This window comes from Trichosurus vulpecula, chromosome 2, assembly GCF_011100635.1.
Source record: "Trichosurus vulpecula isolate mTriVul1 chromosome 2, mTriVul1.pri, whole genome shotgun sequence".
Taxonomy (NCBI): Eukaryota; Metazoa; Chordata; class Mammalia; order Diprotodontia; family Phalangeridae; genus Trichosurus; species Trichosurus vulpecula.
In genome coordinates this window covers 14012861-14084949 of record NC_050574.1, presented here as the reverse complement: position 1 = coordinate 14084949, position 72089 = coordinate 14012861, and the positions used below count along the sequence as shown (strand labels likewise).

At 39.8% G+C, this 72089-nt stretch overlaps 2 protein-coding genes across 9 annotated transcripts in view; both read right to left on the bottom strand.

The window, feature by feature from the left end:
* Nucleotides 1-22052: 22052 nt before the first annotated feature.
* On the bottom strand, nt 22053-37362 carry LOC118839577 (zinc finger protein 454-like). 6 transcript variants are annotated; one of them, XM_036747060.1, is made up of 5 exons: nt 37299-37362; nt 35304-35397; nt 32208-32334; nt 31336-31410; nt 22053-25003 (listed from the first exon to the last, which is right to left on the bottom strand). In XM_036747060.1, the coding sequence occupies exons 2-5, from the start codon at nt 35337-35339 to the stop codon at nt 24195-24197; spliced, it is 1047 nt and encodes a 348-aa protein (XP_036602955.1). In that variant the 5' UTR covers nt 35340-35397; nt 37299-37362; the 3' UTR covers nt 22053-24194. The 6 variants fall into 6 exon arrangements, with proteins under 6 accessions (XP_036602955.1, XP_036602953.1, XP_036602952.1 ...); XM_036747058.1 differs by having other exon boundaries at nt 31336-31431; nt 37299-37336; XM_036747057.1 differs by lacking the exon at nt 37299-37362 and adding an exon at nt 36720-37172 and having other exon boundaries at nt 31336-31431.
* Nucleotides 37363-70862: 33500 nt separating this feature from the next.
* Nucleotides 70863-72089, bottom strand: part of LOC118839574 (zinc finger protein 883-like) — an 18972-nt gene continuing 17745 nt past the window's right edge. For all 3 annotated transcript variants that reach the window (XM_036747049.1, XM_036747050.1, XM_036747051.1), the window contains exon 6: nt 70863-72089. This exon is cut by the window's right edge and continues 1963 nt beyond it. The gene's annotated coding sequence lies outside the window, so the exon portion shown is untranslated.

The window sequence follows — 72089 nt, the reverse complement described above, 5'->3', positions numbered from 1 at the left end:
AACTGAACTTCTGTTTTTTTCAAGTCCATTTGAATATTCACAGATGCCTATCCATACAAATGCCTAAGTACACAGACTTTGGATATGTTTTAATAATTGTTTATGAGATCTCAAATTGGATTGAGGCTTTCCTATACAGAATTGTTTAATTTGTTGTCAAGAAACTTTTAAATCAATAGGTTTTTAGATAAAAGGGTAAAGAGGAAATAAATATTTTCCATCTCCTTCACAAAACAACTTAAACTACTGTACCTGGAGGTATATACATTATATGTACATATAGAGAGAAGAGAAGAGAAATAATTGCAGTCCTCAGCGAACCACATAATGTGTTAGGAAGGGTTCAATGAGATTTTGAAAGCATTAACTTGAGACTGGAAAAACAAAGGCTGGCTAGATAAAATATATGGCCATTCTCTAAAAGCAATATATTTTTATGGTATTACACATCAAAACTAAAGCTCTAGTAGCATAACCATCCAGGGAAATATGTGGACAGTAAATACAGAATTCCATATTTTCTGTTACTCTGTAGAAATAACTGCTTACTGTAAGCAAATGGCCAAAGATCACTTCCCCTCCCCTTAGTATGTGTGGCTATACATCATACAAATTCGTTGGGTATACGCTCATCAAACATAAATCTTTATCATCACATAATTCTAAAGCACTTAGCTTTAGGAAAAGGTTTGTCTCAATTTGTGGAAGCTCATACATTAAATGGACTAGTTCTCCAAAGCATTTTGTTACGTGCAAGATGGTTAAGTGGATGTTAAAACATTTGTATCTTATTTGGGGAATGTTTAAATGGGAGATTTAGTTTTTCATATCAAGAGAAAGACTTACTTTACAAAGTTAGGTTCTCAAGGATCCTTAAGATAGTTCTCTAGCCCATAGATAGCATTGTCTATAGTGATATCTATTTGTACTACATGCAGGTTTCAGGTAAAGATCTAAAGAAAAAATAGTATGTGAATATTAAAAACTAAACTTGCAGATGAGTTACAGGTGACCTAGTCTGATGCTCTTCCTATAGCTATGATATTCATGAGGTTAACTCTGTTAGACTTGTACCGACTTTCACCACATGAACTTATTACTGGAAAGCTAATGTAATTACTTTTGTCAAGCCTTATCAAACTGTATTAAGTTTTATCACCAACAGGTTAAAGACAGAATTACCTAAAGAATCTCCATAAGTAACTTGGAACCTGGAAAGTGGTCAAGGAAATACCTCTGCAAATCCACTCTATAAACAAGGTGAAGAGGCCCATTCCATGTACTTTTGACAACTAACACCTCAGTTAAAGACACCAAGATGTTGATTCAGCGATGCATGTCTCTGAGTTTTCAGTAGATTAATCTGGACAATTTGTGGACAGTGGTCAAGGACAGACCCCCTTTAACACAGAATTTCCGAGGGAAAGTGTTTTCCAGAAGCAGACGACTTCATGAAGGAGACAGCTAACCCAAAATGGTGGAAAGAGAAACCTGTTTTCTAAGTGTATATTATGATACATTCTCTGTTTTGTTTTTCCCTTCTGACAATAGAGCTGTGTTTATTGTCCACTATCTCTTAAGAGTGCCCTGTTTTTTATCTTAATTTTCTTGTTCCTTTTTAGATTTACTGTAGAATGAATGATTAATTTATTGATTGAAGCTTGATGATTAGTTTTTAAGGGAATGTTCTGAATTTTGTATGATTAGTTACCCACATATTTTTGTTTCATAACCGCTATAACCCTCTTTGGACCAAGCTGCCTATTTTGCTATACAAGCTGACTTAATCTCATCCTCATTTTAAGTGTCCCAAAGATTAAAATGGTTTTATCTAGGGACATAGGGGAAATCGCGAAAAGTGAATATTTGAGAGAACATAACTGACTCCATTTTATTCTGTATTTGCAATTTTGCTGTGTTCTATGCCTGTGTGAACTGAAAGACTGGCTGTAACAGCTGGTTCTCTTCAGTGTCTTCTTTCCTCCTATAATTGATACAAAAAGACTTAATTGCTAAAAAAAATTGCTAAAAAAAAAATTAAAAAGAGGACACAATCATCTCTGGAATGTCTCCTCTTATCTAGCCTGATATGTAGTTCCCTTAGACTTAGTGAAATAACTATACTAACAAGGGCACATACCTTCTCTATCTCCTATAGCTCATGGTAGATTTCTTTGTATAACCAGCTGCACTATAATGAGCAGCCATATTTTTTTTCTTTCTTTCATGTAATATAAAAATACTACTAGCTGAATTATGAATGACAAACATTGCCATCAAATGCTGCTGGGCTGTGTCACTCCGTATAATAAAACCTATTTCTCTGATTCGTGCTGGCTTATTGGCAAAAGCTGGTCAAACTGATAAATTCATGCAGCAGGATATATACTATAATTAAGTCTTATGAATATAATTAATGTGGGAAGGCTTTCAGCAAGATCGCACACCGTACTATTGATCTTCCAAAAATCTTTACTTGAGAAAAACATTTTTATGGATGTGAAAGCCTTTAGTCAGGAAATCTCTCACTAAGTATAAGACATACTAGAAAGAAACCCTATCAATGCAGCAAATGTGGGTATATGGAGATAAAGGCCCTTATGTCTATTTCCCCTGGCTATTTACCAGCTAATGTTTTCTGAGTGGGTAGTTTTGTGATGTCTGGCCACACAAGAAAGGGGAAAGCGCCTGTGCTCAAAACCAAAGTTATTAAGGGCAGTGTTGATTAGCTCTTGGTCCTGTGAAAAGAAAGATACAGGAATAGGTTACTAAAATAAGCCACCAGGGAATGTATTCCATCAGGCCTGAAGGAATTTTTGCTTTGAGACCCACAGCTGAACTGACTGATGGAAAAGCAAGCAGCTGGGAATGTAATTAGACTTGGTTCAGGGACAAGTAATTTAAACCAATTAAAAGTCTTTGGCTGGAACCCCACAATAGCTTCCCAGATTTGACAAGACACCCTGATTCATGCAAGCTGCTGGAAACTGCACAAAGCCACTTTGGACATGTCCACATCAGGGATATCTTTGCTTATTAATTATGTATCTTTGCTTGAATAAACCTTAGCATTAAAAAAGTAAAAGTGCCATGTCTGCCTCGTTATTTTGCTATTTCCCACCCAGCTGCCCTCCTCTGGACTTCATCATGCCCTAGAAACCTCTTCAGTTTTCAAGACCACTTCAACCCTGGAACTCCTCAGTACTCCTGAGCCTCTCCTAAGGAGGGCATCTAGGCTGACCTCTTCATTCCCCACCCCACTGAATCCTTCTAACTTCTCCATCATGCCCCTGCATTGGCTACCTCTCCTCTTCTCCCTACCTTCTTTGCACCTTCCTTATGTGTGTTGCCCTCTCCCATTAAAATGTAAGCTCCTTAAGGACAGGGGTTGCTGTCTTCTGCCTCTTTTTTTTGTACCCCCACCATTTAGCATGGTACCTGACATAGCAAGTACTTAATGCTTATTGACTGACCATAGGAAATAACATGATGGTCCACTTGATCCCTACTACAGATCCTAACACATGGAATCATGGAGGATGTGGTACAAAGGCTGGTAAAGGGTAGACCTTGACCATATCCTCTTCTCTAACCCCATGGTCATGGAAAGTCAGCCTCAGTTTGAGTTCACATGACAGCTGCATTATACATTCACAGTGTTGTCCAAGGAAAGTATGGATTTCTTCCAGTTGTCATAATTTATTGTGAAGGGATCTAAATGAAATAACTACTGATATGTGGGGAAGACCTAGGACATGACTTTCATTTGTTCAAAAGGATTAATGTAGTGGATACTATGTATCAGCACATACTACTGGCAGGAATAAAGGAAATCCCCATTCTCAAGGAACTTTCATTTAACACATGCGCTGAAAATTTATTTAATTTTTTAAATTTTGATTTAATTATTAAATTTTTAAATTCCCTATTTAAATTTTATTTGTTTATTTAGTTGGTAAGTTATGTGTTTAATTATTTAATTATTCAAATTTTTCAAAGGATGATGCTAGGAACAAGGGGAGTGAATGGTCATGATAGGCTTCCTATATGAGAGGGGGCCTGATGTGAGTCTTGAGTGGAGCCAGCAGTTCCATGAGATGAGAAAAAACTGCATTCCAGACATGAAGGATATGGGTCATACAAAGTCATGCAGATGGGAAATGGAATATCATGTACGGTGAACAATAAGTACACCAGGTTAGCTAGAACGTAGTGAGAAAGAAGATGATGAATTCGGAAAGGTGGGCCAGAGCCAAACTGTGAAAGTATTTCAAAGCCAAAGTGGAGTTTATATTTGGTTGTAGAGGCAAGATGGAACCACCAGATCTTAAGAAAGGGAGTGATATTATAAGAACTCTGCTTTAGGAGTATCACACTGGCAGCTATTCAGAAGGTTTGAAGAGGAGAGCCTAGAGGCAAAATAGGCTATCACAATACCCCAGGGCAGAGGTGGTAAGGAATTAAACTAGGATGGTGGTTGTGTGGGTGCTGAGAAGAAGATATGTCCTAGGCAAGGCCTGGCTTGGACTTGTTTGACTGTTTGGAATGAAATGAGACATTTGTACTCCATCTAACAGTTATAAAAAGGTGGTTTATGTAGCTGTATCAGGAAAAAGATATCCAGAGCAGGGAAATGCAGCACCCTCTCTGGCACACTCCTTAAACTCCCACAGTAAAGATACAGCATCAATTCAGTTGACTGTAACTTCTTCCCAGTTGCCAATATCGGTATGTTGGTCAGAAGCCCAAGTGAGGAGCTGCTGAATTGTCATATCCTGACTTTTGTGTCCTTAGGCCACTAGGAATGATTTCCACACCCTTTAAGGAAAAACTACCTTAGTTTGCCTTAGATAGGGCCTTGAAATATTGTTCCTACTACAACTATACTGTACACCTTGGTAGTAATATCTCCTAAAGGACCTCCCAGCAGTTAAGTAACTGGGGCTGTTTCTCAACAGTACCAATCTTTGAGATTTAAGATTCCTGACATAGCTTGTGTTGCAGGAGGAAAAATAAAAAAGATAAGAAAAAAAAAACCCCATCAAACAATATAATGGCTCCCTGAAGGCATGGCGATTAAAACCCGGAAATCTAAGGCTTCACTCACTCCATTCAAGAAAACCAAGTCATAGATTGTAACAAGCTCATCCCTGTAATAAGTGATGTGAAATATTTCAGGGCAAAACAGATTGCAGTTGGCAGAACATAGGTTTAGACCAGCATATAACAGTATATAACACAATAGATCCCAAAGGAATAAGCTATATAAATATAAAAAGCTACTTTATAAAAAGTGTAGGGAAGAATAGGAGGCTAGATTTTCCACAAATGTGGACAGGGAATGAAGTTGTAACCAGCCTTGGCATAAAGACTATTCTAGAAGATGAGAGAGAACTTTGTTTATGCAAAAGCAAACCAACGATAACAACAGAAGTTGTGCACATACAAAATCAATGCAGCTAGAATAAGAATGCATTTGGCCTGGGGAAAATGCTTGTACTAAACATTTCTGATAAAAGCCTGACTTTCCCATATCTAAGGAATTGAAGCAAATTCAAAAGCTTGATAAGTCATTCCTCAAAGGATAAGAACAGTTTTCAAAGGAAAAAAAGTGAATTATCTATAGGTTTAAAAAAAAGTTCAAAAACTACTAATAATCAATAAAGCACAAATTAAAACAATTGAGAAAGACTTATCAAATTGGGAAAGATTATGAAAATGGAAAATTCAATATTGGAGGGGAAGATAGGCACACTAAATCTTTTATAATTGGTCATTATACAAGGAAAGTTAATAAATTGCTTATATCTGATGGCTTAGCAATCCAACTACTGGTTTTAAACCCTAAGAAAGTCAATGATAGTAAGACACAATTCACTATGTACAAAATTATTCACAACAGCACTATTTGTGATAGCAAGAAGTGAGAAATAAACTATGTGCCCAGCAATTGAAGAACGGCTGAACAAACTTGATTTATGAATGCAAGGGGTTATTATTGTGCTGTAAAAAAATGACAAATACTAACAACCCAGAGAAATGTAGGAAAATTTGTGTGAAGTGATACAGAGTGAAGAAACCAAACCCATAATATATACATACACAAATATACATACATACATATGTGTAAATATGTGTGTATATACAGATAGATACAGCTATCTAGACTACAACAATATAAATGAAGACTACACTAAAAAGACAACAAAATTCTGGTCAACTAAAATGAAAAATATTGGTATTAAAATATTATTTTAAAACACATCCTTTTCTGTTAAATTTGACATTCAATTGTTTTGGATGTGTCTGATTCTTCACGACTCCATTTGGGACTTTCTTGGCAAAGATACTGGAGTGGTTTGCTATTTCCTTCTCCAGCTCATTTTACAGATGAGGACACTGAGGCAAAAAGGGTTAAGGGACTTGCCCAAGGTCACACAGCTAGTGTCTGAGGCCAGATTTGAACTCATGAAGATGAGTCTTCCTACTCCAGGCCTGGCCGTCCATCCACTTCAATACCTAGCTGATACTGTAGTAAATGTAAAAGTGGCCAGTGACATGAGCTATCAGTCACAAACACTATCAGGTGGTTTTGTTTAACTGTTCTTTGAAGGGGATAACTCTTGTTTGTTTGAGAAGGCCAGCAGATGACACAGAAAAAGTTTAGAAACTCAGAAATGCATCACGTATGTATTTGTATGTATAGCATTGCATAACATCAACCCAAATTTTACAATAAGGTACTGTAAACACCGCATAAAAGAAAAAGAAAAAATTCAGACTTCTTCTGTGGTAGGAAGAGAGGGCCAAAATATTTTACAGGGATTGTCCAGATCACAGGTCACCATGCCCCTAACCTCCTCAATGTGGAACAGATAACCATTGTGGAAAATATTATACTATTTTATATCATTTTTTGTAATTTCAATAAGACTCAGGGCCTGAACTACTTAACCAGAAGAAAAGCCTGATCCTAACAGTCTCTTTGTTCTCTGAGTAAGCTCAGAGATATCTCTATCTTGTATCAACAAATCCAGATGGAGCATTTCTTGCTCTGTCCATGGCCATTAAGGGTGAAAACCTTGACCCCAGACACTATCTTGAATTATGTGACTTTTCCTTATCTTAATATTTTATGGGCATATACTATGTTGTGGAATGTTAATGGCCAATTAAACACAGAGATCCTGGGGTAGCAAATCCAATTGACACTTTGACAGCTATCTAATTTGTTGTATTTACAATCTATTCCATTAAGGAAAATCCTCTTCTTGTATCATGGTTAAACATACATGGGGGTCATAAAAATGAGGTCATACAGGCTTGCTAGCTCTGCTAAAATAACGTATATAAGTTTTCTCATTGCTTTGTTCAGGCAGCCAGAGTTTATACTCTGACTCCTTGTACGTACAAGTAAGCTAGCTCCGCTACGCTTTAAGGGAAAATAATAAACAACATGGATTTTTCTATCACCTAGCTCTGTTGTTTCCTTCAACCAAATTTTCAGGTTTAACACCATACATTGAAAACGATCCTCTCTAATTTTACAAAGCAAAGACCCAAGCAGGGAGCAAAAATACTGTCTCATGAACATCATGGGATTAGGGATCTGTTTTCTTCACGTCAAAAAAACACTGTTAATCTTTAATGCCCACACACACCCTGCCCCCCTCCTGTGGCCTCAAGTGAATTGCTTCTCAGTAACAGGGAGAAACTATCCTCAACCAGAAAGACCAGTTTCCTCCAGCATGACATCTTTGTAAAGCTTCTTCTGAGCAGGATCCAGTTGTCTCCATCCCTCTTGGGTGAAGTCCACAGCCACATCCTCGAAGGTCATGGACTCCTGAAACACAAAAAACATTCCTGCCGATCCAGTCTCCCTCACTTGGAATGTGGGGGAGAGAAGCTGATTTTTTTTTCAAATGTTCATTTTAAAAATTTTGAATTTCAGTTCTCTCCCCCTCCAGCTCCTCCCCTACCCCCTGAGAAGGCAAGCAATATGATACCCATTATACATGTGAAGTCATGCAAAACATGTGAAGGTGAAACTGACACAAAGTTTGGGGAGCAGTCCTGAAGTAAATATGGACTGGGAAATGACTGGAACCTCACTTGGTGGTGGACCCAGAATTGTGTGACAACAGCTGACATTAATTAGGGCTCTTATTTATAATGCATTTCCTCACAACTCTAGGAAGTAGAGAGGGGAACTATTACCCCCACCTTTTTTTCTAAGATGTTAAAAACCTAAGTACATGATTTTAAAACTTCAGACAGACATCATAGTGCTTGCCCAATCTCTCCTACTGATTCTGTATCCCCCATAGCATTCCTCTCTAGTGACCTAATGGCAAACTTCAATGCCTAGAAACAAAGGGTTTCCCTGACTCCAGACAAGATTCAGCTCAAATCCCACCTTCTGCAGGAGGCCTTTTCTGCCAATGCCTTCCCTCTTCGGATTGCTTTCGACTACTTTGTAAAATACTACATATGTGTCTTATTTACATGTTGTCTCCTCCATCCAAATGTGAGCTCCTTGAGGACAGGGGCTGCCTTTCGCCTTTCTTTGTATCCCCAGCAGCTAACACCGTGCCTCACGCTAGTAGATGCTAAATAAGTGCCTGTTGACTTACTGACAAATTAAGCTGTGAAGGTTGGGGGAAAATTCTGAACGATTAGAGAGGATTAATTTTGGAGGACATCACCAACATACTCCTAATAATAACAGCTGACCCTTAGACAACTAAAAGGTTTGCAAAGCGCTTTACAAAGTGCTGAACTGAAAGTTTGGTTAAAGGAGATAAACAGGCTAGGTGGTATATAAATTCATATTGTTCATTCCCTTACAGCTAGCAGATACATGATCATGGAATCAGAAGGAAACTTCTGACTAACAAAAGAATGACAAAGTTTAAGTATACTTTAGAACAATCCCAACTCCAGTCTACGGTCTCCATATCATGAGAAAGGAAGTTTCTTAGTTGAATGAGTCATAAATACAGTAAGACAAGACAATTGACAAAGCAGTGTCAGATATTAAGATGCCAGTATCTGCTGCTCCTGTACATGCAAAGGTCCCTAGAATATCAAGATAAGAGAAATCCCAGTGTTCTGGTTGCAGACATCCTGTCACCAACAGGAAAGATAACCCTTGTCAACTGTATCTGATCTTTGAAGTTGCTGACACAGGAAAGAGCATTTTTTTAGAGTAGAGAAAAGCAGTTTGGTTGATTTCTTCAGGCTTTGGATCTTATTGGGATTCAAACTACCCAAAAGGATTGTCAAAAGTTACCAAGGTTCCAGCACAGGTTACCTTCGGGGAGGAGGAAACTCCAGTCCAGGTCATGAAGCAAAAGGGTAGGAGGGCTGAACTGGGAGTCAGAATATGGGTGCATCACCAAGATACCCCAGTGATAACAGGTGACCTTTATGCAGGGCTGGTGTAAGGTTTGATAAAAAACATCTCAATCACTCAGTAAATATTTATTAAATTATATACAGGATAAATAAGAAATAATTCACACAAGGAAGATAATGGAATTAAGAGGGGTTGGGGAAGATTTCCTGTAGAAGGTGGAATTTAGTTAGGACGCAAAGGAAGCCACAGCAGTCAGTAGTCCCAGCGGAGGAGAGGGATCCTTCTTGGCACTGGGAACAGCCAGAGACAAGGCCTGGAGTCCAGAGATGGAGGGTCTCGGACTTGGAGCCGGCAGGAGGATCTCCAGGCTCCTGGGCTGCAGCACGTGAGTGAGGCTATGTCTACACTAAAGACCATTCCAGCAGGTGGAGAACGGGCGTGTCCACACCCAAGAACATTTCAGAAGAGGGAGAAATAGGCCTGCCTACACTTATGACCATTCCACTGGGTCGGCTAGGAAAGGGGCGTGTCTACACCACCGCAGACCCAAAGAAGGGGCGTGTCTACAGTCAAGACCATTCCAACAAGTGGGGAAGGGGCGTGTCTGTGTCCCAAGTCTCTTCCCCTTCCCCAGGAAGGTCACCTGTGAGACCCACGCCGCCCCCTCCTCCCCCCACCGGAATCATCCCCGGCCCCATTTCTGCCCCCCTCCCGCCCCAACAGGCAGGCAAGGCCCACGAGCGACCCTGCCCGGAAGTGTGACAGCACATCCTGCGCCGGGTCGGACCCGGGCGCAGGCCACTACCAGAGTGGGTCGCTCAGGCCCCAGCCATCCCCCAACAACCCCAACGCTTTCAGAGGTGCGCAGCCATCAGAGCGAGTCTCAGCCTCCAGGGGAGGGGTGGGTGGGGCGGCCAGGATCTTCAGCTGATTTGTTAGAGGACATCATTCGGACAAAGGGAAACCGAAGTAAACTCAAGGGGCGGGGCCGAAAAAACAAAGAAAAGGCTGCGACGGAAGTTCCTTCCGAAGGCCCGCCCCTGGCATAGGATGCAGGAAGGAAACGGCAAGTCATGGATGAATGACCTTATGGGAATCGTAGTCCAGAGGCCCCATGCACGAGGACTTCTGCGCATGTGCCGGGAAGCTGTCCCTGTTGCCGCTAGAGGTGCAGGTCAGCCGGAACTGCCTCTCGCTGCAGATCTGAGTACTGCGTGCCGTAGCTGTCTGGCCGTTTCTTTAACTGCAGCCGTGGAGGCTCCTTGGAGGAAGAGTCCACAGCGCAGCGGCAAGGGGAGCGAGCCTCGATGACAGCGGGGAGGTGGTTTCATTGCGAAGTAACTTCATTTTAAAAATATGTATCGTTTCCATTTTTCAAGCATTTATTTCCTCCCCTTTCTGTGCCCCTCCCCGAAAACAAAAGAAAACCGAGAAGAAACAAAACACTAAACCCTTGTTCCCTAAGTGCAGAGTCAAGCAGCGTCTTCGCTACCTCTGAAACTGTGTGTCTCTGCACCACGAGTTCATGCCTGCCCCGTCAGGAGGGAAACCTGCTTCATTCTTGGTGCTTTGGGATTCTGGCTAATCACTCACACCTTACAGTCTTTAGATTTTTTTTTTTACAGTGTTAGTGTTACTGTGTTAAGTGTGCCCCTGGTTCTACTTGCTGTCCTCTGCGTCAGTTCAAACAAGTCTTCCCAGGTTTCACAGAAACCACTCCCGCCATCATTTCTTAAACCACAGCAGTATTCCATCATGTTCATATATTTGTTCAGTTATCCCACAGTTGATGGGGGACCCCTCAGTTTCCAGTTCTTTGCCGCTACAGGATCTGCTATAAAAACAGAGAACGTGTGTACGAGTGGAGAAAGGGGGACAGAGTGAGAAACATGTTTTGGAGACTGTATCAACAAAGATTTGGCTCATTTTTCAAACCGCAAGTAAAACTTAGACTAGGATCTAGATCTAGTGATTGTTCTGCAAATTGTACCAAATTTCTCCTCCCTAAATTCAACATCCGATTTACTTTCCTAGTCCAAACTCCTCCAAGTCACCTACATAATTTCCTTTTCCTTCTTACTTGGTTAAAGATTGCTCTTCTCACATTCAGCAACTTGGTCCTTTTTTCCAAAGAAGCCAGAAGTAGGAAGTTGGTCACCATTTTCTTGGCCACCATTTTTTTAAATTAATGTGAAAAATAACTCATTTAGGCTGGGATGGGGTGAAGATAAAAGATAGTAAGTTTATTTACGGGACTGCACTGGTGAGTGTCTCGTTGGATAGACACACCTCTATAGAAATAAAAGCAAGCCTAAATACCTGTGCCCCACCGTAAAGACCCTCCCCTGTCTCCCCAGTGGCTGGGTAATATGGGGTGTACAACTTTCTGATAGGCCTACTACAGTTCCCCTTGACATGTTCCCCCTCCCTCTACATGCATTGTATGACCATTAAAATAAATCTTTAGCCTTCTCAGAGGAGGAGAAGTTAATATTTATAAGCTTATTATGCATGAGCATTCCGAGCAAGACTTATCCTTTACTATACTTGGCTGACTTCCAACTTGAAAACAAGATAAAACCAGTTGGATCCTTGCTTTGTCCCTTATCTTCTGTGTGAGACATAGCTCCTTCCTTATGTCTCCCATTCTGCTGATTGTTATTCTGAATTTATGGAAACAAATTTCTCTGTTAGATCTCTCAATTTCCCTCTTCTGCTAGAAGATAATCTAGTACTAATCTATGTTGATAGTGTCTTCTACAATCAATTTATTTCCTGCATTTGCTGCAAGTCAAAAGACTTTCTGGTATGCATGGATCCGCTAGATTTCATGTCATGTATTACATCATTTCTGTGGAAACAAAAGTTTTAATCATTCTTCACAACATGGTCAGAGATTTTTCCACATATTGTTACCTTCCCCTCCTAGATAACTAGAACATTGGTCTCTCAGAACACATGAAATTATGGTTCCTCTAGCACAGATCTCCTTTTTATATATTTGGTCCATTCCAGGGGCTTTTTCTGTCTTTGTTCTCTTCATTGACATTTCTATCAACAAACACATGAAAAATGTTAATAATTAATATAGATTGAAGTGGAAATTAAAATAACAGAGATATCACCTTATATCCAAAGAGTAGATAAGCTGTGGGAATAGAAGCATGCTGATTAACTGCTGGTGAGTTGGAAATTCATTAAACTATTCTGATAAACAAATTTGAATTATTCAAGAAAAAACACTCTTGGGCAGAAACTTCACTACTAGGTTTAAATTCCAAAGAGGGATTGACCTTCTTAGATTCATATAAACAAAGTTATTCATAACAGTGCTATTTGCAATAGCAAAAGGCTAGAAATAAACTTTGTACCCAACCATACAATTATAGCTGAACAAATTATGGAATTTTAATATAATGGGATTTTATTGTGCAGTAAAGAATGATGACGATAAAGAATTCAGAGGAACATGGGAAGATTCTGATGAAGTGAAATCCCAGCAAAACTAGAAGAAATAAAAAGAATTATCTGAATTTTCTTTGCATAGTTATATGCTAACAAACAGATGGTCAGAGGAATAGGGAAAATTCTACAAAAATATAAAATACTATAATTAATAGAAGACCCCCCCCAAAAAACATGCATCATTTCTTTGTGTTAAATAGTAAGTTGGAAAATTGGCATATACTATCAGACACAATCACTATTACATAACTTTGTTTGATTGTTTGGGGGGATTGTATTCTGTAGAGGAAATTTTTGAGGATTTGTGGGGAAATATCTGCTGGGTCAAAACAAAATATAAAAAGAAAAAATTCCCTTACCCCCAGCTAACTGCATAGCAAAATTATAGGCACTGAGATACCTTTAGGGTTCTGCTCCAATAAGAATTCAATGATGGCCAGTAAGGTTTCTGTATGATCTTAGATTAATCTTTTTTTTCTGTAGTCATTACATTTATAAAAATGTATTTTGAGCTGAAGCCTTCAGTACTAAAAAGGAGTAACCTCAAGCTGAAAAGCTCAAAATTGAAATTTTTTTTTACTATTTCCAATTGTTACTAGCTAAGTTATTTCATAGACATACAAGACCCAATGTTGCAAACATCTCTTTTCAGCATTGAATGTTCCGTATATCTATGATAAACAGGATCAATTCAGAGAAACCTAGGAAGATTTGTATGAGCTGATACTGAATGAAGTGAAGTAGGAATAACTATTAGTACAATCACCTCAAAGTAAAAGTAAAAGAAAACAAGTGAAAAAATTAAGTACTTAGATAAGTGCAATGACCAATCAAACTCCAAAAGAATGATGAAGCACGACGATGACCATCAGAATCAAAAGTTTGGAGTCTGAGTTGGAGATCAGAAAAGCTTTTTATTCTTTCTCATGAGAAAGGACACAGCCCTTGTCACTTAAGCAGCGTCAGCCAGGGAGTGCCCTGACTGGCTGGATGTAACAGAGTTTTGTAGCCCTAACGCATGTCGCCCTCTCCCTACCCCGCCCCCACCCTTACCCTTTTCTCCAACACAGAGCTCTCCTTAGTTGGAGAAATCTAAGCCTGAGGAAACTGCACTGTTGGCCATTTCTCACAATCCCCCCTATTCTTTCTTCCTCTTCGGAGTTTCCTCATGCCATTGTTGATAAACCTCTTCTATCAGGTCTTCCTCGTTGTCTCCTTCACTCCCTTATTCTCTTACTCATCTGAATTTTTCCCCTTAACTATTGCCCCTTTAAGTCCTCTGGTCCTTGGTATTTGTTCCAGCCATCTCCAGTACAGCATCTCATTGTCTTCTTCTCGTCTTCTTGTAAGGATCAGCTTTCTATCTATTCTCCTCCAAAAGTGACCTTAGCACAATTTTAAATTACCATTTCTAATTCTTATAACCCTGATCATTTTTACAAATTCAAAATTGGAACCTTGACCAGTTGTCATATTTAAGAAATTCACATCAGAATCCAGTTTCTTATACTTTATATTAATCCATTATTAATTCACTTACCAGGAGGATAAGATTTCACTAAGGAATTAATAATGGGCTCCAGTACATACATAAATACAATAATCAATTCTTAACAGAGTACATATAAAATCATAAACTTTTAGTCATGCCATGTTTCTTTTAAGGCATTTACAAAATGAACCACAAGCCATTCTTCTTTTAACATTACTAATTGTAACAAAACTTTAGAAAAGCATGATATTAGCCAAATAACAAAATAATATTCTGACAAGCACTTGACCTAATTGTCTCCATACCATTACCAAGAATTAAAGGACCCTAACTTATATAGGACCCTATACAGGGCCCTTATAAAGGACCTTAACTTATACAGGGACACACAGAGAAACACTAGTCCCAGTCCTATAGTAACCTAAGATGTTCCATAATCAATTATTTTAATAGACTTGTTACTGTACTTAAAAAAAACCTTCTGATCATAGAAATTTGCCACTAAGAGATTAAGAAATTAACTTATAGCAACTTCCTGTCAACTTCAGTCAGAAGTTGTGTCAAACAGCAAACTGCATTGAACCAGGTTTAAAGTGTGACAGGTTTCAGTTAAGGAATCAAGTCAAGAGAGTCCCACCTCAGCACATGTGGAACAATTGCCTTCTCAACCTTCCCATGAAATCATACCTGCAGTTCATACTTGCCCCTCACAGGGTTGCTGGTGTCATGGATCAGTGGCTCAGACAGCTTACTTGATTTTCGCACCTGAAGTTAGACTCAGAAACAGTCAGTTAACAGTCCCATTAAGTCTTTGAATAGCAAGTTCCAATAATCAGTTTAAGATATAACTATAATCTTACATTGCTTAAGGAACATCTCCAAAGTGAGCCTTAAATAGCTTGCATGCATTTCTACCCTTGTTTATAAAATCTTTCCCTTGCTCTAAAACATTTGCATCAGTTTCCTAGGCTTTTCTATTCTCCTCTAACTATGGCGGATCTGAAAGAATGAGATCTACTTCAAGATCCATTTGAACCATAGGTTCAAACACTAACTTTATCTTTACGTTTTAGACCATAGAATGAATTCAAATCCAAAACAACCACCTTTTACTTTTCCCATCAATGCAAAAGTATTCTACAACTTATATCTCTTTAAGAAAACATAGACTGAAATTATTTTCCCCAAACTGAAAATATCTGATTTAATTCCAGTAATTAATTACACCATTTGTCTTAATACCCAATTACTGTTACATCACTGAAACATTTAAGGACCTTATTCCACATAGATACACAGTAACTTTTAATCTGAGCCTTAGTCTATGGGGTAATGATTCAACCTTACATTTGTATCTTTATTTCACAAACTTCCTTTTCCCCTTTGTCTAATTATTCCCCTTAATATTTAGAAAGGATGTTATCTTTCATGTGACTATACAAGAGCATCAATCTGAGTCTGTTTTCGCTGCCTGGCCATGATCCCAGCCAACTTACTTGACCCTTGAGTTTTTCGTCAGGGTATGACTGCTTGTAGAGCAAAGAGTACTTTGTTCAAAGCTTGAGGGGATGCGCCATTGATTTCAGAGCCATTTCTATACAGCCAGCTCTGCCACACCAGCATTCCTCCTTCCCCAAGAACCGCCAACCGGGACCTGACGCAAAGCTTGAGCAGGCTCTGCACTCCTGCTCTGATCTGCCACTTAATTCCTCCCACCACGTGGGCCTGGGGCCAGAAGTAACTGCAGCTGTAGTTCTGTAGCTGCACCACCCCCACTACCCCAGGGCAGTGGCTGAACTGGAACTCTTTTCACTCTGTCCTCCGCAGCTTTTCCCACTAACCTTCTCTGTTGTCTTTGGTGTTTGTGGGTTGAGAAGTCTGGTAACTGCCACAACTCACTGATTCAGGGCACTAGGGTCCGTTCCACCTGGCTCCTGGTCTGGTTGGTCCTGTCCCCACCCACGCTGAGCTCTGCTCCCCTCAGCTCCCAGCTCCTTGCACCATAGACCTCATCCAGCGACCATCCAGGCTGTCCTGGGCTGGATCCCTGCTTCCCTCTGCTATTTTGTGGGTTCTGCAGTTCTAGAATTTGTTCAGAGCCATTTTTTGTAGGTTTTTGGAGGGGCTGGCAGGGAGCTCATGCAAGTCCCTGCTTTCCAGCCACCATCTTCTTCTTTGCTTATATTTATCCCCTCAATTTCCTTTTCTTATCTTACTGCTACAGCTGGCATTTCTAACAATGTTAAATAATAGTGGTGCCAGTGGGATCCTTGCTTTATACTTCATTTTACTGGAAAGGTCACCAATCTTTCTCCATTACATATGTGTCCTCTTGGTTTTAGAAATATTATTTACCCTGTTAAGGAAAATTCCATTTATTTTTACACTTTCTATTGCTTTCAACAGAAACAGGTGTTGGATTTCATCAAAAGCCTTTTCAGTATATATTTATATAATCATGTTTAAAATTTTTTATTATGGTCTTTTATGTTTACAGTTTTCCTTATCTTAAACCTGTATTTTTGGTATAAATAAAAATAAATATATAAATTTGGTATAAATAAAAATAAATAAAACCTACATTTTTGGTATAAATTGAACCTGCTCATAGTGTATAATCTTTTTAATATGCTATTTGCTAATTTGCTAATCTTTGATCACTGTTTTTGCATCAATGATCATTAGAAATACTGATACATAGTTTTCTTCCTCTGTGTTTTCCACTTGTTAGGTATCAAGATCATAATTACATTATAGAATTTATAAGGGTTCTTTCTTTTATTTTGTTAATAATTTATTTTTAGTTTTCAACATTCACTTCTTTAAGTTTTAAATTTTCTCCACCTCCCTCCCTTTCCCCTCCCCAAGACATCATGCAATCCAATATAAGCTCTACATATACATTTTTATTAAACATATATTCACATTAGTCATGTTGTATAGAAGAATTAGAATGCATGGGAGGAACTATGAGAAAGAAAAAGCAAAAGCAAAACAAAAAAAGACAGCAAATAGTATACTTCAATCTGCATTCAGACTCCATATTTCTTTCTCTGGATGTGGATGGCATTTTTCATCATGAGTCTTTTGGAGTTGTTTTAGGTCCTCGCATTGCTCAGAAGAGCTAAGTCTATCAAAGTCAGTCACTGCACAATGCAGCTGTTACTGTGTACAATGTTCTCCTGGTTCTGCTCACATCACTCAGCATTAGTTCATGTAAGTTTTTCCAGGTTTTTCTGAAGTCCGCCTGCTCATCATTTCTTGTAGTACAATAGTATTCCATTTCTTTCATATACCACAACTTGTTTAGCCATTCCCCAATTGATGGGCATCCCCTTGATTTCCAGTTCCTGGCCACCACAAAAAAAGCTGCTATATTTTTGTACACATGGGTCCTTCTCCTATTTTTTATGATCTCTTTGGGTTACAGCCCTAGAAGTGGTATTGCTGCAGGCAGTGAGTAGAGCACCAGCCCTGGGGTCAGGAGGACCTGAGTTCAAATCCAGCCTCAGACACTTGACACATGTACTAGCTGTGTGACCTTGGGCAAGTCACTTAACCCCAATTTACCCTGCCAAAAAAAACAAACAAAAAAACCAAAACAAAGCAAAACAAAAGAAACGGTATTGCTGGGTCAGAGTACGCACATTTTTATAGCTCTTTGGGTATAGTTCCAACTTACTCTCCAGAATGGTTGGCTCAGTTCACAACTCCACCAACAATATATTAGTATTCCAATTTTCCTACATCTTCTCCAGCATTTATAATTTTCCTGTTTCATCTTGTTAGCCAATCTGATAGGTGTGATGTGGTACCTAAGAGTCATTTTGATTTGCATTTCTCTAATGAATAGTGATTTGGAGCCTTTTTCATACAACTATAGATAGCTTCAATTTCTTCCTCTGAAAACTGCCTGTTCATATCTTTTGACCGTTTATCACTTGGGGCCTTTCTTTTATTTTTGCAAGCAGTTTTTGTAATATTGGAATTAAATATACTTTGAATTTGATAGAATTCAGTTGTAAATCCATCTGGTCTTGGTAGTTTTTTTCTTTCAGAAGTTAAATTATGGCTTTTAAAATTTCTTTCTTGTAATCAAGAAAAAATTAGCTATTTCTTCTTCTAATCTGGTGTATTAGCAAGGCAATAAACATAACATTGATGATAATTGTGAATATGCCTATGTAGTTCTGTATTGCAAAATACGAGAGACTCTCCATATAGAAGGAAGAAGTAACACATTTATTCAGACACCAGAGGACCAAATCCCATAACCAATAAGCCCAGTCCAACACAGCAGCAAAGAATTCAATACACAACATCACAGCAAAGAGCCACTCCATCCCAAAACCATGTGTTCCCTTGCAGGGGCCTTCCCACAAATACACTCACAGCACAGCATACGTCTGCTCTTTCCCTCAGCTCTAACTTGCTCTCTCCTCATTTCCTGTGATGCACTTTCCTTTTCCTTTCAGCAAGCTCCTCCCACCACATGTGACTTAGGCTTCCTGTGATGTAAGCAGGTCACATGGCCCATTAATGGGTGGGAAATAGCTTCAAATTTAAATTACCACTACATCTGGGTATTTTATGTTTTTGTAAGCACATTATTTCATCTAACTTATAAATTTGTTTGGGATACAATTGGGGAAAATAATTTCTGATAGTTTATTTCCTTGTTTGCTGTGAATTCTTCATTTTTAATAGGAACATTTTGGTTTTCTTCTCTTTAAAAATCAGACTTGCTAAATGTTTGCTTTAAAAAACAAAATCAATGCCTTCAACTTATCAATTCAATGGTGTAATTTCAATTTTGTTAATTTCTTTTTGCTTTTCAGAATTTCTACTTTGGTGTTTATTAGGGGTAGTTGATTTGTTGCTTTTCTACTTTTTGTTACATGCCCAATGCATTGATTTTGCTGATTTCTATTTTGTTGATCAGTGTTTAGAGATGTAAATTTCCCCCTAATAATGGCTGTAGCTGCATCTCATACATTTATTTTGTTATGTTCTATCATTGTAATTTTCTTTGTGAGCTAGCTAGGTGGCACAGAGTTTAGAGCACTGGGTCTGGAGTAAGGAATATCTGAGTGCAGATCTGGCTTCAAATACTTATTAGCTTTGTGACTGGGCAAATCGTTGATGTCTTTTAGTTTCCTCAACTGTAAAATGGGGATAATAAAAATATCTACCTCAGAGAATTTTATGTGAAGATCAAATGAGAAAATATTTGTAAAAAGCACTCAGCATAGTGTCTAGCACAGAGTAGGTGCAATATAAATGCTTATTCCCTTGTCTTCTCTCCCCCTTTGAAGAAATTTCCTATTCAATGGTTTTTTTGAGCCATCAATTATTTAAGTTTAAATTATTGTCTAAAGTTAATTTTAAATTTTCTTTAAAAGTTCTTTATTTAGATACAATTTTAATTGCATTGTGGTCAGTAAAGTATGTGTTTACCAGTTTCGCTTCTTTAGGAGTGATGGCTGCTAAATCTCCTGTGATTCTGACCACAGGTCTTTGGTACTTCTTTTTGGCTGCTTGAAGTATTTTTTTTTTAATGTTAGGAGCTCTGGATTTTGGCTATGATATTCCTAGGTGTTTTCATATTCGGGTTTCTTTCAGGAGGTAACCAGTCAATTCTTTTAATTTCTACCTTGTCCACTGGTTGTAAAAGATCTGGGCAGTTTTCTCTCAAGGTTTCTCAAAATATGATGCCTAGGTTCTTTTTTTGTTTATGGCTTTCAGGTAGTCCAATGATAAATTATCTCACTCAAGGTCATCAAGCAGATCTTCTCTCCAGGTCAATTATTTTTGCTGGGAGGTCTCACATTTTCTACTCTCCTTTCCCCCCCAGTCTTTTGACTTTGAATATTTCTTGATGTAGGGACACCTAGTTTTTGCAGCAGATAGTATGTCTGCCCTGGAGTCAGAAAGACTCCTTCCTGAGTTCAAATCCTGCCTCAGACACTTACTGGCTATATGATCCTAGGCAAGTTAACTCTGCCTCAGTTTCCTCATCTGTAAAATTAGCTGGAGAAAATGGCAAACCACTCCAGTATCTTTGCCAAGAAAACTCCAAATGGGGTCTCAAAGGGTTGGACACAACTGAAATGACTGAACAAATTTCTCGATGTCTCTTATGTAGTCATTAGTTTCTATCTGGTCAATCTAATTTTTAAGGAGTTATTTTCTTGGGTAAGTTTTTTTTTATCTCTTGTTCCAAGATCACATTTCTCTTTTTATATCTTCCTTCCATAGCTCTCATTTTTTTCCTCTACTTTACTCATGTTTTTTAAAATAATTTTTAGCTCTCATTATTATTTTTTAGCCCTTGCTTTAAGTCTTCCAGTAATGATTTAAAAATTATGTTTGTTTTTGATCACATACATCTAACATTTTCTTTCTTTTTTTTTTCAATCTTTTGATGTCGTTTTAATATTCCTTGTGTCTTGAAATCATTTTCTTTTGTTTGGTACATTCTAATTTTCCAAGGATTAAATTCTCGAATAATTTTTGCAACTATCTGTTCAAAAGTAACAATTCTCCTTGCCATTTTTTCCCTCCCTAGCTACACAAATTTGCATCTCATTTCATTTATTCCATGTACTCTTATAATTTATGGTCATAATATTATTTCCTTTGAGGATACAGACTTATTGAACAGTTATTGTCTTCTTTTGGATTTACCCTTCTCACTTCTCTCAATCCAAGGTATTTCTTCCTTTTGTTTCCTTTTGTCCTATTTCTTTCCCTTGTTTACTCATATCTCCATTTTTAGTTTATCAGGAATTCACATACAGGTTAAACTCTGCTCCTATAATGCTGGATGGTGTATAGCTCTTCTTGATTCCGAGTTTGGTAGCTAAGATTAGGTCTCATCTTCTGTAGGAGTTTATTGGCCCTGTCTCCTGTTATTTTGGGCCCAGGCAGCCTGGATGCTGGTCTGGTCCTATTTCCTACCAGTAGGGCTCCTAGGTCATACTACTTTGTGTGCCAGTCTGTCCCCATTTCTTGTCTCAGATTGGGCCTCTGAGAAACTCCATGCTGGGCACTCCTTTGGCTCTGTCTTCTACTGTGGAAGTTGTCTGTAGGTTACTGAGCTGGGTCAGGACACTGGTTTGAATCTTTTTTGTCATGGATGGTGTCCTTGGATCACCATGACTGCGTTTGTTGGGCTATCTCCAGCCTCATATTGGGAAGGCGTCCCTGGGTTGCTTGTCCTGGGCAATGCTCTGACCCTCTTTACTGATGTGGGACTGGGCTGATTCACATTTCACCTTATACCTACCCAGTTTATCTCTGATCCCCACTTCCCCAAGATTCTAGCAATCTTTTTTTGTGCAGTCTTTGACCAGATCTAGTTAATAGTGGATTTGCTTTGATTCTTATCATTTCTCCCTCTGGTGGATTTTTAGAGCTTTACTGGGTGGATCTGGGCTCTGCTATGTCTTAACACACTGCCATCTTCCTAAAATCCATTATAAATTCATCTCAGATATTTTCTTTAAAAATAAAAACAAAGGGAAAAAATCTGCCAGAAAGAAAGCCCTTTCACCCAATAGAAATAATTTAAACATATGTAAGAATCCATCTTTGAATTTTCTTGGGTGAAGAAATCTCTTATGGCTTTTCTCTTAAAGTAGCCTACACAAAATCATGGCAGACTTGCCTAAATTACCTCCTAATATCCATTAAAGTAGATGAAGAGATTGTCTCCTACATAATGGTAACAATGAATTACTTTTAAAGAAAATTTTATTGATGCTTTTTGTTGTTATATCACAAGTCATTTCTTAACAATTCCCCTTCCTCCTCCTCTACCCAGCGAGCCTTCCAAGAAAAAAGAAAATTGAACAAAACCACTCAATACATTGACTACATCTAATAGCATATTCAACATCCCACACCCATCATCCATCTCCCCAATGAAAGGAGGAATATTTATTTCCTTATCTCTTTTCCAGGGGCAAAGATTGGTCATTATAATTAAACAAAGCATTTAATTTTCAGTTGTTTTTGCCATTTGCATTGTTATAGTTCTATCTATTTTCTTGGTTCTACTTAACCCATTCTGCATTTGTTCAGACAAATATTCTGATGTTTCTTTGCATTTCTAATCATCATTTTTACAATAACATTCCATTACATTTATGTACCACAATTACTTAGCCATCCTCAGTCAATGGACATGTACTTTTTATCTACTTCTTTGCTACCCACAGAGTGGTTATGAATATCTTGGCACACATTGATTCTTTCTGTCCATAGCATAAGCTTAAGAGTAACATCTCTTGTAAAAGGGTATGAACATTTAAGTCACTTTTTCACATAGTCCAAAATTGTTTTACAGAATAGCTGAAACATAGCTCCACAAACATATTATTGTGACTGTCTTTTCATAGTCTCTCTCCAACACTATTTCCATCTTTTGTCATCTTTGCCAATTTGCTGTGTAAGGTGAAACCTTAGATTTATTTTGACTTGTACTTCTCTTATTATTAGTGATATGAAATAATTTTCCACATGCTTTAAAATAGTTTGCAAGTCTTTTGAGTTCTGTTTCTCTATATTCTTTGACCACTTATCAAGTAAGGAATGGATCTCAATCACATATTTGTATAATTTCCCATTTATTTAGACATTGGACCTTCATTAGAAATATGAGATGCAAGGATTTTCCCCCAATTGAGTAATCCTTTATATTAGATGCATTGATTCTGTTTTCTATTTCACTTAGAGTCTAGTATGCTTCTATTCTCTACTGTGTTATGATTTTAGTTAGGAAAACATCTGTATTAGAAGATATGTACATACACACACACACACACACATATATGAAATAACCACATATTACACATTTTGAAGCTGTCTCCATCTATATTGTAATAGTCAACATGCATACTATCCTTTAGTCTATGCTTTTTTCTTCCATCACTTCACAGAAGTTTTTGCATGTTCTTGGAATTCTTCATCTATATTACATCTTTATATCAATATCTACATTTATATGTATGTATACACACACACATATATACACACACACACATACATCTCTCTCTATATGTGTGTATATAGAGAGCTATATACACAGAAACACAGATATGTAGTTTTTGCTTTTATCAGAAATGCCCCAAGTCTTGTTCTTCATTAACTTTGCTTAAGGTTGAAGGGGCCTTTCAAAAGCCATCCCCTTTGTCCATAGGCAGGCTTCTGCAGAGTCCTCTGGAAACAAAATATAAGCCTGGCCACTAGGTTCCATACAGTACAGATTTTGAAACTAGGAAAAACTAAAAAGCCCATGTAAAGAAGCAAGATTTTCCCATAAGGAAACATCAGCAATCTTCCTTTGGGCTACTGCTTTCTCTGTGTACCTACAACTCAGCTATTGGCACTTACTCCTATTTCGAGATCTTGATATGAAGTCAAGAAGTCAACCAAAAATTTCAGCCCAGTAAATGTGGCTTAGATACATTAGTTTTGTGCATGAGTTGGCCTTCATCTCTTTGTTGTGACTGCTGAACTTCCATAAAATTACCCCTTTAGAAAGCATACCCTTTAGAAAGCATTTACTGCTAAATGGTGGGAGAAATGAACATGAAACTCCTGTCCTAGTTGCAACAATGCTTTTTTGACTTATTGCTTATACTTTTAGGGCTGCTCTACAATATGAGTTTTTTTGTACCAGGTAAGGAATAAGCTTCAAATGAATGCTATTCCACATTCAGAAATCTTCCTAGGATGAATATTTTGCTAGTTGTGTTCTCCAGCCAAAGGCTTTCTAACACTGATTACATTCATAAGGTTTCTTGCTAATATGAATTTTCTGATAGGAAGTAAGGCATGTTCTACCCCAAGGAAGGCCTCTACATATTTGTTAAATTAATATTTCTCTCCAGTATGAATCCTCTGGTGGTAAATAAAGGATGAGTTATATCTAAAAGCTTTCCCACATTCATTACATTCATAAGGTTTTTCTCCAGTATGAATTCTCCTGTGGGTAGTAAGTGGTGTGCTCTGGGCAAAAGTCTTACCACATTCATTACACTCATAAGGTTTCTCTCCAGTATGAATTCTCTGATGGGAATTGAGCTGTGTTTTCGACCTGAAGGCCTTCCCACATTCATTACATGGATAAGGTTTCTCACCTGTATGAATTTTCTGATGGTAGGTAAGAGATGAGTTGGACCTAAAAGCTTTGCCACATTCAGTACATTCATAAGGTTTCTCTCCAGAATGAATTCTCTGGTGTGATGTAAGTTGTGCTCGGAGAATAAAGGCCTTTCCACATTCTTCACATTCAAAAGGTTTTTCTCCAGTATGAATTTTATAGTGATACTTAAGAGATGAGCTGCAGGTAAAGGATTTCCCACATTCTTTACATTTATGAAATTTCTCCCCAGTATAAATTCCCTGATACCTAGTAAGATGGATGAAGGCTTTCCTATATTCATCATATCCATAAGTGCTCTCTATAATATCTGTTATATGATCCTGAAAAGGGTTTGAATTATAGTGAGATGACTCTCCAAATTCATTATGCTTAGAAAATTTCTTAACATCAAAATCCCAGTCTTCTTCCAGTGTGGAATCCTGGTAACTATTCCTTGGGTATTTTTCCAGAGATGACTTATTCAAATCAATGTCAAGCTGTAGAACTGATTTCTTCATTTCAAGTTTAGTTTCCCAATCTGAAATACATTTTTAAAAAATCACTATTCCATGTCCCTTTAGAATGTTATTTTGTGCATTCAATTCTAGAAGAAAGCATATTGTACATTCAAATCTGTTCCTTCTTGGGACAGCTGGGTGGTGCAGTAGATAGAGCACCAGCATTGGAGTCAGGAGGATCTGAGTTCAAACATGGCCTCAGACACTTACTAGCTGTGTGACCCTGGGCAAATCACTTAACCCGAAGTCCCTCCAAATACCCAAATTATTCCTTCTTCTCATCAAAGATAATTATCTTCAAACTTGAAAGAAAAAAAAACACATAACAAAACACCCCTCACACTTAGTGATTATAATTTATAAAGAACTTTCATATATTTAATTTAATTTGTTCTTTCAAAACTGCAGTAGGCAGGGCAGGTATTATATTATGTAAGGAAACCAAGATGTGGAGTATTTAAGTGACTTGTCAAAGACCAAAATGATAACATGAGAAGACTGGGATTTTAATTGGGATCTACTGACTACTTAGTCCATTACTCCTTCCATTATGGCGCACTGCCTCTCAAACATCATAGAAGGAAAGTTAAGTTTGGGTTCATCGAGGCCTGACACAGAACAGATCTGTTGCCAAGTCGTGTCATTTCTACCTTCACAACATCTCACCTCAACATCCCTTTCTCTTCACTCACTCAGTCACCACCTTTGTACAGACCCTCAGCACCTTATTCCTGAACTACAACAGCTTTCTGGTTGGTTTCCCTGCCTCAAATCTCCCCTCTCCAGTCCCTCCTCTAATTAGCTGCCAAAGTGATCTTCCTAAAGGGCAAATCTGAGCATGCTGATCTCCTACTCAATAGACCTCCAGAATCAAATATCAAATTCTCTGTTTGGTTTTAAAGGCCTTCACAACTTTAAGGGCTTCCTACTTCCCTAGCCTTCATATACTCTACTCTTCTCTACATCCTCTACGATCCAATTACAGTGACCTACGTGTTACACCTTGAACATGCCACTCCCACTTCCCTTCTTGATGCCTTTACACTGGCTGTTCCCCATCCCTGGAATGCTGTCCTTTCCCTCTCCTTCCCGACTGCCTTCAAGACTCAGCTCAAATTCCAACTCTGGTAAGAAGTCTCTTCCAGGCCTCCCCCGCTTGTCTCCCCACCCAAGGCTAGTGCCAGCCCTCAGAAATCTCATTTATCCTGCATAAACCTTGTGGGTCCATAGTTATGTGTGTTCTCTCCTCTATTAGAATGTGAGGTCCCTGAGGGAATGGAGTTTTACCTTTTTTTTAGTATCCCTAGCACTTAGCACAGTGCCTGGCACATAGTAAGGACTTAATAGATACTTCCTAACTGAATGACCAAAACAATGACACCGCAGGATATTAATAATAGCACTTTAGGGCTTATAGGGGCAGCTAAGTGGTACAGTGGTTACAGCATTGGGTTTGGACAGAAAGACTCATTCATCTTCCTGAGTTCAAATCTGGCCTCTGACATTTACCAGCTGTGTGACCTTGGGCAAGTTATTTCACCCTCATCTGCATTCACAGTTCCTCATCTGCAAAATGAGCTGGAGAAGGAAGTGGCAAATCAGTCCAGTATCTCTGCCAAGAAAATCCTAAATCGGGTCACAAAGAGTAGGACACAACTGAAAACAACTGAACACTAACAACAACAATATATGGCTTTAAGGTTTGCAAAGTGCTTTACAAATAATATCTCATTTGACTCTCAAAATGTGCCTGGGAAGCAGGTACTATTATCAGCCCCATTTTACAGATAAGGAAACCAAGGGAGACAGAGGTTAAGTGACTTGCCCAGGGTCACACAGCTAGTATATATTTGAGACCATATTTGAACTCAGGTCTTCCTGACTCCAGATCCAGCATTCTATCCACCGTGCCACCTACCGGCCTGAAATGATTTGTACATGTGACTGAGGATCTACTGTTAAAAATCTGGGTAGGGGGGAGCCAAGATGGTGGCTGGAAAGCAGGGGCTTGAGTGAGCTCCCCGCCAGGTCCCTCCAAAAACATATAAAAATGGCTCTGAACAAATTCTGGAGCTGTAGAACCCACAGAATAGCAAAGGGAAGCAGGACTCCAGCCCAGGACAGCCTGGATGGTCGCTGGGTAAGGTCTATTGCATGGCGCTGGGAGCAGAGCGGAGCAGAGCCCAGCATAAGCTACCCCTGGACCAACCAGACCAGGAGCTGAGCGGAACAGGCCCTAGCGCCCTGAATCAGTGAGCTGTGGCAGTAACCAGACTTCTCAACCCACAAACACCAAAGACAACAGAGAGGGTTAGTGGGAAAAGCTGCAGGAACAGAGTGAAAGGAGCTCGTGGTTCGGCCACCACCCTGAGGGCGGCTGAGGTGGTACAGCTCTGAGGACAGAACTACAGCTGCAGTTGCTTCAGGCCCCAGGCCCACCTGGTAGGAGGAATTAAGTGGTGGATCAGAGCAGGAGTGCAGAGCCTGCTTAAGATCTGAGTCGCAGTCTGTGTTGGTGGTTCTTTGTAGAGGAGGAGCACTGGTGTGGCAGAGCTGGCTGTGTAGAAATAGCTCTGAAAACAACAGCACAAACCCTCAAGCTTAGGACAAAGTACTCTCTACTCTACAAGCAGTCATACCCTGACGAAAAACTCAAGGGTCAAGTAGTTGGCTGGGAACATGGCCAGGCAGCAAAAACAGACTCTGATTCAGACTCAGACTTTGGAATCTTTCTTTCGTGACAAAGAAGACCAAAACGTACAGCCAGAAGAGGTCAACAAAGTCAAAGAGCCTGCATCCAAAGCCTTCTAGAAAAACATGAACTGGTCTCAGGCCATGGAAGAGCTCAAAAAGGATTTGGAAAAGCAAGTTAGAGAAGTAGAGGAAAAATTGGGAAGAGAAATGAGAATGATGCGAGAAAACCATGAAAAACAAGTCAATGACTTGCTAAAGGAGACCCAAAAAAATACTGAAGAAAATAACTCCTTAAAAAATAGACTAATTCAAATGGCAAAAGAGCTCCAAAAAGCCAATGAGGAGAAGAATGCCTTGAAAGGCAGAATTACCCAAATGAAAAAGGAGGTCCAAAAGTCCACTGAAGAAAATACTACCTTAAAAATTAGACTGGAGCACATGGAAGCTAGTGACTTTATGAGAAATCAAGATATTATAAAACAGAAACAAAGGAATGAAAAAATGGAAGACAATGTGAAATATCTCATTGCAAAAACCACTGACCTGGAAAACAGATCCAGGAGAGATAATTTTAAAATTATTGGACTACCTGAAAGCCATGATCAAAAAAAGAGCCTAGATATCATCTTTCAAGAAATTATCAAGGAGAACTGCCCTGATATTCTAGAGCCAGAGGGTAAAACAGAAATTGAAAGAATCCACCGATCATCTCCTCAAAAAGATCCCCAAAAGAAAACTCCTAGGAATATTATCACCGAATTCCAGAGCTCCTATATCAAGGAGAAAATACTGCAAGCATTCAGAAAGAAACAATTTGAGTATTGTGGAAACACAATCAGAATAATCCAAGATCTAGCAGCTTCTACATTAAGGGTCTGAAGGGCTTGGAATATGATATTCCAGAGGTCAATGGAGCTAGAATGAAAACCAAGAATCACCTACCCAGCAAAACTGAGTATCATGCTCCAAGGCAAAATATGGATTTTCAATAAAATAGAGGACTTTCAAGCTTTCTCAGTGAAAAGACCAGAGCTGAATAGAAAATCTGACTTTCAAACACAAGAATCAAGAGAAGCATGAAAAGGTAATCAAGAAAGAGAAATCATAAGGGACTTACTAAAGTTGAACTGTTTTGTTTACATTCCTACATGGAAAGATGATGTGTATAATTCATGAGACTTCAATATTAGGGTAGCCAAAGGGAATATACATATGCATATGCATATGCATATATATATATATATATATATATATATACACATATACATATATATGAAGAGGGGGCAAGTGAGGGGGAATGAGTGAATCTTGCTTTCATTGAATGTGACCTGAGGAGGGAATAACATACACACTCAGTTGGGTATCTTACCCCATAGGAAAGAAGGAGGAAGGAGATAAAAAAGGGGGTACAATAGAAGGGAGAACAGGTAGGGGGAGAAGGTAATCAAAAGCAAACACTTTTGAAAAGGGACAAGGTCAAGGGAGAAAATTGGATAAAGGGGGATAGGACAGAAAGGAGCAAAACATAGTTTTTCACAACGTGAGTATTGTGGAAGGGTTTTGCATAATGATACACATGTGGCCTATGTTGAATTGCTTGCCTTCTTAGGGAGGGTGGGTGGGGAAGGAAGAAGGGAGAGAATTTGGAACTCAAAGTTTTAAAAGCAGATGTTCAAAAAAAAAGTTTTTGCATGCAACTAGGAAATAAGATATACAGGCAATGGGGCATAGAAATCTATCTTGCCCTACAAGAAAGTACGGGAAAAGGGGATGGGGGGGAGTGGGGTGACACAAGGGAGGGCTGACTGGGGAACGGGGCAGTCAGAATATATGCCATCTTGGGGAGGGGGGTAGAAATGGGGAGAAAATTTGTAATTCAAACTCTTGTGAAAATTAATGCTGAAAACTAAAAATATTAAATAAATAAATAATGATTTTTTTGAAAATCTGAAAATCATGGAGAACAAGGGAGGTTCCGCAAAAATGGTAAAAGGCACGTGAGAGGTGGATTCTGAAAACTCCAAGTGGCTGGAATGGAGAGCAATGACGTAGGGGAAAGTGAGCAGTGTTGGTTTTGGAATTAGAAAAGAGGTAGGTTTACTTTCAGCCTCTGGACCTTCCAAGGTGGGAAACCAGGACAAGGACTGCTGAATGAGACCTTGTTGACTTAACTAGGGTTGTTGTCAGGATCAAAGGAGATAATCCATACAGAGTGCTTTTTCAATCTTCACTGGCTATATAAATATCAGCTCTGATTATTACTTTGATATCAAAGCCTGTTCAAATTATAGAACAAGTAAAGAAAGTATGAAATTGAGCCATAGCAAATAAGCCTCATTTCTTGTACTGAGTGGAAAGTCCTCCTGCTCTATCAAGAAAGTATCCTAGCCATGATGTACCTAGACTTCACAAACATATTTTTAAAAATCTTTCATGACAACCTTGATGATGAGAGATGGATGTGTTACTAGGTGTCTGATTTCTTCTAGCTAAAGATCAAAGCTTAACAGATTGATAATTAACTTGGTAGGAGGTCTCCAGTGCCTCCTGTACTACAATGCCTTTGTTCCCTCTTCATTATTTTTATCAGGTGACTTTAGGACAGAGAAGACGATGATTATCAGATCTGATGATGACATCAAGCTATGAAGGGTAGCTACGCCTCTAGAAGCCAGAATCAAGATCCAAAGACCTTGACTGGATGGAATTTGGGGCCAAAAGCCATCTGTAAGTACTGCCAAGATGTGTGATTTTCTTTGTGTAGGTCCTTGTTTCAAAGATCACTATTCCCTTATACTTTAGTAGATGGTCTTCTAGCCTTGCTGTAGTTCAAAACTTCATCAGCCTATAGCTACTTTAAATATAATCCTTTCTGAACTTGCTAGGTAGGTCCATTTGGGCCATCTCCGGTCATCCTGATCCATATCTGGCCACTGGACCCAGATGGCTCTGGAGGAGAAAGTGAGGTTAGTGACTCTGCACAGCCTTCCCTCACTCAAATCAAAGTCAATTGTAAGTCATGTCATCATCTCCCTGATGTCACGGTCCTCCTTGAGAACAAAGGACAAACCACAACATAACATTTTCAGCTAGTACTAGAAGGCTTTTAAGCATGGCAAGACCTGCCATAGATTATAATCTAACTTAGCCTTTGAGAATCTAGGGTCCCTTCTGTGATATAAGAAAGCATGGTCATTTGCTTTTTCCTGTATCTGTCTTGAGTTTCTAACCAGACACAACTAAAGTATAAAGAACATATTTTTTCTTTATCTTGTATCTACATCAAGTCCTAGGACAGTGCTATAGCTCTATTGGGAATGATCAAGGAAGGGGGGGTAAGTAATGCCTGCTTTGTAACTTTATAGAAATAGTGTCACTGCTGTGACTCCATAGAAATATGAGACAGAGATTTATCTTTCTGAGGACACTGCTTTATCTGAGAATAGAGGCAAATATGAAGGAATAATTAAAGAAGAATGAGCTGTTAAGAGTTTGATGTTCATTTGAGAATACAAGGGAGTTTGTGCTAAACAGTTTTAGTCCTTCTACAAGGTCAGGGACTCGAAGGGAAATTCCCCAAGATACCTAAGATGCTTCCTCTTGACTAAGAGTTGACCTAAAGCAACAGCTCCTGTGTGCCTAGCTCCCATGCACTCACCCATATAGGGGCCTCTGGTATCTTCTCTCCCCAGCATCCATGGTGTTTTCCTTTGTTCCAGCTGGGAGATCACATCTAGTGTGGAAACAGGATACTCTACTCATGAAAAATGAAAAAATGCCAAGGACAGAGAATCACTTCAGAATTCTATTACAGCCCATTATTCTCCAGGGGAAAAAAAGCATTATAGAATGACCAGGGGGGTGACACCAAGACCCTCTGAAAGTGGCTCTACATAGGTTCCCAAAGTGGGTGATACCACCCCTGGGGGGTGCTGGAATGATACAAGGGGGTGACAGTAGTAGCCTTGGGCACAACTGGGAGCACTGAATAAAAATAAGGGCTAATTTAACATACCCCCCAGGAGGTTTGAAAAGGGGGAAATACGCCAAATAAGTTTGGGAACCTCTGTAGTATAATGCGCTTCTAGGGAGCAGGTTTGGTTATGTTGTGGTTGTTGTTGTTATGGGTTTTTTTTGCGGGGGAAGGAGGGGAATGGCTGTATAGTTCACAAATTGGGTTTGGAAGAAAAAAATAATTTCATTTTTTCTTTTTCCTATTAAAAAAACCCAGGATCCTCTACATGTTTAGATATCTACCCTGGGGTGTTGCCCTTGATCTAAGGCAGGGCTTTTCAAACTTTTTCCACTTGTGACCCCTTCAGCACTTCTTAAACTGCAGGTTGTGACCCCATCTCGACCCATAGTTTAAGAAGCACTGAAAGGCACTAAAGGATGGGGAACCTGTCATCTAAGAATAGACAGCAGAAAGATGAGGGTTCTCTATTCTCTCCATTATGTCAAACAAATAACGCTCGATAGCCTAATGGACCACAGGGAACATTTTCTGTGTCACCCCAAGGCTGTTCTCACCTAGGAAGACAAGGTTCCTATAGTTCTCCAGCATCACATCCCTGTAGAGCTCCTTCTGAGAAGGGTTCAGGTGCATCCACTCTTCATGAGTGAAATCCACAGCCACATCCTTGAATGTCACTGACTCCTGAAACACAGAAGACATTTCTGCTTAACCAGAGACTGCTCCTCACGCGGATGTTAGTGAGAGGTGGAACTGAACAGAAGTTTAGAGACTGGTACTTAAGAGTACTGAGGGTTCTGAAAAAAGAAAAAGTATATATTGAAAATATTTATTTTGTGCCTTACATTGTACTAAGGGAAAGGGAAGGGAATAAGCATTTATTAATTACCTACTTACTATGTGCCAGGCATTGTGCTAAATTCTTTACAAATATTAACTCATTTGAACCTACTAGACTCTACTTCTAAGAAAAACTTACACTGATTTATTTTTAATTAATTTAATCTTAACTTGATAAGCACCAAATAAAATGGGTATTTCCAGAGAAATAGTGCAACAGAAAAAGAGGATTGTACATGAACCTGTGGATAACTATCATATTATGGGAATAATATGATAAAAATAAACATGCATATACTTACATCCGAACATATATAAATATATGTAATGAATTCAACACATCATTTTCCCAACTGTCCTATTTGTTTACGATTCTTTCTGGCCTTTCTTCTCTTCCATGTGTCTCTTACAATCCTTTAGTTTATAAAGCATTTCTTCACATTAATGTGGTGAGGTAAGTAGAGAAAGTACTTATAATCCCATATTACAGATGAGAAAACTGAGCCTTTGGGAAGTCAAATTCTTTGCCCACAGTCATGTAATCAGAATGGGGATCCAATTGAAGGGTATTTTAAGTATGAACTCACCATTAATTACACCACACAATTCAAAGCACTGCCCTATAATTCAGCCTCACCTTGCCATACTTTTTCCCAGAGACTGCCACTCTTAAACCCTTCCCTCTTAAATCCACAAATCCCAGCTGGCATAATCCACATACACTTGGTAATGAGACATACAACATAAGCAACACTGCAAGCAGTAATGTCCAGTCAGAAGCAACACAGTGAACACTCTTCTTAGTAGTTAATTACCATTCCTATGAAATAACAAACACGCTCCCTTGCAATGTCTTCCTAATTGTACAACTTAATATTGCTAAATTAAAATATGCTTGCTTCATGTAGCAACCCCAAGTGGCTCTTGCCACTACATTCAAGGATCTCATATAACCTAACCAAAAACCTGAGAACCATCACCTTGGGCTTTGCTCAAAGTTGCTATTCCCCAGTACCTTTTCGTCCATTTTATTTTTATTTACAAAACTCTACTCAGTTCATATTTTTTTTTTGGCAGGGCAATTGGGGTTAAGTGACTTGTCCAAGGTCACACAGCTAGTGTGTCAAGTGTCTGAGGCCGGATTTGAACTCAGGTCCTCCTGACTCCAGGGCCGGTGCTCTATTCACTGCGCCACCTAGCTGCCCCAGTTCATATTTTTTTTCGTCTCACTCCAACTGTCCTCCTCACCTTACTTAAATCTGCATTCAGTTCTCCACTAAGTCTTGTCTTTAGCTGACATTTCTATGGTGTTCTAAGTGGACAAAGTACTTTACATGTATTATCTCACTTAAGCCTCCCAACAGTTGACATGCCCATTTTACAGATGAGGAAATAGGTTCAGAGGTTCACATGGCCAACATTAGAGGCGGGATTCTTTATATTCTACCTACCTTTATATTCTACCTTTATATTCTGCTTTTCATAAGAGCTGACATTCACCAATCAATGAGCTTTATGTGCACTCTTTGTATTTTTCATTTGCCTGTCTCTCATCCATTTTTTCCTTAGGCACCCATCCCTGATGCTGAAATCTACCTCTGATCAACAAACATGAAGCCAAACCAACAGATAGGAAAAAAACCACTTATACTTGAGGGGTAAAAAAACTGGGTATCATCAGATGACAATGCAATATTCCATTTATGAACTTATCTAATGTGAAATGTTTCTACCAACTTATTTTGAATATTAAAAATCAACTGCAATTAACAAATATTTGACAAATTGTATCGTTTCTGACCAATTAAACTCAAACGATCCTAACTTATAGGCCCCTCTCATGTTTATCTGGGTCAAATGATCAACAACAATTTATAAACCACTTACCATAGTAGGGCTAGGGCTTCTGATTTTTCTGGTTGGTCTCCCTACCTCAAATCTCTCCTTACTCTAGCCTATCCTCCAATGTGCTGTCAAAGCGATCTTCCTAAAAGGAAGGCCTGACCATGTTAACCTCTTACTCAATAAGCTCCAATGACTTCCTATTGCCTCCAGGATCAACTATAAAATCTTCTGTTTTACTTTTAATGACCCTTTACAACCAGGTAATGCGCACTAGACACTGAGGATACAAAGTAGAAACAACGAAACACTCCCAGCCTTCAAGAGCTAGCATCTACTGGGGAGACCGTATGGATAAATATCTGTATCTATATGCACATACATATATATAGTGTATATGTATACATACACATATATATTTATACACAATGCATATATAATAATAAATCCAAGGTATGGGGGTGAGGAATCAGGAAAGGCTTCAAAGAGTAAAGGAAACTTCAAGAAAATGAGGGATTCTAAGAATTAGCATCGAGGAGGAAGTGCTTTCCAGGCATGCCTGTACCAAGGCTCAAACTCAGGAGGTAGAAGGTTATATATGAAGAATAGTAAAAAGGTCTAAGCAAATAGGACTGATTGGGCAAATGAAAGCTGTGGGGAAAAGAAGGGGGATTCTAGGCAATCAGGTACATAACCATTGAGTGCAGCACCCCAGGTCTCTGGGGTTCCAACCTGAGAGTAAGTCAAAATGTATCAGAGAAATAGAGTGCCATTTCAGGAAAGAGAAAGTGCCCATGGCTGATGAGAGGCCAGAGGGTGCTATAGCAGGAAAACTGGATTTGGAGAGAGAGTTTGAACTGTAGCTCAGAGTGACCTTGGGCAAAGTCACTGTCCTCTAGGCTTCAGGTTCCTCCTCTTCCAAATATGGAGATTAGAAGAGATTTCTCCCAGCTCTGAGTCTGTGATCTCACCTGGTGGAGCCAGCTTGTCAGAAACACATCAGCCATTCCCTCCTCTTCTGTGCTCTCCCTCTTGTGGAAAGAGCAGAGTTGTCAGAAGGCACAGCTGGGGAAAAGAGCAGAACCATCAGTAAGTGAGACCATCATAGCTTTGCAAATCCCAGATATACAGGCTAAAACACCTGTGGACTTTCCGACAGGGATAGAAATCAGAAGCAGCAAATCACAGCACGCAGTGTGCTCCAAGGACAGGAAGTTTCGCTTTAGCTCACTCTTTCCAGGAAGAAGAAAAAGCACATACCAGTCTCACAGAGGAAGTCATTCTAGTCACTAAAGGCAGCCTACATAGCTGTCAATGCCCAGCTTTTTTCCTCTGAGGTCAGACCTGGGGTCCAGAGCTTCAGACTGCAATTAGTAAAAGTGGGGTACCTCCAATCAATGAACAAGTAGTTATTAAGTGCCTACTATGGGCCAGATCCTATATTGGGCACTGGAGATACAAAGACAAAACAGAAACAGCCCACCCTTAAGGAGCATATATTCTATGAGGGAGAGAATATGTACATATATAGGCATGTACAAATAAATATAGAAGAACAAATTAATTTTGGGACAGGAAGAAGACACTAGGGCTAGAGAGGATCAAGAAAAACCTGATATATAAAGATGCCAACTGAACTTAAGCTTTGAAGGAAACTAGGATTCTAAGAGACAGGGTTGAGAAAACAGGGAGAACATTCCACAAATAGGGGACAGCCTGGATAAAGGATCACAGATGGGGTGTTGTGAGGTGAAATTTAGTTAGAGTTAGAGGATGTGAATACGGAATAATGCCAGGCAGACAGAGAAGTTTGTATTTTCTTTTTTCTTCGAGGTAATTAGGCAGAAGTGGAGTTTACTAAAGAGAAAAGAGATGGTCAGACCTGTATTTTAGGATTTCATTTTGACAACTGTCTGAAGAATGGATTGGATGGGGGAAGAGCCTTGGTTCTAATTAAGGACAGCATTCTCTAGCAAGGCACTTTACATAGGGCATCTCATCCGATCCTCACAGTATCCCTGTGGGGAACAAGCATTACTGTCTTCATTTTACAGTTGAGGACACTGGGGTGGAAGAGGTTAAATGATTTGCCCAGGGCCACCAACTATTAAGAGTCAATTAAAAAGTTATTGCCAACGTCCCGGCTCTGGCAAGATGATGAGAGCACGAAATACCAATTAAGACAATTTCGGAAATGGGGGTTTAGATTAAGAGGTGGTCGGCGCCTACGTGACCCGAGGCCTAATACAAGGCCAGGCAAGTCTCTGAAGCATTTATTAAGCACCTCCCAAGCACCAGGCTCCGGGGATTCAAATGCAAGCACAAAGCTGGTAGGTGCGATAGCTTAACTTACATTGGAATGGGGAAAGACAGTTCCTAACAGGCACCTGGATAAGTGGGGGTCACGATAAAGGTACCCTGCCCTGGGGATGTGGCAGGAAGAAATGGAGACATGCCGGCCTGAGGGTCCTCAAGATGAGGGTCCGGGGGGCCGCGGCCGGTCAGCGGGAGGCTACCAGGGCGGAGGAATCTGGAGCCGGCGTCGGCGAGGAGAGGAGGCCCGAAGTCGGGGCAAAGCTGCAGGACGAGCCGGGGCTGCATTCGGACCCGGGCGGGCCAGGCAGCTCCCAGCCCCGGCACCCCCGAAGGGCCGCAAAGAAAGGGCAACCGGGAGCAGGCCCAGGGGCTCACAAGGGACGGGGCATTCCGGGGGGCTTGGCGGAAGAGGCCCGGAGGAGGGGTCAAGCGGCTCCGGCCAGGAGCGAGCCCTAGGCGGCGCCCCCCCTGCGCTGGGACACAGAGCCTTCGCAGCCCGCCCAGCCCACTGGGAGCGCAGGGGCGGGACCGGGGCGCTCGGAACCGCTGCTGATTGGCTAAAGCCCAGAACCGGCGCGACGGGGGCGGGGCCGAGAGCCTGGGTCTCGAGGCAGCATCACGTGGTCGCAGGGCAGCTCAGGGAGACTCACCGGGAGGAGCAAACAATCGGGAGGATCGAGAAACAAAGAGGGAGCGAAAGCGGAAGTCTTCCCCAATGACGCACCTCCATCATGTAACACGAAGAAGGAAGCGGTAACGACCTTGGCCGCAGCGCCTTGTGGGAATTGTAGTCGCGAAACCCGGGGAGACTTATGAGCGCGTGCCGGGCAAAGGTGATGAAAGGACGAAGAGAGGTAAAGGTGAGAGCCGGCCTCGGGTCCCGGGGGCGCCTCCTGCGGGGGGTCACTCCTTGCTCCCTAGTCCAGGCTTTTTCCCTTCCTGGCAGGCGGGGAGGCTTCCTGGGGGAAAGAGTCGCAGATGCCCAAGGAGGGAAGTGCCCGACCTGCGCCGACTGGAGGCGGGAGCAGCGCCGCCTGGAGGCGTGGTGGGCACAGTGCAGTGCCGCACTGGGTGCCTGTCCCGGACACGTGTGCTCTGCTGCTTTGGGCTAGCCGCGTAACCCTGGGGCTCGGGTCCTTAAGGGGCTGGACTCGATGTCCTCTTGATCTAGTAGAATCCCACTGTAAGCCAGGTGCTGGGCTTGCTCTCCAACCCCACAATTCCACCGGCCGACTAGCTCTCCAGCAGGTGGCTACTGCATCCCCACGCTCGCTCAACATGGTCCTCCCCAGTAATCAGGCAGCCAAGCTTAAGAGGCATTTGAAACCAGTTGTTAAGAAGGTGGTATCTTCTAGAGAGTTGCTACACAGACACAAACACAGATACAGACTCTCTCTCTCTCTCTCGCTCTCTCTCTGTCTCCCCCCCCCCCCCCCCCCCCCCCCCCGTCCCCCTTTCCTTTCTCTACTCTCTTTCCTTTTTCTCTCTCAGTTTAGGACACTCTCTCCCACAAGATACATTCTGAGTCCAGGATAAAGCGCGCGGTCTCAAAGCATTCCCTCTGAGTCCTGGAAGCCCTCCTGCTGGATGTGATTTTCTTCTCCTTCAAGGGGGCCCGTCCTAAAGTTCCCTACACCTATATTGCCCCTTTCTGCTGGGCTCCTGTTGAGGCCTGAAGCTGTCTCACCTGTCTGCTCCTGATGCAGGCACCAATGTTCTGGGGACAGCTGAGGACAGTGATGCGCCTAACGTCTTGGCAAATCCTGGGAAACTAAACTCCGGAGGAGTGATTTTTCTACATCTTACTGCATGTTATGGATCCATTAGGAAGTGTTTATTCAGTACTCACCGTGAGCCAGCACTGTACCAAGTGCCATGGATGCAAAGAAAGGCAAAAAAAAGTCCGGACCTTCAAAGAGCTTACATTCTATTGGGGAAACATGCGGGCAATTACATATGAACAACGTAGTTAGAAAGTAACCTTAAAGGGGAGCTAAGGGACCAGGAACCGCCTCTTGTTAGAAGAGAGCCTTTGAGCTGAATCTTGGAGAAAGCCAGGGATCCTAAACATGGCAGTGAGGAGCAGAGTCCTCCAGGCAGAGGGAGCAGCTGCTGCAATCTCTGTGGCTTGGTCCTACCTTGAATCTGGGCAGCACTCAGGTACCATCATCTTCCATGAGAAGTTTCGACTCAGTCCCCTAGGTGTAATTCTGTCTTCTCAAAGCATGTATTTATGTTTCCATGTCATATCACCCCAGAAGCAAATAAGGGCCTCCAGAGCAAGGATACTTCCTGTCCCCACCCCCACCGCCCACCTTGTACAGGCATACCTTCTTTTATTGTGTAGCTTTATTGCACTTTGCAGATACTGCTTTAAAAAAAAATAAAAGTGGAGGTTTGTGGCAACCCTGCTTTGAGCAATTCTACAGGTGCCATTTTTCCAACAGCATGTGTTCACATAATTTCTCTCACATTTTGGTAATTCTTACAATATTTCAGACTTTTTCATTATTATTATTATATCTGTAATGGTGATCGCTGATCAGTGATCTTTGATGTTACTGTTATAAGTATTTTGGGGTGCCGGAAATCTGGCCCATCTAAGACAGGGAACTTAAACGATAAATGTGTGTGTTTTGGTTGCTCCACCCAACCAGATTTCCCCAGTCTCTCTCTCCTCATGTCTTGCTATTCCCTGAGACACAACAATATTGAAATTGAAATTAGGCCAGTTAATAACCCTGCAATGGCCTCTAAGTGTTCAAGTGAAGAGTCAATTGATGCAGCAAACTTCATTTTTGTCTTATTTTAAGAAATTGTTACAGGCACTCCAACCTTCAGCAGCCACCATCCTGATCAGTCAGCAGCCGTCAGCATTGGAGCGAGTTTCTCCACTGGCAAAAAGATTACAACACACTGAAGGCTGAGATGATGGTTAGCATTTTTAAGCAATAAAAATTTTTATATTAAGATATGTACATTGTTATTTTAGACCTAATACTATTGCACACTTGTATAAATATAACTTTTATGTGCCCTGGGACACCACAAAAATCCTGTGACTCACTCACTTTATTGTGTTATTCACTTTATTGCCATGGTCTGGAACTGAACTAGCAATATCTCCAAGGTATGCCTGTATTTGTATTTCTAATTCCTACCAGTGTGATCCTTATGAAATGCTAGCTGAATCAAATTCAATTGGGCTGGCCATAAAAGACCTGCAGAGGTCCAGTAACAGGTAGCTGTTTAGCATAATCTTCAGCATTGGGGTGTGTGTGTGTGTGTGTGTGTGTGTGTGTGTGTGTGTAAGCATTTATTCATATTCCCACAAATCCATATATATTCCATGGCACTTTTTATGGCAAATAGACATATCTATATAAATAGGATTTCAAAAGGGCTTAGAGGAAGAGCCAAAGTATTCCAGTGCCTTCTCAAGCTCATATCCACTAGAGCCTTCCCTTACCCTTGGACCTCCTACTCCCTTTCTGCTGCCCTCCCTTTCCCCAGTGAAAATCTTGCAGGTTAAGAGTCTCTACTTTATGTTGTTTTTGCATGCAACTGGGAAATAAGATATGCCGGCAATGGGGCATAGAAATCTATCTTGCCCTACAAGAAAGTAAGGGAAAGGGGATGGGGGGAGTGGGGTGACAAGGGAGGACTGACTGGCATATGGGACAATCAGAATATATGCCATCTTGGAGTGGGGGGGAGGGTAGAAATGGGGAGAAAATTTGTAATTCAAAATCTTGTGGAAATCAATGCTGAAAATAAAAATATTAAATAAATAAAAAAGAATCTCTACTTTATGCTGGAGTACATCATCCAGTTTTTGAAAGGTGCCATGGGATGCAGAGAATTGTGTATTTTTAAATACTTCATTTAGAAATCACCACAGATCTTTGAAACACATTTTCTCAACTACTCTATGTTTCCCTACTTGTTTTTATTTTTGCTGGATTTCTCCAGCTCTGAGAGGCATTTTTAGAATTAGATTTTTATTAGTATCTTGTGATTTTAAGTCATCCCATACCCCTACCTTTGTCACCATCCCTTATGAGAAAAGAGGACAAGAAAAAAATAATTTCAGTAAAACCAATCACTACATCCAAAAAGCTTAGTGTTACATATGATGTTCTATGCCTGTGGACCCCCCCAACTCTAGAAAGAAGCATATTTTTTAGGGCCAAGTTTTGAGAGAATTACTAAAGTTTCCCAATATTATTGTGTACTTTTATTACAATTTACTTAACTTTTAAGAATATAGATGCTATGCCACTTGGTTTATATGTAATTAATAAATTCTATTTTTCATTGTCAATGGAGACTTTGTTTTCAAGTTTGCCATGGTCCAACGGTTTGTACATCTGATATAGTATATTATGGACAGTGAGTGAACATGGAGTGAAAAAGGAGGAGACTGAGCTGAATTACTTTCAGGAAATTTCAAAGCTCTTCTGCTGGCCCCACACTTCCCAGAAAAGGAAAGGTCCATTTTTTTTTCAAACTAAAACAGTTTTGCTACTGTGTATGACAGTGAGATGCAGAGTACCCTTGTCTCCAAGGAACTAAAGATAGGTATCATACAAAGGGAAATGGAGAGATACATTTGGGGGGGGGAGGGGGAGGATGGTGGTGTGTGAAAAGGTTGCATCCCATAGCCAAGGAGAAACTCCAAGGAACAGGTAAGGAAAGGACATCCTCAAGTAATTTTTAATAGGAAGGGGAGATGGCTGGTCACATGATAAGAATGAGAGATGACAGATGGACAGCTAGAATACTTCATGGGTAACCTTCCTTATGATGTCGGGAGAAATCATGGAAGGCCTCCAAGCACCTGGCTGTCAGTCTCCCCTGATCTCTTTATGGAGTATAAACACCTTTCTTTGCAGTTCTGGAGGTGTGAGTGGCTTGGCCATGTTCCTTATATGCATGCCTGATCACCACATTATATTCTCTGCCCACTCTTCTGTGTTGTTGGTGAGAGTGTGCACAGTTCCATAATCCGGCTTGCACAGGTTATGGGAGTTTGTATCCTCTTGCTAAGAGCTGGTTGTGTCTGGCTAGTTAAAAGGGAAGTATACTCCTGGGGGCCCCTGAGCTACAGTGTGATAATCATTTAAGATCATTTGAACCCCAATAAGGACCAAAGCCTGAACTAATCAACCAGAAGAAGCCTGGCCTAACAGATATGTTTTGCATCCTCTGGCATAACAGGCATGCTTTGCCTTGCTCTCTGAGTGAACTCAAAATGCCCCTTCCTGTGTCAGCAACTGAAGTTGACCAGGACCATTCTTCTGTTTATGATTTACCTTATTCAAGTTACTAAATTGATATTAAATGATTATTAGTTAAAAACAGAGGAGACTATCATTTTTGAGTGACAGACATCCTGAGTTGGAATTGCTCTAAGAATATATAGGTCTTCTTCAGCTTGCTTATATCTGAGTCAGAATTATCTTCTGGCTTCCATGTATTTACATGTATTCTGCTAGCTTAAGGGAATAAACAATATGAATATATATCACCTAGCTAGTTTGCCTCTTTTAACTAAACTTCCAGGTCGTCAAGTGTTAGGAGTGTAGACCCACAGAATTACCCCTTGAAGTAAAACAGTCATTACCATAACCTCCTTCCCCACCCCCATTCCCAGAGACCCAGTGTGCAAATCTATGCCTACTGAATTGGGCTGAGTAGGGGGAGTATGTTACATTCTCTTTTCACTTGGAAATGTAATTTCCTAGTAAAAGGTAAATTCCTTGAGAGTGGAGACTATTTCACTTTTATGTTTGTAATAACAGTGACTTCCTGAAAACTAGCAGGCATTTAATAAATGTTTTTTGTTTTTCTATTTTCTTCATTCTTTTTCTTTTAATTAGGGAACTAAAAATCCATTCACATTTCAGGTTATAATGGTTTGTATTTTCTTCAGTTAAACTTTTTTCCCTCCCCCTCCCCTGCCCTTTTAAGGCAGTACTGTCTTTGTAGTTTGTTCTGCTTACAGTAATCTGACCCTGGGCACCTTCCACTGATGCACTCTCACCACTGCCATGTTAATCTGCCTAATCCCAGAGTTCTAAATTTATTTCTTTTTCTTTTACCCTTCCCATTTTCCACTCAGATGAGTATGCTACCAACTCTTGTCTCCTCATCCACTCACTCCCTTAATTTTAGGTGGCATTTGTAAATGCTTTCCCATGAAATGTTTTTATTCTGCTCCCCTTCCTTCTTTTATTTTATTTTTAGGATATTATAGAATCTTCATAGGCTGTGTTGTCATTGTAACAATTTGGCTAGCAGCAGCTGTTGAAGTGTAAGACCCAACAAGACTAGCAACAAGAGCTACAATCACAGGTTCTTTGATCTGCTTTACTAAGGAAAGTAAGGGGTTAACAATCTCACTTTAATCAAATATACATATATAACTCACTTAGTTCAGGAGGAAAAGCCAGCACCCTGAACTTCAGAGCAAATACAAATTACAAACATCAACAAACTGACCTTGTCTGATTCAAATCACAATTCATAGTTACCAGTGAAGCATCAACTTCTGGGTTTACAAGCTGGGGGGCTATTAACAAAGGCTGCCCAGAATGTCTTCAAGTCACATGACACTCTTACAGTGAGTGAGAGCCCCAAAAGAAAACCTCCAACCTCTGAGTTTATATACCCTGTTCAGCATCAAAGGGAGTCACAATATGGGACTCAAACCCATGTAAACTAGGCTTTCCCTTGAGGTAAGGAGGTCATTAAAGACTCCTGATTTAATCAAAGAAACAAAGGCCAGACTCTTCAAGGGCACTTGATTAATAAGTGCCCCAAAAGAGAAAACAGTAAAAAACAAACGCCACCTTAATTACTGATACAGTTGTACAATATATCTACTACCGCAAACATCTGACCTAGAAAACAACACAGAAAAAAAAGAGATAATTTAACAATCCCTGGACTCCCTGAAAACCATGACCAAACACAAAATGGATATCATAGTTCAACAAATCATAAAATAAAATTGTCCAGAATTATTAGAATCAGAGTATGGGAAACAAAAGGAATTCTGTTTTCACAGGATAAACACTACTCCCAGCTTTGCAGGCATGATAACAGGATGTACATCAGAGGTGACTGGTTCTAATTGGAGCTGTGACCTAGCAGAACCAGGCTTCTGATCAAGTAAAAGGTCAGAAGCTTGTCCACATGCTTAATGAGCTATTAATATTATCCAACACTCTCTCAGGGCAGAGTGAGCTAATTTAAATGCACATGCAATGCATGACAAGGGAGGGGGAGCATATCAAAAAGAACATAGAAGACACGGTTCAGAAAGTCGCATTCAGCCAATGGGGAACAAGGGGGGAAATTCAAATTGGCAACAGGATATAAATAACATTTGTCTGATCAAGTGTGCTCCTTCAGGGTGTTACCCATTCATAATGAATGGAAAATAAAATAAGAGCTTTCCTGGCTTCACAATGTCAACCTAGAGCTTGGTTAAAGGAGGCAAACAGACTAGGTGAAATAAAAATTAGTATAGATTTATTCCCTTGGAGCTAGCGGATACATGATCATGGAACCAGAAGCAAGCTTCTGATTAACTTGAACAAGAGAGAGAAGGTTTAACTAACAATTCAGAGCTGCAGTTTATGATCTCCATATCAAAGAAAGGAAGTTCTTAGGTAAACAAATCAATTGACAAGGTAGGGTCACTTAGATGCAAATGTTTCTAGCCCACAGATCTGGCTGCAGACTTTCTGTCACCACAGACAATAAAGATATTCCTGGTCTTTGAAGTTCCTGAGGCAGGAAAAGGGGATTTTTAGCATAGAGCAAAAGGAGTTTGGATTATTGGGGTTCAAATAATCTGAAAGGTTTGACAACAAGTAACGTTCTTTCCAGAGCTAGCACGTTTCTCACAAGAGCATAAACTGAAAATAGAATCCACTGCTCAACTACCTGAAAAAAAATTCAAGTGGAAAACACTCAGAAATATCATGGACAAAATCCAAAGTTTCTAGGTAAAAGAAAAATCCCACAGGCAGCTAGACAGAGTTCAAGTACTAAGGAATCACAGTCAGGATCACATATGACTATGCAATAGCTATAGTAAAGGAAGGGAGTTCTTGGAACATGATGTACCAAAAGGCAAAAGAAAAAGCTTATAACCACGAATAATTAATCCTTCAAAATAGCATAATCCTGCAGGTGGTTAGGCAGAGACTTTGATGCTGAAAAGACTAGATGTGGGTAGAAACTTTGGAATGCAAACAAAGGAGACCAGAGAAACTTACAATTTGAGCAATTTGAAAGGAGCCAAACGATGATCAGGTGCTTAAATTCAAATGAAGGAGAAGAGACAGGTGTCTTTTCAGAATCCTACTGTCTTTAAGAGTCACGAAAGGAATAGAGAAAAACAAGGGACTGGGTGTGGTTGTGTTCCATTTCAGTGATTTTAAAAGGGGAAAGAAAGGGAAGGAAAAAGGGATACTCCAGGAAAGAAATGAGGGAGAAGAGGGATGAACTTACTATTTCTTGTAATGAAGGCATGCCAGAAGATTATGTAAAAATGGAAATGAGGTGGGGGAAGTAGGCATCTCACAAATGTCACACTTACCTAAGCCAGGCAAAGGAGTGTCAAACATACATATAGGCAAATGTTCTCATAAACATACATTCTATTTAACAGGGAAATAGGAAGGAACAGGTAGAGGGATGAGGGCAATTTAAGAGTGAGGATCGTAATTGGGGAGGTAAATGTCACAAGCAAAATAAAAAAAACTTTAAAGGGTCAATCATAAAAGAGAATTAAAGGAGAGAAAGGGTGTGAGAGTCAATGATCTGCATCTGGGATGGGTGAAAAGAGAAATGGAAGAGGAGGGTGATCATACCAATTAAATTATAGCTTCTTTTTTTCACTTTATTTTTCGTTGTCAGAGAGAGAGAGAGCAGGTGATAAAGAGGAAAGTTTTAAAGAGGATATGATGGAGAAATTGGCTAACAAATTTTATTCATGAATATGAGTGAGATGAATGCACCCATAAAAACAAAGGAGGCTAGCAAGATGGATTAGAAAACAGAATGCAAAAACTTCTGCAAGAAACACACTTGAAATACAAATTTTCATGAAGAATTAAAATGAGGGGACAGATCTGAATTTAATGTGCCTCAGGAAAACCTAAAAAAGCTGTAATGATAATCATAATCTAAGACAAAGCAACAGTAGTAATGGCATGGTTAAAGGAAATTATCAAGGTAAATACACTGTCCTTAAAGGCATCACAAATATGGAATATGCTAGTATTCAACATATACATGCAGAATAGCAAAGTCTCTAAACTTAAAGGAAGAGCTAATAAAAATGTAGGGAGAAATAGACATAAAACTATAATAATTGAGGATTTCAATATACTGAAACAGGAAGGCAACAATAATAATGTAGATGATAATTCAAATCTTCAAATCCAAATTGTTACAAGTTTTGGCCCCAAGATCTTTCATATCCATTACATAGGGCAATGGGAATTCTGGGATAACTGGTGTCAATAGAACTTTACACAACAATATAACAGGGATAGCACAAGAAAAGTATATAAAACAATGTCATCATTCCTCCCCTTGAACGAATGGGGCTCAAAATCTTGGGGTAAGGGGCAAAGGTCTTGTCCTCCAGAGCTTCTTCTTGCTGAAATTGGAGGTAAAGCTGTCCCTGCCCCAAAAGATTGAGTCCTATTAGAGAGGTAAGCTCTTTAGCAAGCTGGCATAAGGAACTCAGTTGATGCCAGGTCCAGAGATGACACATCACAGTCATGGACAGGTCCAGAGATGACACATCACAGTCATGGACAGGTCCAGAGATGACACATCAAAGTCATGGACAGGTCCAGAGGTGACATCTGTTAAACCTGAAAGTTTGGTTGAAGGAAACAACAGAGCTAGGTGATAGAAAAATTCATGTTGTTTATTATTTTCCCTTAAAGCATAGCTAAGCTAGCTTACTTGTACGCACAAGGAGTCAGAGCATAAGCTCTGGCTGTCTGAACAAAGGAATGAGAAAACTTATACACGTTATTTTAGCAGACCCAGCAAGCCTGTGTTACCTCATTTTTTATGACCCCCATATATGTTTAACCATGATACAAGAAGAGGATTTTCCTTAATGGAATAGGGTTGTAAATAGTGTTGACAAAGGTCGGTTAATATTCTTCCTTGGGGTTAGGCTCTCATCCTTTAATGGCTAACAGGGGTAAGAATGTCCCTAGGTCAGTCTAATCTGGCCTTGTTGACAGTGGTAAGGGTATTTCCTGAGCAAACTTTTAGAGAACAAAGAAGCCCAGGTCCTGGATCTTTATCCAGTTACTCATTAATTCAGGCTCTGTGCCTAGTTGAAATTAAAAATTATATAAAATGGTATAAAATGTTCCACATTTCCTCCTTTTGGTCAAAGGCAAACTGAAAGTTTCACCTGAAGACCAATTAAGGTATGGAAAAACCTCTATCTTCCTCAGGGGTGAAGTTCTAAAAATCCTTATCTAGGTGGATTCAGGTTTTTTTTTTTCTCTTTCTGTGGTTGGACATCCCCAGAGATGCACAGTAATTATAAACTACTTGTAAACAAGCAGGGGGAGGAAGTTGCAAGGGGCAATAAGTCAAAGACACCAAAAGTACAGGTGAACAGTCTTGGGAATGCAAGGGACTCAGAAAGGGAGCTGTCCTTCGTTCAGGTTCTGGTCCAGAGTCTCGGGAGGGGCTGCCTGCGTCTGATGTGGTCCCCTTCAGGCTCTTTGAAACTGGAGGGCAAGGTGTCCTATGGGCTCAGATATGCACTTGGGAGCAGGGGCAATCCTTAGATGTGATAGAAGGATCAAGGAGTCCATATCCACAAGGTGGCAGCTGTAGAAGTAGTCAGAGCTGACAGGAGGTCCCAGAGCACATATGATTTGATAATTGAGAGAAAAACAGCACAACACAGGTCCCAGCCACGCAGGGCTAAGTTCAAACAGTGAAACGAATGGTTCAATATCCCTACCACACAGAGCTGAGTTTAAACAAATACAATAAAGTTCTTCTCATAATTCACAAAACTGCACAATTACATTGAGTCAGGTACAGACCAAACCACTTAGATGGTTAGGGGGAAATTTGCATGTCACATGTTTTACATTTATACATTAGATAACCAAGAAAACTTAAACATGAGCCTTACAAAGTAATGCAATCATTATTAACAATGTTGACTAATATTAAATTCCTTGTATCCTAGTAGCACAGTACATATAACATCATAAATTTTTAGTGATGCCATGTCTCTTGGATGGCATTTATAAAATAATCCACAAACCATTCTTAACAAAGCTTAAAAAGTTTCTGATTTAATTCCAGCAATTAATTGCACAATTTGTATACAAAGCAACTTTAAATCACAGTTACATATTCCTAATGTCCATTTAAAGTAGCATTTTTTTTGAATCCCAGATACCTGATTGTAGTTATCTGGTCCCTAGATAGTAAAGGAGAGTTCTGCTTCTCTGGTTCAGATCTAGAAATTCTCAGACAATTCTTACTTAATATAACTTAGTACAATCACTTAAATTTGGCTCTCCTTTTTTTAACTTCAGAGTATTTCAGTTCATATATAATCTGCTGTTTCTAACCTTACCTAAATTTTGTACCTGGTATAAGAATCCTTTAAAATATGAAGGTCCAACCATAAATTGAACTCGTCTTCCTTTTAAAAGCATCAGACAAGCACTTTAATAAAGAAGATATAATTTCACTTGTACCCCTATCTTACACAACTCTTTTGTGCAAAAATCCTAATTTAAGATCTTATTACCAAAACACACTTATTAGCTTGAATTTCATGATTGATAAATTTTGGAGCCAATCATACACATCTGTATATAATTCTTAGAGGAATCAATCTGATCCTATTGCCTTTTTCAAAATTTGCTATCCTTTCTTTTTTATTAGACATTTATCACATTACATCTTTTGCTTATTACTTTGTCTAATCATTTCCTCCATTTGGAGGATATTATCTCTATATTCTTTTAATCTTTATTTGGTCATGAACATAGGTTAAAATTGTAAGCTATTCATTCCTGCATCCTATTATAATAACTCAGAGATATTCCAATATTCATCTATTACCTAATAGATTTAGCATTGTGCTTACAAAACTTCCTGATAATATAAATTTGCTATGAAAGAAAAGAGGGACAATGTCATATATCTTAACAGAAGTAAAGAACTTCCTTAGCTCTGTTTGATTCCAGGCATGAGTCATATCTGATAGCCAATCATATAGCCATTAGATGCTAAAAGCAGGGCTTAAGAGTAATCAGGTGGGGATTTTCCTTTTCAGAAAGGAAATAGCAGAATTGGGAAATAGAGTCAGGAAGATCCTACCTAGGCTGTTTCCAAGGTCATCTTCAAAACTTTTTCCCAGGCACAGACATCCACCTTTAAAAATTCTCAGCCTGTAATACCTACCATTCTACTACTGGCTTCATGTGACCTATTCCTGTAATCAGAGCTTAAAACAATATTAAATTGTAGTCCCATAAAATCTTAAATAGCAAATAAATATCCTTCAGATAGGACTGTCCCAAATTTCATTGAGCTAATAATTATCAAATCAAGCTACATAACTTTTCAGCCCTCTAGAATAGTTTCTCACACTCTCAACTTTAACTTAAACCATTTGAAACTAGTATTCCTTTGGGACAGGAGAGGCTTATCTAACTCCCATTTGTCCCCAGACTTTCTAATCTACCTTTTGTATTTCCAATCAAACCTTTATTTACCTTTCCAAATCTTTCAAACCCATTATTCAGTCTTCCTTTATGTTTCAACCATAAGAAAAGATAGCTCATAAATTAGTGATTTTTACTGACATAACTGTCTGTACTGCAATCCATTCCAGCTTAAACAAAGCAAAGAGATTAATGACCAACCTCACAGGCTGATAGATTTATGTTCCCTGTTTACTCATTCTGGAGGAAAGGGACACTTTAGGAATTAAATCTTATACACATTGATAAGCTCTAACTCTTGCTTAAAATCACAAAAACATTTTTCAAAACATTTCTAGAATTATTTCCCTTCTTTAAAAACAGTTTAAAATTTTATCCTGTTGTTAAAAGGAATACTCACTAAACCTTTCTGAAGACAATTATTTGGAAGGTTTTAAAATAATAGACATCCCCTTCTTTCTCCTTAAAGCAAATTAACCCTTAAATGCTGGAATTCATTAACTAAGTTGGTGCCAAATGTCCTCATTCTCAAATATTGCACAGAATTCCCAGATATTACAAAGTTCCTCAGTCAAAAACGTGTTGTAATGTGGAGGACACTTAGTTTCTATAGATTATGTACCCAATTAAATTAACATTATCACAATAATAAAATTTACCAGGATGTTAAAAGCTTTGTCCATAGGAATCCCTCTACCCTGAAAACTTTTACACAAGATTGAATATCCAAATGTCCTTGGTTCAGTTAACAACCTCAATTTCTTAATTAAGTACAATTCTTGATCTAATAACATCTAGATTATAAGAGGAATTATTTTAATCACTAGTGTTAACATTTTAATTTCTAAGGCCCAATACTCTTAGCATTGTAAAAGATTACCACATTTTTCAATATTGCTGATACATCTGTTTTTCAAATTACACAATTTAGAAATGTAACAATGCCCTTAACATAATTATGCATTTTAAAACTTGAAACAACTCATTTATCAATTTAGATGAATGCATTTCTAAATCTCCTTGCGCAGAGAATCTTTCATCTCATCATTTGAAACTATAACTTTAAATCACCAGATATATTCTCATAATAGAAAACTTTTTCACATGGAAAGTCTGTTATTATGGTTAAATATCAGTATTATTAATTATTTCTTGTTATAACCAAATACAGTAGCTCCAAATTTTATCACATCCCTTTAAAAACCCAATTCACATATATCAAAATCAGATTAAAATCACTATAATATCATTTCTTACCACACAATGGTCTTCTCAAATTTCACAATCTAAGAGAATTTTTGGGAACACAATGCAAGTTTAGAAATACAGAAACAATAATTTTCAGATGACATCTATTGCATTTCCAGATTTCCACATATAGAAATTATTCAGCTTATTACTTCTGGTATTTAAAAACCACTTCAAATTAACAATTACATTAATTTTAAAGAGAGATAATAATGTTGTATCTAACATATACCGGACTTTATGTTAAGCATTTTACAATCATTATCATTTTGATCCCATAACAACCATCATTATTATTTTCCCTTTACAAATCAGGAAACAGAGATAAAAAATACAGTTTTGCAATTGGAACAAAGAAGTATGAAGTTACCTAGAGCAGAAGCTGGTATCCCAGTGGTGACAATTCTGGGAGGCAGAAAGTCCAAATCCATCTATCTCACCCTTCCCCCACAACTGCAGAAGTTACTGAGCCTAGGGCAGTTTTGCAGCTGCTAGAGACAGAGTGGGCAGAATGCATAGGACCTGGGTGATATTTCCAAGCTTTGCCAAAAAGGATGGGCTACAAAGGTACCCAGGAGGCACAGGACTGTCAGTATACTGTCAGTCTGTGAATTTCTGTCCTTCTCCTCCTTCTGCCAGGTGGGGAAGGGTGATTTAAGTTTTCACTACAGTTCTCCTGCATTCTCTTCTAATCTGATTTGGGATGAGAGAGGAGTTTGTTTTAGCTGCTCTAACTTTTACTGCAGCTCTGGCTCTGTCAGGGACAAGACAATAATGGTGAAAGATCTCAATGATTGTAACTCAAGTAAACTTCACCTTTTGCTCACTCCTTAAAAACTTTTTGCACTTAAATCTAAGGGAAAAGATTCCCTCTGTTAAACCTGAAAATTTGGTTGAAGGAAACAACAGAGCTAGGTGATAGAAAAATCCATGTTGTTTATTATTTTCCCTTAAAGCATAGCGGAGCTAGCTTACTTGTACGTACAAGGAGTCAGAGTATAACTCTGGCTGCCTGAACAAAGCAATGAGAAAACTTATATACGTTATTTTAGCAGAGCTAGCAAGCCTGTATGACCTCATTTTTATGACCCCCATGTATGTTTAACCATGATACAAGAAGAGGATTTTCCTTAATGAAATAGATTGTAAATACAACAAATTAGATAGTTGTCAAAGTGTCAATTGGATTTGTAGCCCCAGGATCTCTGTGTTTAATTGGCCATTAACATTCCACCACATAGTATATGCCCATAAAATATTAAGATAAGGAAAAGTCACATAATTCAAGATAGTGTCTGGGCTCAAGGTTTTCACCCTTAATGACCATGGACAGAGCAAGAAATGCTCCATCTGGATTTGTTGATACAAGAGAACAAAGAGACTGTTAGGATCAGGCTTTTCTTCTGGTTAAGTAGTTCAGGTCCTGAGTCTTATTGAAATTACAAAAATGATATAAAATAGTATAATATTTTCCACACCTCTTAACTCTGGGGAGGGAGTGAGGAATGATAAGTGATCAGCATTGGGAGGAGGTGTTTCAGCAAGAGTGAGCTCCTGGAGTCACTTTACAGTCTCAGGAGTTCTCTCCCCAAATCCAACTAACCAGTTTCCAAACTTTTAATGAATAATCAATCCCAGAATATGCTAAAATGTTTTAGCTCTACTTTTTTTTCTTCAAGTCCAGTTGGCCAGACCAGACAAGGAGAAAAAAAAATAGTCTCTGTTTCCCTAACTGCAGCCTTAGAATTCTCCGGCTACCTGCATTTTAGATTTTATGCGGTATAGACATAGAGCACACCTCTCGCAGAGACAATTAACAATTAACAAAACAAATAAAGAACAAATACAGACTGAGCTCAGAGTTTAAACAACAGAGAATTAGAAGCTTTCATGAGTTGGCTATTAGCACCCCTATGGTCTTTGGGGAAGCCTCGGTGTTCCTGATTTTTCTGACTCTCCATATCCTATCCCTTAGGAAAGGGGAAAGGGGAGATGGAAGAGGACTAGGTCAGGTAAGGGAAGGCTAGGAGTAAGGATAAAATGCATTTATCATCCCCATAGTCAGAGCCTTTAAGGGAAGGAAGCAGGAATAGGGCAGAAGGCAAAAACAGAGGCCTTAAGGGAAAGGGGGAAAGGGGGAGGAGAAGAGAGAGGAGGCAATGGTAGCAGAACAGAGTTACTCCTCTCCGGTTAGAGTAGGTACCGGGAGGCAGAAGGGGAGGAGGTAACAGCAAAGTGCAGTTTTTCTCCCCAGGATCAGGGCCTCCAAGGGAAGGAAGGGAGGGAGGGGGTGAGGAATAGGGTGGAGGGAGTAAAGGAATGGTTGGACTTCTAATTCTAGTTTTTGACTGATCTGTAGCTAATTTTCTACATCAATCAGTGTTTCCAGGGGATCTTTGTGCGTTTGCCTGCAGATCTAATCCCTGCCCCCAGAGCTAGCTTAAAGGGAATTTTCGGACTTCATCCAATTTTGTGGGAGTCCTTTTTGGAAGCTGGGAATGCAGACAACTTACCCCTACCTTGTCAAGGCCAAAATTCCAGGAAAAATTAATCCTATGGCACCCAAAAGCATTGGCAAGGTTGGGCTGCATTGTCCCGTTTCCATCATTTCCATCCGAAAGTCACGGCACCACAACTGTTAAACATGAAAGTTTGGTTGAAGGAAACAACAGAGCTAGGTGATAGAAAAATCCATGTTGTTTATTATTTTCCCTTAAAGCATAGCTAAGCTAGCTTACTCGTACGCACAAGGAGTCAGAGCATAAGCTCTGGCTGTCTGAAGAAAGGAATGAGAAAACTTATATACGTTATTTTAGCAGACCCAGCAAGCCTGTGTTACCTCATTTTTTATGACCCCCATGTATGTTTAACCATGATACAAGAAGAGGATTTTCCTTAATGGAATGGGGTTGTAAAGAATGTTGACAAAGGTCAGTTAATATTCTCCCTCGGAGTTAGGGTCTCATCCTTTAATGGCTAACAGGGTAAGAATGTCCCTAGGTCATTGTTGACAGTGGTAAGGGTATTTCCTGAGCAACTTTTAGAGAACAAAGAAGCCCAGACCCTGGATCTTTATCCAGTTACTCATTAATTCAGGCTCTGGGCCTAGTTGAAATTAAAAATGATATAAAATAGTATAATATTTTCCACACATCCAAACACATCAGAGGGTAACATCTGGCTTAAGTGATCAGGCATCTGCAGGTGGATGGTACTAACCCTATAGGGAACAAATCTCACAAACAAATTTAATAGACAAAAGCCAAAAAAGAAACAAAGAGACTATCATAGCCTTATTCGTGATAGAATACATGAGTCAAAGATACAGTTTCATAATTATTTTCTCCTGGGTAAACCACTGTTACAGTATTGTCTTTCCCATGTGCTATAATTTCTGCAGCCTTTGGAACATCATCTGGCTTCCACTTTATCCATAATTTAGCTCCCAATTTTATTCTTTCAGTAGAACCAAATCCTTCCTTTCCTCTGATACTTATTTTGGACGGAGGGTCAGTTCTCACACGAGGTATTGTTTCACAAGGAATAATAATCAATTGAAGTATTGTATCATTTTTACTCAATTGTATAGGTTCTTCATCTAAATTCTGGAGTGTCACAATACTTTCTCCTTGATAACTAGACTCTATCACTCCAGCCAATATGTGTATTCCTTGACCTGCTAATCCTGGTTTAGATAATATCTGTCCAATATGATTCTTAGAGATTATCATACATATCCCAGTAAAGATTTTTCTTATCTCTTTTCTATCCAACCAAAAGTTCTCTAAACAATGTAAATCATTTCCTGCCAAACCAGGTATTCCTGGATACGGCGGTGGGACATCTTCCCTCATAGTCTAATACTCAATATTTTGGATCTTATGTGTTTGCTGTTTTCTAATCTGCAGATTTGGGGTCATCATTCTGGCTACAGGTCTACTTCCTTCTAATGGTCTATTATTCAAATTATGTGAAGCAGCGAACAAATTATCTTTCCAATATTGATACGAATTATTAGAACTTAACTTTCTTAACTTTTCTTTCAACAATCCATTCATTCTTACTATCAATCCAGATGCTTGTGAATAATATGGAACATGATATGTCCACCCTATATTGTTCAATACACAATATCTCTTCATCTTATTATCTTTGAAATGTGGCCCATTGTCACTTTGAATCTGCATTGGGGTTCTGTAATATAGGCTTATAATATCTAGAGTTTTGCGGGTGTTTTTCTGGGTTGCATTCTTATAAGGACAAGGCAATAGTACAGCTGAATAGGTGTCAACACAAGTACATATAAATTTGCATCCTTTATCTTGGGGTAGTGGTCCGATATAATCTACCTGCCAGATTTGGGCTGGAACTTTTCCCCTTGCTGTTTCTCCAGTTACTGTCCAAGGAACAGTTTGTTCCTTTTCCAATTGACATATATGACATTCCTCTGTTACTTGCTTTAACAATGAATAAGAGATACTAATACCTCGATCTTGTGCCCAACAGTGTGTGGCCTAGGCCCTTAAATGTCTGGCTGTTTGGGGGACCCATTTTTTAAAATTATTTATTTATTTAATTAATATTTTTAGTTTTCAGCATTGATTTTCACAAGAGTTTGAATTACAAATTTTCTTCCCATTTCTACCCTCCTCCCACTCCAAGATTGCATATATTCTGACTGCCCCGTTCCCCAGTCAGCCCTCCCTTCTGTCACCCCACTCCCCCCCCATCCCCTTTTCCCGTACTTTCTTGTAGGGCAAGATAGATTTCTATGCCCCATTGCCTGTATATCTTATTTCCTAGTTGCATGCAAAAACTTTTTTTTTGAACATCTGCTTTTAAAACTTTGAGTTCCAAATTCTCTCCCCTCTTCCCTCCCCACCCACCCTCCCTAAGAAGACAAGCAATTCAACATAGGCCACATGTGTATCATTATGCAAAACCCTTCCACAATACTCATGTTGTGAAAGACTAGCTATATTTTGCTCCCTCCTAACCTGTCCCCCTTTATTCAGTTTTCTCCCTTGACCCTGTCCCTTTTCAAAAGTGTTTGCTTTTGATTACCTCCTCCCCCTATCTGCCCTCCCTTTTATTGTACCCCCTTTTTTATCTCCTTCCTCCTTCTTTCCTGTGGCATAAGATACCCAACTGAGTGTGTATGTTATTCCCTCCTCAGGTCAAATTTGATGAAAGCAAGATTCACTCATTCCCCCTCAGCTGCCCTCTCTTCCCTTCCTATAGAACTGCTTTTTCTTGCCACTTTTATGTGAGATAATTTACCCCATTCTATCTCTTCCTTTCTCCCTCTCTCAATATATTCCTCTCTCATCCCTTAATTTGATTTTAATTTTTTAGATATCATCCCTTCATATTCAACTCGCCCTGTGCCCTCTGTCTATATGTATATATATGTGTGTGTGTGTGTGTGTGTGTGTGTGTGTGTGTGTGCGCGCGCACGTGTGTGTAATCCCTTCAGCTACCCTAATACTGAGGTGTCATAAATTATACACATTATCTTTCCATGTAGGAATATAAACAAAACATTTCAACTTTAGTAAGTAGTAAGTCCCTTATGATTTCTCTTTCTTGTTTACCTTTTCATGCTTCTTTTGATTCTTGTTTGAAAAGTCAAATTTTCTATTCAGTTCTGATCTTTTCACTGAGAAATCTTGAAAGTCCTCTATTTTATTGAAAATCCATATTTTGCCTTGGAGCATGATACTCAGTTTTGCTGGGTTGGTGATTCTTGATTTTAATCCTAGCTCTATTAACCTCTGGAATATCATATTCCAAGCCCTTCGATCCCTTAATGTGGAAGCTGCTAGATCTTGTATTATCCTGACTGTGTTTCCACAATACTCAAATTGTTTTTTTCTGGCTTCTTGCAGTATTTTCTCCTTGATCTGAGAGCTCTGGAATTTGGAGATTATATTCGTAGGAGTTTTCTTTTTGATTCTTTTTCGGGAGACGATCAGTGGATTCTTTCAATTTCTATTTTACCCTCTGGCTCTAGAATATCAGGGCAGTTCTCCTTGATAATTTCTTGAAAGATGATATCTAGGCTCTTTTTTTGATCATGGCTTTCAGGTAGTCCAATAATTTTAAAAGTATCTCTCCTGGATCTATTTTCCAGGTCAGTGTTTTTTCCAATGAGATATTTCACATTGTCTTCCACTTTTTTATTCCTTTGGTTCTGTTTTATAATATCTTCATTTCTCATTTCACTAGCTTCCACTTGCTCCAGTCTAATTTTTAAGGTAGTATTTTCTTCCGTGGACTTTTGGACCTCCTTTTTCATTTGGGTAATTCTGCCTTTCAAGGCTTTCTTCTCCTCATTGGCTTTTTGGAGCTCTTTTGACATTTGAGTTAGTCTGTTTTTAAGGTGTTATTTGCTTCACTACTTTTTTGGGTGTCTTTTAGCAAGTCATTGACTTGTTTTTCATGATTTTCTCGCATCATTCTCATTTCTCTTCCCAATTTTTCCTCTACTTCTCTAACTTGCCTTTCCAAATCCTTTTTGAGCTCTTCCATGGCCTGGGACCAGTTCATATTTTTCTTGGAGGCTTTTGATGCGGGCTCTTTGACTTTGTTGACTTCTTCTGGCTATATGTTTTGGTCTTTGTCACCAAAGAAAGATTCCAAAGTCTGAGTCTGAATCAGAGTCTGTTTTTGCTGCCTGGCCATGTTCCCAGCCAACTACTTGGCCCTTGAGTTTTTCGTCAGGGTGTGACTGCTTGTAGAGTAGAGAGTATTTTGTCCCAAGCTTGAGGGTTTGTGCTGTTGTTTTTATAGCTGTTTCTACACAGAAAGCTCTGCCACAGCAGTGCTCCTCCTCCCCAAGAACCACCAACACAGACTGTGACTCAGATCTAAGCAGGCTCTGCACTCCTGCTCTGATCTACCACTTAATTCCTCCCACCAGGTAGACCTGGGGCTGTCCTGTAGTTCTGTCCTCAGAGCTGCACCACCTCAGCTGCCCCCAGGGTGGTAGCCAACTGGGAACTCCTTTCACTCTGTCCCAGCAGTTTTTCCCAATAACCTTCTCTGTTGGCTCTGGTATTTGTGGGTTAAGAAGTCTGGTAACTGCCATAGCTCATTGATTCAGGGAGCTAGGGCCTGTTCCGCTCAGCTCCTGGTCTGACTGGTCTGGGCACAGCTCATGCTGGGCTGTGCTCTGCTCTGCTCCCAGCGCCATGTGATAGACCCTACCCAGTAACCATCCAGGCTATTCTGGGCTGGAGCCCTGCTTCCCTCTACTATTTCATGGGTTCTGCATTTTAGAATTTGTTCAGAGCCATTTTTGTAGGTGTTTGGAAGGTCCTGGGGGAGAGCTTTAGGCAAGTCCCTTCTTTCCAGTCACCATCTTTGCTCCACCCCCCTGGTGGACCCATTTTGCTAGTACTGGATTATCAGTTGGTGTTGAAGTAGGGGCAATATGTTCAGCAGCAATCTTAGCTAGTGGATCAGCATGTGCATTGTACTCACATTCTGGCATCGTGAGGGGCATGTGAGTGTCTACATGACAAACCAACAAATTAGTAACCAAAGACATATCCCATATATCTTCCCATAGTTCTTCGCCCCAAACTTGTTTACCACGAATTTCCCAATTTTGATTTTTCCACATTGGCATCCATGTAGCTAACCCATTAGCCACTGCCCATGAATCAGTGAATATATGGCACTGTCGTCCTTTCTCTGTTTTAATAGCTTGATGTACTGACATAAGTTCAGCATATTGACTATTTCCACCTATCCCAGTACTTTCCAAAGTTCTCTCAGTACATGAGTTATAGGCTACTGCTTTCCAATGTCTTTTATGGCCCAAATATTTTGCTGTCTCATCAGTAAACCATGCATGTTTCTTCTGTTCTTCAGTCAGTCCATCATATCCATCATTCCATTTTACCAAGGATTGTACCAACTATTGCCTTGGTTCAGGGGTTTTGTCATTTCCATCAATGTCAATGCTTATGTTGGATTCATGTAGTACAGAAACTCCACTTTTGCCTGTTTTTGATCTATTCTGAATATATCATTTCTATTTAATTATGCTAGACTCTCACATATGTCCAATTTTGTGAGATGCTGGGGTACTCATTATCCAAGTCATAATCAGGATTCCAGGCCTTAATATCACTTCATGGCCCAGGGGCAGTTGTTCAGTCTCTACCAAATCCCAATATGCACCTAACAACTGCATTTCAAAAGCTGTATGTTGTAATCCAGATGAAGGTAGTTTCCTTGACCAAAATCCTAAGGGTACATTTTGGCTTTGTTTTTTCTGCCATAAACTCCAATTCACATAATCATCTTATATAATCACTTGTAATTCCACTTGTCCACTTTGTGTAGGCCATAAATCCAGAGTCAACTGTTTAGCAGCTTTAGCTTTTTCACAAGCTTTGCTCTGTTCAAGTCCCCAATCAAATTCATATTTTTCTTGGTAACTTTATATAAGGGTTTCAGAATGTGGGATGTGGTGCCTCCAATTTCCAATCAGTCCTATGAACTTTTGTGCCTCTTTCTTATTGGTGGGAATAGGAAAATCTTGAATCTTCTGTCAAGCTTGTGGGAGAATTTCTCACAGTCCTTTATTCCATTGTATACCCAAAAACTTTACGATTTGAGCTGGTCCTTGAATCTTTGCAGGGTTAATTTTCCATCCTTTGCTTTTCATATGCTCAATTAAAACTGTCAAACTCTTCTCTACTTCTTTTACATTTTCTCCCTGTATCATAATATCATCTATGTAGTGGGTAAGCTGTATACCAGCTTTAATTTATCCAAATGTTCAGCCACAATCCTATGACAAATAGTTGGGCTATGCAGATATCCTTGTGGCAATCAGGTAAAAGTATATTGTCGGCCCTGCCATGTAAAAGCAAACTGGTCCCATTGTTTGGAGTCTATTGGGATTGTAAAGAAAGTATTGGCCAATTCAATAACTGCGTACCAAGTCCCATCATATTTCTGGATCCTTTCTATTAAGGTAACAGTATCTGGAACAGCAGCAAACAAGGGAGGAATCACTTTATTCAATTGCCTATAATCCACTGTCATTGTTCACATTCCATTGGACTTTCCTACTGGCCATACAGGATTATTCCATACAGTGGTTGTAGGGACAAACTCCTGCTTCAACATATTTCTTTATAGTATTGGCAATTTCATCTTGCCCACCTGGCACATGATACGTCTTCAAAGTAATTACTTTAGAATGTTCAGGTAAAGTGATTGGGTCCATCTTTACTTTTCCCACCAAAACTGTATTAATTCCTATTTTCCCTACTGCAAATTGATATCTCTCCTCAGGCAAATTCAGCCTCGTGCCTTTCAATATATCACTTTCAATGATGTATTCAGGAATGGGTACAATGTCCACGGTATATTCTTTCTTAGGCAACTGTCCAATTTTCATCATCAGTTTCACTTGTTTGGCTGGTATTTCATAGCCTCCTAGTCCTGTGATGGTAATAGGAGTTCCATGCTTACATTTGTCAGAGTTTCCATAAATCAAGCTGGCCTCTGCCCCAGTGTCTTTGAATGCCCTACTTACAGTATTTGATCAATTCTTCCAACATATAGTCAGATTAATATGGGGTCTGTAATTCCCTCTGTGTGTTTCTTTAATTTGAGCTGGGGCTCAGCCTATTCTCTAGTCTCCTTGAAGGTGTGACTCACTTGGATACAAGGGCTCAAAATCTGTAGGATTTGTAGGAGCAGTTCTTACTTCTCTATTCCATTTGCTATTAAGCCCCTTGGTACATTTTGTATAGCTCATGAGTTGCAATAACATCTATTCTTCTAAAATCTACCCCTGCTTTCAATAGAGCAGTAAACATCTCTTTTCTTGTCATTCTATTCATTGGATGCTGAATCTGTTGGCTATGTTGTACCCTCCTCTCCCAAGGAAACTTATTTCTTCTCCAGTCTCCTAAGTCACTTAACTGTGAAATCTTATCCAGCACCTCTGAAAGGGGGTTTCCTACTTCTGCAATAAGCCGAGTCAGAATCATATGTTTATAAGTGGGGGGTACTATCTTAACGATCAAATTCCTATGAGAGACCCCCAAAGGAGTTTCATAATAAACTTCAGAATTTCCTAACATAAGAGCAGTCTTCATTACCTCCTCTTTTAACTTTTTTGTACACTCCCTAATTGAATGCCAGGGTCTATCCGTTGTAGGCCACATAGTGTCAGCAGGATATTCCTCTTTACAGCCTCTTGCAGCCAAAGCCAACAAATTGGTTGTTTGGTTAGTTCTTTGTGAATGATAACCCTTAAAAGCTTGCAGTACAAAAGAGTTCTGACTAATACTTATGAATCTCATACAATCCACAGAATCTACAGACACTCATGCAGCCCCTTCCTCACTGATTCTCACCATCCAAGATATCGATGACTCTCCCATTCTCTGGGTGAATGTACTCAAGATATATGTTATTTCCTGCTGTGTAAAATCCTCCAAAACCAGCCTAAACTGAGTATGATGTGTTTCCTGCCTCCTCTGCTCTATGGGGTGCATTTCTCTTTGAGCAGTCTGGTGTGATACTGTCTCACTCTCTCTGTGAGAAGTACCCTGTGACAAAGTATTGCCTCTTATCTGTAGTTCTAACATTGTATCCTTCTGTCTAGATTCTTTGCCCCCGTTACCATGGTAACCAGACTGACTGCTAGGCTTGACCTTGGCTGAACTGAGGTGCACTCTTGACCTCCTTGGCTCCCTTTGCCTTCTGGCTGAATGTACCATAAGGCTGTTAGCTTCCTGCTGTTCTGCCAGCTGAGTTTCTCCATCTTGCTATGCTATAGGCTGAGTATTTTCAGATGTTTCAGCAACTGTCTGAGCCTGAGCTCTCTCTCCTAATAGTGTCTCTGTGTTCGCATACAATATGATAGGCTGTGAGTAAAATCCAGCCTCTTCTAGAGATTGCTCTTGGGATCCCCATTCCTGGCTCAACCATAACTTTTCTGAGACATTGCTCCAAATCTCTAAGTCCTCCACTCTGTAGCTTCTGCTTCCAGTCCTCACAGAGACCAGTGCCCTTAGACCATTCCCTTGCTAGGGAGCAATAAGTTACATCCTCCCATCTTAGGACAACCATTTCTTCTTCTAAAGCCCTTCTACTTCTAAATAGAGATCTTATACCTTGCAATCCCATCCTCCTAGTTGCCAAATGAAACAGTAGGGCAAGAACAACAATGTAGATGATAATCGTCAAAATGCCTATGTAGTTCTGCATAGCAAAGTATATGAGACTCTCCACATAGAAAGTAGAAGAAGTAAACCATTTATTCAGACACCAGAGAACCATATCCCATAACCAAATGCTCAACTCCCACAGCCAGTCAGTCCACTTCATCATAACAGGAAGGAACACAAAACATTCAATACAGAATATCACAACATGGAGCCTGGCCATTCCGAAACCTCTCCAACCCCCTGCTGGGGTCTTCCCCAAAATAAGCTCACAGTACAGCTAAGTCAGCCTGTTCGGTTCTAACAATCATGAGGGTGGCCATTAGCAGCCATTAGTAGCCATAACATCTTTCTCTCTCTCTGCATTTCCTGTGACATAAGTTCCTTTTCCTGTCAGGAAGCTCCTACCACCACATATGTCTTAGGCTTCCTGTGACATAAGCAGGTCACATGGCCTATTAATGGATGGGAAAGATCTTCAAATCCAAATTGTTACTACATATACTCTTTTCAGATCTAGACCTAATAAAAAGATAAACAAGAAAGAAGCTAATGACCTAGCTAGAATTTTTGAAGTTAGATAATAGAGATCTCTGACAAATTGTGGAATGGGAATCAAAAGGAAAACATTTATTTTCTAGCTTTGTATAGTGCCTTTATAAAAATTGATTTTGTCCAAGTGATGGGGTATAGGCTCTGGGAACCCCCTTGAACTCTCCTTGAATCTTCCCATTTGATCTGGCCTTCACCTGAGGCCATAAGCCTTCCTTTATCACTAGGCCCATTAAAAATGGCAAAAGTTTAGAGTTTAATGGCTTTTTACGATGTCATCCTTTCATCTGAAGGTAGCATCCAATATCCCCTTGTCACTGTAAGGAACAAAGTTATTGACATGGATATATTTATCTGAAAATATAATCAATCAGCAAACATCTGTTAAGCACCTACTGTATGCAGGTGCTGTGCTAAGTACTGAGGATACAAAGAAAGGCAAAAAAACCAAAACCAACTAAACAAAAAAATCGGTTCCTGCTCTCAAGGAACTCACAATCTAATAAGGGAGACAACATGCAAACAATTATGTAAAAACAAGCTACAGACAGGATAAATTTGAGGGACTCTTAAAAGGAAAGCATTAAGATTAAGGAAGACTGGGAAAGGCTTCTTATAGAAGGTAGGATTTTAGCTGGGTGTTGGAGAAATCCAGAGAGTGCAGGAGATGGAGATAAAGAGTGACATAATTACAGACACGAGCAAGGTCAAGGGGAGGTAGTTAGTGAAAATGCCTGGAATCAGGAGATGAAATGTCTTTTGGGAGAAAGAGTAAGGTTGGAGAGCAATGAGGTCAGTGTCACTGGATGGAAGAGTATATAGTGGGGTCTAAGGTCTAAGAAAAGGTAGGAAGGGGACAGTTTATAAAAGGCTTTGAATGCTAAACAGAGGATTCCAATATTTGATTCTGCAGATGATAGGGAGCCACTGGAGTCTATTGAATAAGAAAATGGGATGGTCAGTTCTGTGCTTTAGAGAGATCACTTTGGCAGCTAAGTGGAGGATAGACTGGTGTGGGGAAAGACTTGAGGCATGGTGACAAATCAGGCTATTGCAATAGTTCAGGCAGGTGATGAGGACCTGCAGCAGGGTGGTAGCAGTGCCAGAGAAGAAGTGACATATATGAGATATGTTCTGAAGTTAGACTCAATAGGCCTTGGGAACAGATCATAGATAGGGAGTGAGAGGGAGATGTCAAAGATGACACTTTGATGATAAGCCTGGGTGAATGGGGTATACTGGTGCACTCAATGGTACCAGGAAAATTAAGAGGAGTATAGGGCTTGAGGAGAAAGTTCAGTTTTGGATATGTTGAGTTTAAGATGTCTATAAGATATCCGGGTCAAGATGCCCAGTAGGCAGTTGGAGATGTGAGACTAGAGTCCAGGAGAGGTTAGGCCTAGATTAGTAGATTTGAGAGCCAGGAGGAAAGAGATGATAATTGAATCCATGGAAGCCAATTAGATCACCAAGTGAAGCAGTATAGAGGCAGAAGAGAAGGGAGTCCAAGACAAAGGCCTGGAGACACCTACTGTTAGTGGAGATGACCTAGGTGAAGATCCAGCAAAGGAGACTGAAAAGGAATTGTCAGTAATGTCATGAAAACCTGGAGAGAAGACAGTAACAAGGACAAGAAGGTGAACAACTGTGTCAAAGGCTAAAAAAAGGTCAACAAGGGTGAGGAGGGGGGCGGAGCCAAGATGGCCACATGAAAACAGCGTCTTACCGGAGCTCTCCCACAAGTTCTGTCAGATTCCTATAAAAAAGGGAATTTGAGCAGATTTGAGAGAGTTAGAAACTGCAAGCAGTCTCAGTGGGGCAAATTTCCAAGCCAGGAGAGTCTGAAAGGCTGAAGGGGTGAATCTGTAGGCTTGGAGAGCGCTTGGTGTGCGGAACTGCTCCAGACAGCACCAAAGCAGAAGTGGCTGGCTGGGAAACCCATATGGGAGACAGGCTGGGAGAAAGCTGGGCACCTGAAACCAGCGGAGATCCCCAGGCCTCCCAACACAGGATGACAGTCTGTGGAAGTGACGAGAGGCAGCCCAATGCCGCGGGCTGTGAGATATCAATTCCTGACGCTTGCAGCCCAAAGGTATGAAACGGGCTTCTTGAACTTCCAGGAGACATAATGTCCAGGTAAACGGCTCTAATCCCTCCCCACCCACCACCCAGAAAATTCCTCAGAAAAAAACTCTGGAATAGAGGAGATAGAAGTGGGGCTTCAGTGGCCCAGTAGTGGGAGTTCGTGAGTCCCAGAGGGGCAGAGCCAGCAGGGGTCAACACCAGGAGCCCAGATGTACTCTTGCTCCCCCAGGGGAAGTGCCAGACACCAGCTCAAACAACAAAGAGCTGAGACCATTGCTGAAGAGCCACAGTGCTGAAGAGCAACCCTAGGGAAAGAGACATCAGGGAGACAGACCCCTCCCCCACACCTCAGGAAACTGAAGGCTATAATTCACAAAGCCAACAACTAGACTCAAAATCCCCAGAATAAGAAAGCTGGGACAGAGAGCCCTGAGCCCCAAAAGCAGAAATTTATTGTAAAGCCAGGAAAAGGCTAACCAACATGAAGAAGAACACAAAAAAACCGAGGACCACTGATTCTTTTTATGGAGACAGGCATGATCAAAATACCAATTTGGAAGAGGATAGCAATGACACTATAGCCACATCTGATAACTCAAAAGGTAATGTGAACTGGTCTCCAGCCCAAAAAGCATTACTGGAAGAGCTAGAGGAGGATTTTAAAAACCAAATTAGGGAGGTAAAAGAAAAAATGGAAAAATATCCACTGATGAAATCAAGTCCTTAAAAATAAGATTGGCGAAATGGCTATGGAGATTCAGAATCTAAAAAGAGAAAATGACACCCTGAGAGGTAAAATCAACCAACTGCAAAAGGAGACTCAAAAGCAAAATGAAGACATTAACTCATTAAAAATTAGAGTTGAGCAAGTAGAAGCTAACGACTCTATGAATCATCAAGAAGTAGTAAAACAAAATGTAAAGAATTAAAAAATAGAAAAAATGTGAACTATCTGATTGGGAAAACAACTGACCTGGAAAATAGATCCAGGAGAGACAATTTAAGAGTTATTGGTCTACTGGAAATCCACGATGAAAAAAAGAGCCTTGACAGTATCTTCAAAGAAATTATCGAAGACAACTGCCCAGAGGTCCTAGAACCAGAGGGCAAAATCGTCATTGAAAGAATTCACCGATCACCCCCTGAAAGAGATCCCAAACTGAAAACACCAAGAAATATTATAGCCAAATTTCGGAACTACAAAGTCAAGGAGAAAATACTGCAAGCAGCCAAAAAGAAACAATTCAAATATCGTGGAACTACAGTCAGGATCATGCAGGATCTCTCAGCTTCTACATTAAAAGACAGGAGAAATTGGAATGTGATATTCTGAAGGGCAAAGGAGCTGGGACTACAATCAAGGATCAACTACCCAGCAAAACTAAGCATAACTTTTTAGGCAAGGAGATGGACATTCAATGAGATAAGGGAATTCCAGACCTTCCTGATGAAAAGGCCAGAACTCAATGGAAAATTTGATCTCCAAATACAAAACTCAAGAGAGACATAAAAAGGTAAACAGGGGGAACCCCCCCACAAACCTTATTAATCAATAAGGGCAAATTATTTGCATCTTTATATAGGATTATATCATCTTATGTATGTTTGATATGTATACATATATATGTCAATCTTGAGAATAGTACAGCTCTTATGACAATTGAAAGGGATACACATAGATTGTGAATGCCTGTATAAAATAACTGATATAAGGATAAAAAACATAATTAAGAGATGTAAAGGGAGGGCTATGAGAGAAGAGGTAAGGAGGTAGTAGAAAAGGGTAAATTACACCAAATGAAGTAGCACAAAAACACATTTCAGTAGAGGGAAAGAAGGGAGGGAGAAGAGCAGTATTTGAGCTTTACTGTCATCTGACCTGGTTCAAGAAGGGAATAACATACCCAGATATGTATAGAAATCTAACTTGTCCTACAGGAAGTAGGAGGGGAAAGGGGGAAAAAGGGAGGGGTGTGGTCAGAAGGGAGGGGAGAAGTAGCAAGTGGGAAACGGTAAGATAAGGGAGGGGAATAAAGAGGGAAGGTAAACTGAGGAAGGCGGCAGTCAAAAGCAAAACCTTGTTGAGGAGGGGAAGGGGATAGGGAGAAGTAAAAGCATAAACAGGGGGAAATAGGATGGAGAAAAAGACGTAGGTAGAAATCATAACTGTGAATGTGAATGGGATGAACTCTCCCATAAAAGGGAAGCAGATAGCAGAATGGATTAAAAACCATAATCTTACAATATGCTGTTTACAAGAGACACATTTGAAACAAGGAGATGCACACAGGGCAAAGGTAAAAGGCTGGAGTAAAATATACTGCGCCTCGGCTAAAGTAAAAAAAGCAGGTGTAGCAATCCTAATCTCAGACAAAGCAAAAGTAAAGATAGATTTAATTAAAAGAGATAAGGAAGGATATTACATCCTGCTAAAAGGCACCATAAACAATGAAGCAATATCATTGTTTAACATATATGCACCAAGTGGTATGGCATACAAATTCTTAGAGGAGAGGTTAAGGGAGTTACAGAAGTTATATGGGATTCCATGCCATCTTGGGGAGGGAAGACAATCTGGAACTCAAAATTATGTAGAACCAAGTGTTGTAAACTAAAAATTAAAAAAAATTAAATTAAAAAAAAAGAAGGGTGAGGATTGAGAAAAGTCCATTGAATTCAGCAATTGAGACCACTGTCAATTTTACAGAGGACTGTTTCATTTGAACGATGAAGGCAGAAACCAGGATTCAGAGTCCAGAAGAGAATAGGAAGAAAGGATGTGGCGGCACCAATTATAGATGACCTTCTCAAGGAATTTAGCCACAAAAAGGAGGAGAGATATGAGACAATAGTGAGGATGGATGGATCAAGTGAGGGTTTTGTAAGGCTAGGGGAGACCTGGACATGTTTGAAGGCAGTAGGCAGAGAGATATTAAAGAGGACTGAGAACATAGGTATGATAGAAGGGCAATTTGCTCGAGAAGAAGGGATAGAATGAGATCATTTATGCATGGAGGGGGCTTTTCTTTGGCAAGCAAAAAGGCCACCTCTTCACGTGAGACAAGGATAAAGGAAGAGATAGTGGCAGAAGTCATGAGGGTTAAGTGAGTTAAGAAAGGAGCAGAGATAAAGAAGTTCCCGAGGAATGGCCTCAATTTTTTCACCGAACTACAAAACAAGATTCTCAGCTGACAGAGTAGGAGGGGGACCTGGAGGTCTAACTATTCTGGAGCACCATTATGCACTGGCCTGTTCTGAGATGATGAAGCATCTGGTTCTCATCGCCTACAAACCAATTTCCTAAATTCGAAGAATACCCACTCGATGCCCAGGGTGTCTTCCCTTCACTCTTTCTTTTGCTTGCTGAGCTAGTGTGGTGAGAAAGTGCCTAATCAACCCACTTTTACCCACATTTACTATGCCATTCCATAGTAGTCCTTTCCCAGTCTCCCACCTTCATTCAAAAACTACCAAGGAGAGTCATAAAATGGCCAAACTTGGTTGGGTGGCTAGTGGACAGGGTGTTCTATATTAGGGCACAGTCTGAAATCCATCACCATTGGAGGATTTTTAATCTCGATCCAGCTTATGACCTATTGTCCAAGTAAGACAATGAGGTAGTGGAATGTGCAGTTTTTTAAAAATAGATTTTCTAGTAGCAAGAGACTGCAACAGCTATAAGACCAGAGAAATCAGTATTTAGCACTTATGAAGCAAAGTAAACCACAGACAAAACGAAGTTCAATTTACTTGATAAAATAAGCAAATCTTCTGCTAAGTAAGTGGGGAGGGTCCATGGCTTGAGGAGAGAAAAGATTTGGAGTTTGGGCTGTGAGAAATGGTACATGAAGATTATCAAGGACGAATAAAAGGATAGCTATGCCACAGCAAGGGTCCAGTTAAGATAACATAAATTTGTACTGATCCGGTCAGGATCTAGGTGTTCCCCTCCCCTGGAAACCCTTCGTCTGGTTCAAGGAATAGAATGGAGATGTCACTCCCAGGTGTAAAATCGGAGTATGTGGACTCAACCAACATAAACACCCAGAAGGCACCAGTGAGAAAAAACAAGGGGTCCCCTTAGACTGTAAGCAGAATGATCATTTGTCAGAAATATTGGGTAGGGGATTTCTGGTCTGGTGGGCTCGTTCCCAACTATTGTTGTGATCTTGCTTTTAAAGACTCTCTTGGCCTAGCAAATCAAAGGCCTGGTGATGAGACCTAAGGATACTCTAAAGTTAAATCAGTATTTATTAATCATGCCAGTATCTCTTAATAGCATTTATATAGTGGTTTAAGGTTTGCAAAGCACTTTCTATATGTTATCTCTATGTCCCCAGCATACTGCTAAGCATTCAGAAGCACAGAAAAGTAGTAAAAGGCTCTTGAGACATTTATAATCTGGTTGGGGAAGGCAATGTAACCAGCACACACACCCATGTAATTAAATACAATATTTTAGCTCACTATGGAGACTGGTGCAATCCATAGTAATAATAAAGGCTTCATAGAGGAGGAATCTTTGAGGTAATCAGAGGAAGAGCTGAGTAAGAGAGGAAGAGGACCTACATTACAGGTGAGCTGAAAAAAGATGAGTAAAGCATGGAAGGGAATTAGATTCACAGATGGTCTCAATGTTTTTCTGGGCTATTGCAAGAGCTTCTTAATTGGTCCCCTTAAAACTGCCAAGTCAATCTTAAAGCACAGGTTTGATTCTGGCACTACCATGCTCCAGAGGCTCCAGTGGCTTCCTCATGCCTTTAGGAGACAATGAAAGTTCCCTTACTTGGCTTTTAAAGCCACCCACAAACACCTTGGCCTGCTTTTTCAGGCTTATTACATGTTCTTCTCCACACTCTACCATGCAGCCCAGCTGGCCTACTCACTGTTCACTATATATTCTAGCTCCTTTGAATCAGTATGCCCATTTAGCTGTGGTCTATGCCTGGTGTGTGCTCCCACCTCCTGTCTCATATAATGCCCAATTTCCTTCAAAACTCAGCTCAAGTGCCAGTTGCTAGCACCTTTCCCTGGGAAATTAAGAAATCATAAGTATTTCATATTCACTTGCATACATTCACATCAGTTCCTGTCCTGCATGTTAACATTCTCAAGGGCAAGGATTGTCTTGTTTTTGCCTTTATATTCATAAGCCATTTGCTGAATAAATCTTGGCCCTCAGAATTGAGGCCCCTCTTCACCGAGGAGGAATTGAGAAGGGCAGTGGTGACCAAAATCACACATCTAGTAAGGTGTGTGAAACTAGGAAGCAAAGGTGGTATATGATAGAAGAGACAGGAAAAGAGCATGCATACTTTCTTCAAAACTAAGCTGGAATGGAGACAGTTCACCAATCATCCTTTTATTTTTTGAGTTATGTACTGCTCATACATGGGTCTGGAAACTCTGGATGAGCCTAGATTTTGTTCTTACCAACTTGTTGGATCTTTCAATCTTGACCGCAGATAATTTGGGGGATCCTAAGATGGTACAAGGACTACTCTACATATTTGTACACTGGAGGTGTACCTACTGGTGACAACTTAATGGCAGAAGGGCATAAATGAGTATTTATATGTTAATTTTGTTTTGAATCTCTTCCTGTAGTGTTGGTGGAGATATGGGATAAGAAAAGGTAGGGAAGTTAGAGGCCAGCCAGGTGGTGTAGTGGATAGAGTGCCAGACCTGGAGTCAGGAAGACCTGAGCTCAAATCTGGCCTCAGTTTCCTCATCTATAAAATGAGCTGGAGAAGGAAAAGGCAAACCACTCCAGTATCTTTGCCCCATCAGGGGAAGTTAGAACAAATCCGTATTTGGGGAGCTGAGATACTTCTAAGTAGGTAAAGTCCTTGTTCTTTAGCAGAGGAAGGATTTTTGAAAAGCATGTGAGTCTAACACAAGTAGGGGTGGAGAGTGGGGGATTTAGGGAAGAGGGTAAGTGCTAATGGATTCTAAGGCTTTACTTTAGTGTGGCAAATTTGCTTTTGCTGGGCACCTGTAAATATATAGCTGCCCATGTCACTGGCATTAGTGTGGGCAAAAAGCATCTTCAAGTCCACCAATTTCATGTTCCCATTGTGTCAAGACCACTCCCAGCCATTCTGAGGGTTTCAGTAAAACCACCTCCTGCATCTGTTCCTTATATTCTCCCAAGAAGCCAACCTCAATTTTCCTAGACTTTTTTTAATTATCAAAATGGGTCATCCTGAATTTTTCTTTCCCTTTTAAGAAACTGAATCCAAAAATACCATCCTTGTTATTCCCCCACTCCTCACCCCAAGTGATCCTCTAGTCACAGAGAGGAGCTGGACTATATGATCTTTGAGGTATCTTCTCTATTCTAGCACTCTAAACAAAGACAGGACAACAGTGATAACGGAACTCATTTAATAATAGTAGTGCAAGTACAATTACTTGGGCTCTTGAGAGGTAAATCTGTTCAGTTACATAGGTATTGTTATACCCCAGAGATTCAAACCCAGGTCTCCTGATTCCAAGTAGAGTACACTTCCCACTACATCATGCCACCCAGGCCAAACTTTTAGATGGGCCCAGTCTTATTTTATTTTTTAAAATGACAAAGGATGTCAGACATTAACACAACCAATTAAAATTGCTTTGCAACTACTTACATTTAAATAAGTGAATTTCAATGCAAATAATGTCGTAATTTTTCAGTCATTCTCTTAAGTCTCCCTCAGGACTCTCACTATCCATTCTTTTTACATAGTTAAGTGTACTCCATTCTTCTGGTTCTGCTTTTTATAGTTTCAATTACTTCATAAAGGCCTTTTCAGATTTCTTTGCTCATACTTGTCAGGTTCAATAACATCATATTTCATTACATTAATGTAACAGAATGTATTTAACCACTTCCTTATTGTTGAACTTTAGGCTGCTTCCATTTTTTAAAAAAACAATTCTAAATAATCCTATGAAAATCTTTTGACAATTTTGGATAACATTTTTAGGATATATTCCCAACCACAGAACTCACTCAAAGGTAGGATTCCTTTTGTAACTTTTCAGATCACTTTACCCCCAAAAAGATCCTACTACGTGAATAGTCTGAATTCACACAGGCAGTCTCCATTTTCAACATTACCCAACTTGAGACAAGAAAGTCACCTTAGGTCATTTCTCTATTTTATTTGCAATAAGAAATTCCTGAAGCTTATTTTGTTAAATAACATTTGGGTGGGTTTACTAGAGAAGCAGCAAATGGCAGTGGAAAATGTTAAACCTGGAGTCAGGAAGACCTGGATTCAAATCCTCCCCCCTTTTATTGCTTTACAATGATGGGCAGATAAGTTATTTAGTCCATGTCTCAGCTTCCTCATTTGTAATACAAGAGTATCTGTAGTAGCTGCCTCCCAGGTTTGTTTTGAAGCTCAAATGAAATAATGTATGTAAAGTGCATTACAAGCTTAAAAACCCTGTAAGTCAGCTATTAAACAGATTTTACTAAAAATCTTGAGGTGTCTGATGAAGAATGGCCTACACTTCAAAAATCTCCCCTTTGTCACTGCATTGATAGGACTTATCTGTTGTATGAATTATCTAATGCTTCTTAAAGGTTAAACACGCTGAAATCTTTCCT

Excerpts from the sequence above, each read along its gene's own strand:
- LOC118839577 (XM_036747058.1), bottom strand. The coding sequence starts at position 35,339 with ATGGCTGATGTGTTTCTGACAAGCTGGCTCCACCAG. Across the intron at positions 32,335-35,303 it reads TGACAAGCTGGCTCCACCAG|GAGTCAGTGACATTCAAGGA; the intron begins GTGAGATCACAG and ends TCTGTGTTTCAG. Across the intron at positions 25,004-31,335 it reads TACCAGAGGCCCCTATATGG|ATTGGGAAACTAAACTTGAA; the intron begins GTGAGTGCATGG and ends AATGTATTTCAG.